The 72,089-nt window shown below is 37.9% G+C and overlaps 1 protein-coding gene across 3 annotated transcripts; it reads right to left on the bottom strand.

Moving 5' to 3' along the window:
• Positions 1-26,013: 26,013 nt before the first annotated feature.
• On the bottom strand, positions 26,014-56,690 carry LOC131243172 (uncharacterized). 3 transcript variants are annotated; one of them, XM_058242319.1, is made up of 5 exons: positions 56,391-56,685; positions 40,219-40,470; positions 27,992-28,135; positions 27,207-27,893; positions 26,014-26,828 (listed from the first exon to the last, which is right to left on the bottom strand). In XM_058242319.1, the coding sequence occupies exons 1-5, from the start codon at positions 56,496-56,498 to the stop codon at positions 26,580-26,582; spliced, it is 1,440 nt and encodes a 479-aa protein (XP_058098302.1). In that variant the 5' UTR covers positions 56,499-56,685; the 3' UTR covers positions 26,014-26,579. The 3 variants fall into 3 exon arrangements, with proteins under 3 accessions (XP_058098302.1, XP_058098301.1, XP_058098303.1); XM_058242318.1 differs by lacking the exon at positions 56,391-56,685 and adding an exon at positions 46,950-47,117; XM_058242320.1 differs by lacking the exon at positions 40,219-40,470 and having other exon boundaries at positions 56,391-56,690.
• Positions 56,691-72,089: the final 15,399 nt, after the last annotated feature.

A 72,089-nucleotide genomic window follows, 5' to 3' on the forward strand; every position in this document is an offset into this window, starting at 1 on the left:
ATGCTCTGTATGATCTCTAAAAATATATGAATGGTGTAGATATAAGAAATACATCACTGTGGGGCCCATATAACTTTGATCTCCTTTGAACCGTTCATACAACTCGGAGCTTAAGGGGTGCCAGTACTCGTCCTCGCACACGACACGTACCTACAGCAGCAATGGCGAATTTACTGCGTAAGGCTTCCGCACAAAGTTCCTACACTGGGAACCTAGATGGGGCCCACCGTGATGTTTGTGAGAAATCCAGGCCGTCTATCCGTTTTGTGAGATCATTTTAGAACTTAAAAACAAAAATGAGCCGGATCCAATACTCAAGTGGGCGAAAAATGCAAGTATTGAACGTTCACAGTTGAAATATTCGTGGGGCCAAAGAAATTTCCAATCAGGTTAATATTTATGTTTTTAGTTCATCCCCATAGGAATGACGTTATGAACAGTATAGATGGCATGCAAACATCATTGTCAACCCCAGGGAGGTTTCAACGGTAGGAATTTCCCTACCCACCTTTTCCTTTAGCACGCCCACCTGAGTATCAGATCCTACTCACTTTTGAGCTCAAATTCTAAAATGAGCTCAAAAAACGGATGGACGGGGTGGATGTTTAACAAACATAATGGTGGGTCCCAACTAGATTTCCAACGCAGGAACTTCATGTAGAAGCCTTACGCAAAAAAGGGTCCCTTAGGAAGCAGACTGGTTAGTGTACCAGCTATATAATAACTATTGTAGGTACATGTTGCATGCGAAGAAGAATACTGGCGCTCCTCGAGCTCCAGGTTGTATGAACGGTTCAAAGGGGATCAAGTTATATGGGCCCCACAGTGATGTATTTATTATATCTACCCTGTTCATATATTTTTAGAGATCATTATAGAACATTATCCAAAAAAATAAATAATATCCAAAGATCATCTGGACCACACCACAAATAGCAGCAAAGAAAGATTTTCACCGTAAATCCACTTCTGGCTCTCTTTTATCGTACTGATTAAACTCTGTTGGGGCCCACCAAAAAAATGCATGTGGTTTATCCACGCCAGATCGGATCAGATCCAATCAGATTGGATTTCAGATCGGATCAGTCCGGATAAGCATGGATCCGAACTCGACCCAAAAGGCTTTCGGATCTGGACTGCCCTACTCGATCCGCACTAATCCAGGCTGTCGGATTGGGTCAGATCTGATCAAATTGGGTCGGATCCACTAGATCGGGTCAGGATTACCCAGCTCTAATTTCTGTAACCACTTCTGGCATTTCCTCTTAAGTTATGGCTCTCATAGCAGGAGCAGAGTTATGTGATCCTGTCTTCAGAGGTTGCGATCCTTCAGGCCATTGCTCGTTTCCATTTACCATAGCCATCATTGGTGGAGCCACAACTTGAGCTACATTATGGGCAAGATTTGCCAAGGCTTCTCGAAGACTTCGACATTCTTCCATTAGAGTCCTCTGAGTTTGTGCCATTTTAGCCATATGCTCATCAATATTCGGTAATGGACCCTTACTTGTTCCTATCATGTATATAGTAGCTTCTTCACTTCTTAACGAAACTGTTGTTAAAGTGGGATATGAGTGCATTGGAGTGATAGGGCTTGAAAAGAGAGGAGTCTCATTAAATTCTCTTGTATTTCTATAGGATTCAACTAATTGCGACGTAACTAGTAGAGGCATTATTTGCAGAGATACGGAGGATGGCGAGTCTTCTACAAGTGATTCACCCTTCTCTTTTCTTGTCCATCAGATGTTTGTGATGGACAAGACTGGAAAATCTTGCGATGTTAGGGAACAAGGGAATTTCCCTAGGTAAAGTGCTGGAGGGGCAAGCGCACGATTCTTTCTGGTTGCGCTTCTTGTCACCGGGCCTCTGATCATCTGAGGTGGAGTCAATTTGGCGGTTGTACAAGATTGAGTCTTCGACCTTCAACTAGAAACAACTATCCATTCGTCTCCTCCATGTTGTGCTGGTGGTGATACAGATATCACTCTGGCAATAGGTCCCAAAGTGTTGCTTTTAATTAGCATTGGCATATTTGGGATCAGCTAATTTTTCAAACCCGGAGAATGATTAAGAGCATACTCCACTACGAATCCAGCTGGAGTGAAGTAGAAAATTATTTTGCTTGATGTGATTGCCATTGGTTGCAACTTGAACGAATGTATTGTATGGTAGTTCTATCAGAGAACATAAAATGATATTAATTAGTATTTAATTGAAGGTACACTTTATCTTAGAGATGAAAGGTAGGATGTTCCCTTTGAGAGTCGCCATTTTGGCGTCTATATGATGTCAAACTATGATGAAATTCTCTAAATAGTTTCTAACTTAATATTAAGTAAGAAAATTCCCCAGTAGAATCGTCATTTTGTTTCGAGAAGAAACAATAGGTATTTGATTTAGAAATTATCTCACTTAATAATAACAAAGAAAAAAGATGAAGAGAATAATCATCACATTTTATTTATTCTGAATTCGTTTACATCCTTTTTATCCTTTGATTCCAAGATAAAGACTTTATGATAAAAATACAAATATTGAATTAATTCAATAGTAATTTCGGCAGCATTTTGGCTCATATCCTTTGAGTCTTCATGAGAGAAGAGTTGTGTGGTTCTTCTTTCATATATGTCTTTAATATTATAAGGGGATATTGGAATGCCCTGGAGAAACCTCCGAAAAAATAATGTACATATATTGCCCATTAAATCACCCACGCAACTCCTTCCTAAGTTGCACGGGCCCGCACAACTCAATGTGAGTTGCGCGGTTCTGCCTTGCTCACTCCCTCTCTTCTCTCTTCAATACCTACCAGAGATATCGATCTTCTGGAAAACTGAATCCCTCAAATGAAGGGGGAGGGGTATTTATAGGCCTTCACACGTGCGAAGCCTCGAATCTTCTGCCATGGGGCCCACTTTGCATCATCACGCACTCTTATTCAGTCATCTAAATCATGAGTTGTGCAGACTCGCGCAACTATGATGAGTTGTGCGGTCCTGCGCAACTCCATATTCCTGCGCAACTTGTAATCTCTGCGTAGCTTGATTTTTTACTGCACGACTCGGCTTTCTTCAGACCAGTTCTTCAATCTTCTTTCTTTGATCTTCTTTCCCTAGATTGATTTTTATTCTTCAACATTTTGAAAATCCATTTGGTTCCAATCACATGTTTGTTAGAAGATCTGGGAACTAGATACCATACATCATTTCTAACAAACTGATTTAGTTCATCTTTCATGGCTAAAATCCAACTTTCATCTGGTAGAGCTTCATTTACATTAGTCAGTTCTATCTAGGACATGAAGCAAACATGGTTACATATATTTTCTAACTATCTTTTGGTTTGAACATTAGTATGAGGGTTACCAAGAATTTGATTAGTCGGATGATCTTTGATTAGTCTTAACTCAGATGTACCTGATTTAGATGATGGTTCAGATTGATTAACCATGGTAATATCAATATCACCATCATCTTCATCAAGTTTGGGTGTGATGGATTGATCATCAATAACAACATTTATGGATTCTTGAATCAAACCAGTTCTTTTATTTAGAACACGATATGCTCGATTATTTAGAGCATATCCCAAAATTATTTCCTCGTCACTTTTAGCTTCAAACTTTCTCAAATTTTTTCGATTCGTAAAAGGAAGCACTTGCTTCCGAAAGTACGAAAATATTTAACAGATGGTTTTTTATCAAACCGTAGTTCATAAGCTGTTTTATTTTTAGCTGCACTTATATAAACAAGGTTAATTATACAGCAAGCGGTATTAACAGCTTCTGCCCACAAATTTTTAGATAATTTCAAGCTGTTTAGCATTACACTACTCATTTCTTATAAAATTCTGTTTTTCCTTTCAACAACTCCATTTTGTTGAGGAGATTTAGGAGTAAAAAATTCATCTAATATCCCATGGTCATTACAGTACTTCTCAAAATTGCTATTTTCAAATTTTATTCTGATCATAAACAATTCTTTTTCAGTCTAGATACGTTTAATTAATTTTTTGACTTTGTCAAAAGCATTCGACTTTTCTCTTAAGAATGCTACCTATGAATAGTGTAGTCATCTACTACAACTAGAAAGTATTTCTTTCCGCCTTTACTCTCCATTCGAGTTGGTCCAACTAAGCCCATATAGAGTACTTCAAGAGGTCTTGTAATGGTTAAGGAGTTCACCTTTTTTTATGACTACTCCTAATTTGTTTGCCTATCTGACAGGCACCACATACTTTGTGTTGAGGCATAAAAATCAATCAGAGGAAGAAGAGAAATTCCAAAGAAAACATAATTGCTACAAGCTTTGGTTGTGCAGTGCACAAACAGGAGTTGCTGTGGAAGTGCCGTTGTGCGGTGCACAACAAGAGTTGATGTAGAAGTGTTGTTCTACTGCTCATAACAGAAGTTGCTTTGTGCACCGCACAACAGGTGTAGCTGCACAACGAATATACACACACAATGGGTTTCGTGAAAAGCCCACACATGCGGAAGGTTATAAATACCCCGCTATCCCCTATAGTTGATTCATTCGAGCAATACCAAAGTAGCAGAGAGAGATCCAGACTTCGAAAGAATTCAGGTACTGGAAGTACCTGTTGTGCAGCGCACAATGGAGTGGGGTGCACACAATGGAGTGGGGCGCACAATGAGTTCACTGTGTAGATAGTCAACTTAAGATTATTCATCTTGAAGGGGTCGAAAGAGGCACTAATCTAGGTTAAAAGGTCAAAGTATCTTCTCAGAAGCCTAGAATCAATCAGGATGAACATTATTCCAGCACAACGATATTCCCATACTGAGGATCACGATATAATATGAAATATTGCAAAAATTAACAATACAATTAGGACATTTGATATTTGTATTGGATTGTATAAATATTTTACTTTGGAATCAAAGGAGATAAAGGATGTAAATCAATTCAAAACAAATAAATATTGTGATTGTTCTCTTCATTCTTCCTTTGTTAATTATTGAGTAAAATAATTCTCCCAAATTGAATGCATTTGTTTCTTGTCAAAATAAAATGGCAAATCTGCTGGGGACCTTTTATGTTACTTGATATTAACTTAGGAACAATACAAAGAATTTTCACCACTGTTTGGCGTCATACAAACGCCAAAATGGAGAATCTTAGTGGAACATCCTCCCTTTCATCTCTAAAGTAAAATATGTTCTTACTTAAATACTGATTTATATTATTTCTCAATAATTCAGGAAAGGAAAGACTACAATCAACTAATGGCAACCACTACAAACAAGACAATCTTTTATTTTACATCGACTGGGTTTGTCATAGAATATGCCAGCAGACAAACCCCGCTCTGTGAGAAAGAATCTATGTTAGTTAAACACAAGGAATCTCGAGCAACTGCCGCAGTCGTAACCGCCTCACCGTTGGTACGAGAGAATGAGAATGATTGGGTTGTCGTGTCACACTGAAGAACAAGAACTCAAAATATTTTGACTACCAAGATTAGCTCGTCGGTGCAAAAAATCAAAGGGCCAATGACACGAAATGTATCAAAAAGAACCTCGAACTCGCTCCTCCAGCGATATACCCCGGGAAACCCGTTCCTTCGTTGACATCGTAGGATTTCCCAGCTTTGCCCGCTGCAGGAACTCAATGGATAAGGATTCATAAAGGTAAGTCACTAATGATAAGCCTGCCAGTACTCGGCTCGCCTTAAGTTGTATCACAATCAACCAAATGCTATAGAAGTATAGAAAAATCGAATGAAACTCCTCTTTCGATAAATCCCATTATATCGTTATATTCCCAGTCCACTCTAACGACAACTTCATCACGGAGCAAAGAAGCCACTGTACATATGGCAGGAATAGGTCAAGGTCCCCCGCTAAATGTTAATGAACGTATGGTTGAGATAGCTGAAGCTCAAAGAATCTTAATGGAGGAGTGTCAAATCCTCCGAGAAGCTTTGGCTACTCTTGCTCACAACGTTGCTCAAGCAACAACCCCACCAATAATGGCCGCTATGAATGAACAAGAGCAAAAACCCGAGGGTTCATTGCCACATAGAGTAGGATTGCACGAGTCTACTCCGGTTGCTAGAGTAATAACGCAAGAGGAGATGCGACAGATGGTTGCAGAAGTTGTCAAAGAGCGTGAACATACTAGGAGGTTCCGATACAGAACACCGTATCCAAAAGAGGTAGAAGTTCCATTCCCAACGAACTCCAAACAACCAGACTTTCAGAAATTTAATGGAGATGGGTCTCCAGAAGAACATCTCGTATACTTCATCACCACCATGGGGAACTTCTCTACTGTTTCACAATACTGTTTACGGCAGTTCGGTTCTTCCTTGAAAGTTAAAGCATTTTGATGGTATTCTAATCTGACATCGAAGTCAATAAGAACTTGGGAATAGATGCAAGACACATTTATATCCAATTTCTTTTCATCAGAATGTGACGTCAGCATTGCAGAATTGGCTTTTGTCAGACAAAGAGAAAATGAACCTGTGAAAATTTTATCGATAGGTGGAAGACTCTGGGGGCTTCATGTAGACAGTTGCCAGAAGAGAAAGAAGAAGTAAACATGTGTTTGAATTCTATGGAGCCAGGAATTGCCTTTAGGCTGACAAGTGCTAATATAAAAACTTTTCGAGATCTCACAACGAAAGCACATGCATTGGAACTAATGGTTAAGAAAATGTCGACATTTCAGATTAGAACGGAAAGAAGAGGATCGAATAGATCAATGGTGAATACCGTTAATCAAGAAAAGAAAATGAATACTTTTTACAATAATCGAGAAACACGGAAGAGAGGGGATTCGGATCGTTATAAAGATCAAGTAAATGATAAGCGAACTCAATCGAATAACTATCCTAAAGAATATGATTTCGAAAAAGAAGATGTTATACTGATGATGGAACAATTATTGGCTGCCGGGGCCATTCAATTACCTTAGCCCAAGTGTCCAGAAGAAGTTGAAATGACTAAGGATAAGAGATATTGCCATTATCATCGTTATGTGGGACATCCAACTGAAAATTACTTTATATTAAAGGATATTGTAATGACCCGAAAAATTTCGTGCAAAGACCCGAGTACTACCTCAAATGCTTGAGAAGTTATTTGTGGGTTAATTAGCGCTAACCTTGATTGCTTGTGAAATTAGCATCAATCACTTTAAATTTGATTTGTAGGACTCAAAACCTGTAGAATCGTTAGCGCTATGTTACTCTGAAATCTGGGATTCAACGCTAAATCCAGTTGCTCTCAGGAATTTTTAGAAGCTTTGGATCGGACCTAGACCGCACGTTGAAAGTCCGATAGTGATGATCTTAGAAAGTTATGGTCACCTAGTTGGGCTTGACCATCACCTTAAAAATCAAGTCCAGATGATGTTTTGGGTCGATTTATTTGAGTCCAGAGTAAAGAGTGTGAGAACGGTGAGAAATTAAATATGATTTTATGAAATCTGAGTCGTGTCGCTTGCGCGATGATTTTAAGCAATCTGACCGTTGGATTCTGACCCAATTTCACCCTCGGATCAGGGAAGGGGCCCAGGCATGTCATAGTGCTTGCGGAGCTGATCGAGTTTCAGTGACCGTTGAATTGAGTTGGTCCACCACGGCTGATCTGTAAATCTGATCGGTACGAAAACTAAGTCTGACCTAAATCCATGGTCAGTGAGCTTAAGTCCGACCGCACGTGGAAAAAGGACCACCGGAAGTGCTCCGTTGGATCGAGAGAGGCCTGATTTGGTTATAACCTAAGTATACCTTGGCCCTAGGGCTATTTTCATCAATGTTAGGCCTATATAAAGACCTTAAAACCCTCACTCTCTATTCCATACGAATTTCCTAAACCCTAGCTAAGAGAGAGAGAGAGAGTAAGTGAGAGAGAAGTTGGTGAATCATTGGAGATTCTTTCTTGTTTCCCTGCATCCTTAAACTATCACTTCTGAATCATTATTCCGATGATTCTAAGTTCATTCTTGGGTAAGTTAATCAAACCCTAGTCTATTTTGGAGCTTAGAATAGTCTATGTGTTGCTGTAGTTCATTTCTATTCTTACCTTAGGTTATCTAGTCGCCGTTAACGAAGACATATCGTCTGAATCAGTTCGGTGTGCTTTTTCTGGTTTAAGGTGCGGACTATATTCGTATAAGTTATGGTTTTCAAGGCTTTCAATGTCAGATAATGATTTATTATTGTTGTGGGTGTAATTTCACATGCCAAATGCAATGTTTATATTGCATTCCTGATATATATGAGTTATGTTGAGATTTGTGTATTCTATGCGTATGTAAAAAGTATTGTATACGTATATAATATGAACATGTGTTTACCATGATTATTTGTCGTGTACTTGTGCTAGTTGTACGTGTGTCAACTCCTTGGCAAAAGGAATTGTCCAAATGTGTGTTCTCACCAACATACGTCATATATGTTGGAATATGTAGTCTAAGTGTTTGTAGAAATGTCTGAATGATTAAGTTAGTATATTATCCTATGTACGGGTCTTGAGAAGAGATTCTCAACTCTCATCTTGGTGTGTATGATTTCCTACATTCAATTTACATTCTTTGTTCTTTAAGTTCAAGCACTACTTATGTTGAAATCCATGTTAAGTTGATATTCTTCAAATGCTCACATACTGTATGATTTGGGTTGTCATTCCATTACTGTTCTAAAGTGTTGATATGAATATCTGTTGTAATAGAATATGTTTGGGACTATGGAATAGTCCAGGAAATCGGTAATCAGCTTTGAGTTCGTGGCTGAGATTGCTTTCACCATGAAGGATGTGTTTAACGAACTCAAGCCGTATTAGAGTTGTCGACAGTGGTTTGGCCACACGGAGTGTTTGCGCACTCTATGTCGTTCAACCCAATGTGCGTTCGTGCTAATCGAGTTCGTCAAGTAACCCGATTGTCCGATGTATGTTCACCATGTATGGACGTTATTGTTTGAATCTAGGGTACCAAACTTACCGATGTAATCCCATTAACCATTGTACCTTGATCCACTAAGACTCATGAGCCGGACATAGTGGTATGGGACACCGTGGTCGAGCTGTCGGCCTACGCTGGGGTGACGAGCCTCTCCGTCGTGACCAGTGAGCACACCAGACTTATGAGTCGATTATGGTGGTATGGGACACTATAGTCGCACTGTCGACCTACATTGATTGGTGACGAGCCCTTTGTAGTGACCTCGAGCATACCTTGATACTGCAGTAAGGCGACGAGCCTTAGAGTAGTAACTAAGGTATGATAGGCGTGCATTGATTGGTGACGAGCCCTTTGCAGCGACCTAGAACCAAATGAGCATGTGAGATTGCCTAGGACTGACGACCCTAGAATGGATCACTGTGTGAAAATTCATATGAGGAAGGTACCTTAGCTTCCCAATCCTGCTGTATGAAAAGGACTAATAACAACTTGGTAATCATGTTCATGCACCGCATTGCATGTGCGTAGAAGTCGTTGGCACTACGGGAGGTTGTCATGCGTAACGTAAGATGAAGACACTGAGGGAGTGCAGGCGAGGGCATGCATCATTTATACATACATCCTTGCATTAACAAGAGTACTTCAGACTTGTTTAATTGTATTGCCTTATCATTACTGCTTCATTGATTTGATATCATGTTAACTTTTACTATATAGTTCCACTGAGTTGATCACTCACTCCCACATTTTGGGACGGTGTTTCAACACCAACCAGACTCTATCTTAGATGTAGATGATGACGCGACCCCTGAGGTAGAGCAAGAGTTCGAGGATGATGAGGACGCGTTTTCTATTATGCAGTTCTCAGGCGGGTTTATGTGAGTCATGTCCTAATAGACGGGGATTCTGGGTTCTTTTGGAATTGATAACTTCATTTTGATACTTGTATTTTTTGAGATAAACACTTGTATTATGACCTGGCAGAGCATACATACCACAGGGACTTACACATGTACACATATATTTCTTTAAGTCTTCCGCTTGCGTTTTTCACTTATCCCTGGTTTATGTTTGCAGTTTGGCTTAATCTATTCCATGTTTTATGTACTCATACAGACAACATACATCCATCATCACATATGTTGCATAAGTGATGTTTTGGAACTCGGGAGCTGAGTTATGCTCGACCCCCGAATTTCAGGGCGTTACAGATATGTTGTAAAGGATGATAAAACAAGGTGAGATAGTAATGAAAAAGAATGAGAAGCGAGACAAGAAAGTGATTATGAATGTGACATTTGCAAGAGATCCTTTGAAAATCTAGAAAGACAAAGGGAAGATTGTTGCGACAAGAGAATGGCCAGTCGCGATAGATTCCATCATAAACTCTCGTTATAATTCGCAATTTGTTAGATCATCTTCCAAAGAAATCAGTAACGACTTAGCCTTTATTCTCCAAAGAGAAGATGAACCGGTCAAGGAATTCATTAGTTGATGGAGAATCCTAGGGGCACCATGTTTTCGGTTGGTGAAAGAAAAAAGAAAACGAATCAAGCTATGCATAGGATGCATAAGAGCAGATATTACATTGAGTCTTATTGGTTTGAATATACGCACCTTTTAAGATCTAATCGAAAAGGCTGGTCATATAGAAAAAATCACTGCAAAAATGTCGGAGTCTTGTAAAAGTGGAATGTTTCGAAATCATCAAAGAACTTCAATTAGTATCATGGAAGAAGAAAGAAAGACGAAGAATCAATAAGATGAGCAAAGAAAGTCTGATAGAAGAGACATGAACAAACATACGACTAAGAAAATAAAGAAAGAATTCGGATAGTCCAAGGATTATGGAAAGTATTCGTTCGAAGAAGATGATATACTTCCTATGCTGAACAAATTGTTGGTAACAAAGAAGATCAAATTGTCATGACCAAAACGTCTAAAGGAGATGAAGAAAATAAATGAAAGTGACTATTGTTATTATCATCTTTTTCTCAAACATCGAATTGAGAATTGCTTCAATCTAAAGAATATATTACAGAAAATGATTGATAGTGGCGAAATAGTCATAAGGAAAGAGTACTACATAAGAGAGGAGATAAGAGTACACAACTCTGATTGATTCGAAACTGGGGGCAATTCTAATCTCAAATAATCCGTATGCGATGATGAGGCATCAGTATATTTGTCAAAATTCACTACATCAAGATATATTAGCTCTGAAGATCATTGTGATTTTGATTACGAAGATTATCAGTACAATACTTCCTAATCAAAAGGGGGCAAGACAAGTAGAATGATGAAACAGCCTCAAAAGGCGAAGCCAAGTATTCTTCTCCGTATGAATGAATAAAAAGTGAATTCTCAAGCATATCAAGATCAAGTACATTAAAAATGATATTATCGTCAATTATTGTCAAGCGCCGATGATTATTGCCAAGTTAGCAATTATCGTTGTCGTCATTAACCGCTGACACAAAAGTCATTCTATCGAAATTGTTATCATCGCCAAGCCGATACACTATTTTAATCATGAGCATTATCAAAACATCATCAACAATGACGATATATCAATTATCGATTTGTTATCTTCAGCAAAGCCTATACAGTCGACCATATATATAAATATCATAACAGCAATGGCGATTTATCATTTACAGCAGCATAGTCAAGCCTAATATGGCCAACACGCATAAGACCTGCCATCATCAAAAATATATATAATTATGTGGGCAATAGTGAGAAGCCAGTGGCCCTAAAAAGCCCGTATAGGCCATCACATGCTTAGACCCATGTGGGTAACAGATGGAGCCAGCGATTAAAAGTCCACAACGGCCAGTTGCGCGTGAGACCAATGTCATTTGTATAGCTTCCAACAGCGTCACGAGGGAAGGTGAGAGAAAATGCCCTCCGTGAATGGGTCCGACCTTGCAGGCGAAGAAAAAGCGGCACGTAGTGTGCGCTCTTTGGCTCGTCCATAGATATGTCAACCATGCATAAGACCCCCCGGATCCCTGGCTTGATTTCAGTAATAACTCATGAGGATGGGTTTTTAGCCTCCTCATTGATGGACTGGCGGCTTTGGATTTGGTACCCCAAGGTAGCCTTGTGTGCCCCGTGAACTCTAGAGAGTTACTGCAGCCAACCTTGTGCGTAAATTCCACCGAGTTCACGACCCCGATAGCTTCACTGGGCCCCTCTGATGGATCACAATTTGTGAACTCCTTGGCCACGATAAGTCCAGCGAACTCATAAGAGTTATAGAGACCATTCACATAAGACCTTACTCCAACCTGAGTCTAAGAAACTGTGCTTGCACCATTACTCATGAGCTTAAATTGTGTGTGAAAGTGTCAAGTCAAGTTAAGTCCAGTTAAGTCGAGTTAAGTCTAGTTGAGTCAAGTCAAGTCCAGTCAAGTTGAGTTAAGTCTAATCGAGTCAAGTCATGTCCAGTCAAGGTGTAATGTCTCGAAAAAATTCGTACAAAGACCCGATTACCACCCCAGGCAGAAATCACTAAGGAATAAATCCTTTAGAAATTAGTCGAGGATTAGCTAAGTGTTAAACTAGATTATCTGTGGAATTAGCACTAATCACTTTAAATATGATCTGCAACGACTAAACCTGCTAACTCTATATTACCTAAAAACTTAAGATCCATCTTAAAACCCAGTTGCTCTCGGGAGCATTATGAAACTTCGTATCGAACCTGGACCACACGTCGAAAGTCCGATTGCCTCAAAACTATATGGTTATGACCGTAAAACTGGACTTGACAACCACCTCGGAAATCAAGTCCTAATAGTACCCAAAAATGTACAACTTGAGCCTGGAGCGAAGTGTGTGAGAAATACGAATATCTTTAGGAAATGAACTAAAACTTAAGTGAATTGAGTCGTTCGCTTGTAGGCCGAATCTAAGGATTTAGACCGTCAGAATCTGACCCAATTACACCCTCGGATCAAGGGAAATTTCCAACACAGGTCAGTGTACTTGTGACCCTGATCGAGTACTGGTGACCGTTGAACTGAAACTGGTCCTCCGCAGTCAATCTGTAAATCCAATCGGACCAAAAACTTAACTCGACCTAGATCCAACGTTAAGGACCTTAAGTCCGACCGCATACGAAAAAGGGGCCCCCGGAAGTGTTCCGTTGGACTGAAACTGTCGCCCTTTGGCTATAACCTAAGTATACCTTGGCCCTGGGGCCATTTCCATCAGTCCTAGGCTTATATAAAGGCCTAAAACCCTGTTTCACCCTTCACATACGAATTTCTAACCCTAGGTGAGAGAAGAGAAAAAGAAAGAGAACGAAAGAGAGAGAAAGTGTGAGGGAAACTAGGGTTTGCTGCTGCCGCTCAACGTATCGTATCACCGTTACCGTATCGCTATACCAGCGATTCTGGTTCCATTTTCGGGTAAGAAATCCTAACCCTAACCTATTTTAGGGTTTCAAATAGAGTAAAGGATGAAATGGCTAATCTATTACATATTGTAGGTTGCAGTTGTGCCGAAGTTAGAGAACGAACTGAGTTCGTTACGTGTCTACCGGCGTAAGGTGTGGACTATAAATGTTTAGGTTATAGCTTCCAAGGCTTTCAATGTCAGTAATGATTTATGACTAGCTTGATTGCTATCACATGTGCTTAGATACGACGGTTTCCGCGTATTATGTATATATATATATATATATATATATATATATATATAAACTATGTTGATTTATAATGCATTCCATGTGTTCGTTGAAATGTGTGAATGAGTATGGAATTGTGATGTATGCTTGCCATGCTTATTGACCGAGAATTCATGATTGTTGTACGTATGGTGAACCCTTTGTAAAGGGATTTGCTATAATACCTGTTATAACTACCTTACTACATGTATATGATATGTGTAGCCTAAGTGTCTGATAAAATGCTTGAATGTAAAAATGCTTGTTTAAATGCATGTAATGAGGGTGTTGAGATAGGATTCCCAATCCCCTTAACTATGGTTATGGTAACCTTTATATGACCTATCTTACTACTATGTGCTGTATGGATGAAATGTTTGTGTATGATAATATGTGTAGTATGTGTTTGTTAAATTGCTCAAGTAAGATTTATATCTAGTTTCAGTTGTCACATGCTCTTTTGGATTACTATATGTGAATACTATTGTTTGGAATGTGACTAAGGCTACGATGTAGTCCAGGCAATCGATAATTGTCTATGAATGGTGGTTGAACTGTTTAACCATGACAGGCACGCCCGATGAATCTGAGTCGTACGCTACTTGTCGGCAGTGGTTAGGCCACGCGGAGTGCTTGCACGATCCATGTCAATCGACTCGATGTATGCTCGTACCAGTCAAGCTTGTCAAGCAAACTGGTTGACCCGATGTATGTTCACCATGTATGGACGCTAGTGTTTGAATCTAAGGTACCAAACTCACCAGTGGAAACCCCATTTAACCTTGGTACCTCAATCCGCTAAGACTCATGAGCTGGGCATGGTGGTATGGGACACCGTGGTCGAGCTATCGGCCTACGCTGGGGCGACGAGCCTCCCCGTAGTGTCCAGTAAGCAAACCAAATCGTGAGCTAAATACGGTGGTATGGGACACTGTATTCGAGCTGTCAGCCTACGATCAAGTGATGAGCCCGTAGTGACCTCGAGCATACACTAGAAACTATGTTGAGGTGACGAGACTTTCCATAATAAACTAGAGTATAAACCAGGCCTACGCTGACGGTGACGAGCCTCTCTATAGTGACCTGGAAACCACGTATCGTATGTGACTACTAGGATTGACGACCCTAGATGGATCAATGTTTGGGTTATGATGTAAAGGGAGGTGCCTTAGTTTTCCAATCCTGCTGTATGAATGTCTAATTAAGAACTTGGCTAACATGACCATGCAACGCATTGCACGGTGCTTTGGCGAGGAAGTGCACAGAGGAAGGGGTGCATGCCGCGACCGTAAGAAGAAGATCATAGAGGGAGTGCAGGTGAGGGCTTGGATCATTAATACATATCATTTTGCATTAACTAGAGTACTTAGGGATGCTTAATTGTATTGCTTTATCATTACTGCTTGATTGAATTGATAACATGTTAACCTTTGCTTCATAGTTCCTCTGAGTTGATCACTCACTCCCACGTTCTAGGACGGTGTTTTAAACACCAACCAGACTCTGTCTTAGCTTTAGGTGATGGCGATGTTTATGAGGCAGAGCCGGACTATTACGATGACGAGGAGTTCTCCTATATGTAACTCTCTTGCAGGTCTATGTAGACCTAGAGTTGCGTTGACGGGGCTACAGGATTTTGGATAAAGAACAATACACATTCTGATTTTATATATTTTGAATTAAACTTGTAATTATTTAACCTAGTGACATTCATACTTTGAGGGCTTGTTATTACTTTTGTACAATTTATATACGTATCATAGTCTTCCGCTAGCGTACTTTAATTGCCTCTGGAGTATGATATGTTGTTTTGGTATAATCCCATTCATGTTTAAGGCACTAATACGGACAACATTTAATCATTATTATCTATGTTGCATAAGTGATGCGTTGGAACTCGGGAGTTGAGTCTATGCTCGACCCCCGATTTTCAGGGCGTTACATAAGGTATGTTTAGTCAAAAGTATACTAGCTCGAGCTTAAACTATACGTAGCATCAAAATGATACAAAATACATTGATATTACGAATGCATATGTTCGACTGTCCTATTTAAAATATGCTCAATTTTACAGTTGCCTGATATGATGAAATAAATCATGAAAAATCTCATGTTTAGATTAAACAAACATACGAAATACAATTTTTCTGAAACAGGTTCAAATTACAACAATATCAAGTTTGATCAAAATGTTTGTTACTTTTTACTCTAAAGTCGAAATGCTCCATGATCAATTATGGGCCTTCAATGATGATATGTTTATCTTTCTGAAGAAGATGAATCTTCAATTATGATATGTTTATCTTTCTGGAGAGGACAATGATGTCTTTCTATCTCTCACCTTTCTAATAGTAAAGGAGATTTTGCTTGTAATATCTGCAAGGGCCAGAGGAGGATAGAATTGCAAAGAATCATCATTCTCTACAGGAGATTCATGTGTATTCCTCAAAGGAGTGCCAAAGGTTATCCATCCTTCAAGGGTATCAGCAAGCTTTGTTTCAAAAATATTATCTGCAAAAGAAATTTTTATACAAAGTTGGCCTAAAGAGGTGGCATGATCCGTTTCTTCAAAATAGCCAATGCCTTGGTCTTTCTGATAACTTCTTAGTTACGGTAGAAGAATCCATATAACATGATCTACTGAGTAACAATTGTCCATTAAATAATACTGATGAACCCACCAACGCATCCAACAATAAGAAGCGCTAAATGGATAATTATAGCTAGGAATTATGAAATGTGATCCGATATGAACGTTCAAGAGCTGCTTCCATATCAAAGCCCAATTATATGGCCTGACACCATAACTTCTCATTGCTCTAGTGACGATATCGCAAGTTTCTGGTATAGTTTGATCGAATCCAAATTGGCGATCAAATCTACTCGGATAGTATGGTTCACACCGGAATACATTACCTTCCCTCAAAGGAAGAGTACTGGACCTGATGGAGACAAGAGACAAATGTTCGCCAAATGAGTTGGAATCATCATCAACCACTACCAGGTCTTCGAGAGAACTAGTAAATGGAAATTGATGAAAGTCGATAGGACCATTGCTTTCTATCTTTCTAGTGACCAAGCCATTCGACTTTTCAATCATCTTTCTTAATTGAAAATGTTGAAGAGGAAGATGGTCAAGGTTTGAATATGCTCTTTCAAAGTTAGCAAATGTCGAAGGGAAGTACACTCCTAGCCAGCCTATGAAGAAATGCCATGGAGCACAAATAGTGAAAGATTCGAAGGTAAGATCTTTAGAACTAGAGACGACGTCCCCGAAAGCCCGATACAAGGAGCACAGAACCGGAGGAGCTAGTGAATATTTTTTGCCCTCTACCATTGCACTCGCAACCACGAAGAAAGATGGCCTAATGATATCTATTTGTTTAGAATCTGGAAATATTACCAAGCTTAACCAGTAAGCTAGAAAAGTGGCTAGTTCACAGGAAAAACTATATTCAGTGGTATTCTTGATGTTTTTGCGAATAGTCTTGAGTTCTTAATGGTTTTGGCCTGCAAAGCTGTCAAGGTGAAGATATAGTTATTAAAGCAAGACCATGCAAGATCTAAATTTTAGAAATAGAGGGCAGAAAGGAGAAAGTATACCACAACTTTCGAGAAAATGAGCTAGCCATTCAAGAGAAGTAATGCGATCGAGCTGGGGGAAATTAGCCAGTGCGCTGAAAAGTTTGAGCGTGGTCTTTGAAATATCGGATTTGTTGTCCCCAGCGGAAGCTAGAGCAAATTCTCCATTAGAAGGTATATATGCATCAAAAATACTACCCATGATGGGAAGACCGGCTATGCAAAGAAGATCCCATAAGGTAATACTCATTTCGCTTGAGGGAAGATGGAATGAGTTGGTAATCGGAGACCAATGATTGAGGAAGCCTCTGAAGATAGCCGCATCCGCATGAAAATGTTCTGATGTAGCTATGATTGCATCAAAAAGGTTAATTTGCTCCAGAATGGCGGTGTGTTTTTGAGTGATAGCTCGAGCCCAAGCACTGTAGAAATTGCGAAGAGACAGAAGACGTATTGTTGAAAATTTTTCTGTATTTCAAGGAAACCTTTCAGAGAAGAAGAGTTGCTGAGCAGTTTCGAAATAATGGGTAGGGAAAGGTTGCTAAGGATCATGCCATCGATGTAAAAAACTCATTTTATGAATCCTACCAACTCTTTGGAGGGGTCCATTCTCTTCCAGATATCTCGTCAGAATTCTTGGTTCCTTCATGATCAAATTATCCACGAAAACAAGAATATTTCCATGATCAAATGGTTCACTATGTAAGATGGACCAGTGACGTCGCAGATTGATGGGAATGATAGTTGTTTTGTTGTCAAAGGAGTTATGAAGTTCTAAAGTTTCTTCATTTATCTCTACATAATTCCAAGTATGATGGAAAACTTGTCCAGATCCTGAAGAAGATGCATACTACTTCTTTCTTAAAGATGAGCTTTTCGAATGCTTCATGCTTGAGGGATGAAGGCTATTAGAGCAAATATAAGAAGAAAATTTAGCAGAGTTTGGGTACTTAGAAAAATTTTTGGGTAGGAAGCAACTGTTGTTCGCAGAGTCTGTTGTGCACAGGTAAGCATTGCATGCTGTAGGCGTTGTGCGCAGAGCCCTGTTGTGCACTGGAAGGTATTGTGTGCAGGAACACGTTGTGCAGGAAAGAGTTGGCACGCAGAAGAATTCAAACAGAGATTCCGGATGAAAGAAATGAATATAAGTCCAGCTTATATAATGTTCTAGACTTAGGTCTATTGTGCGGGCCCAACCGCACAACGAGTAGTGGTCGTGAGCAAAGGGTGAAACAGATGAAAGTTTCTGATTGATCCTCCATTTCATCTTGAAGAAAGAAAATTAGAAACGAAGGATCAACAGGGCATCTATTGAGGCATAAAAATCAATCAGAGAAAGAAGAGAAATTCCAAAGAAAACATAATTGCTACAGCATTTGGTTGTGCGGCGCACAACAAGAGTTGATGTAGAAGTGTTGTTGTGTTGCGCACAACAGAAGCTGCTTTGTACGCCGCACAACAGGTGTAGCCGCACAACCAATATACACACACAATGGGTTTCGTGAAAAGCCCACACGTGCAAAAGGTTATAAATACTCTGTTATCCCCTATAGTTGATTCATTCGAGCAATACCAGAGTAGCAGAGAGAGATCCAGACTTCAGAAGAATTCAGCTACTAGAAGTACCTGTTATGCGGCGCACAACCAGTAGGGCTCACAATGGAGTGGGGCGCACATAATGGAGTGGGGCGCGCAATGAGTGGCCCGCACAATAGAGATGGGGCACACAACCTAGGATCCGCACAATGGGGGCGTACAACAAACATGCGCACACAATGTGTCCACTGTGTAGACAATCAGCTTAAGAGAAGATTATTCATCTTGAAGGGGTTGAAAAAGACACTAACCTAGGTTGAAAGATCAAAGTATCTTCTCAGAAACCTGGAATCAATCAGGATGAACATTATTCCAGCGCAACGATATTCCCATACTGAGGATCACGATATAATATGAAATACTGCAGAAATTAACAATACAATTAGGACAATTGATATTTGTATTGGATTGTGTAAATATTTTACTTTGGAATCAAAGGAGATAAAGGATGTAAACGAATTTAGAATAAATAAATATTATGATTGTTCTCTTCATTCTTCCTTTGTTAATTATTGAGTAAAATAATTCTCCCAAATTAAATGGATTTTTTTCTTATTGAAACACTTTGTTTTTCATTTTTTCAATTTGGGTAGATCCCATAGATGATCTCTTTTGGTCAATTTATATAGGTCTCCATAGTTTACATGTCTAAGACGTTGATGTCATAGTTCAGTTTCATCTTCTTAGACCATGTAACATGAGTGATTTGTTGAGTAGAAGTCATTAATGATATAGCAATTTTCAAAGGTCTTGCAACCATCTAATATTATATGACCCTGATTGTTAATTATCTTACATTTGTGATCTGAAAATTTAACACTATGATTATTATCACAAATTTGAGATATGCTTAGCAAATTATGTTTTAATCCTTCAACAAATATCACATTTTCAAAGTTAGGTAGATGGGGAAGTTTTACATTACCTCTTTAAACAATCTTGCAGTTACTACCATCTTCAAATGTAACTGAACCGCCATCGATTTGATTGATGTCTAGTAATATGGCCTTTTCACCTTTCATATGTCTAGAACATTCACTATCCAGGTACCATCTTGAATGGCAACTTGCTTTGAAAACTGTGTGGATGATAAGACACTTAACATTTGGAACCCATTTCGTTGTGTTTGGGAGTAACATTTTTTCTTGTTTCTAATTGCTCCTTTATTACCAAAGTTGGATTTGAAGAGCTCTTTAAGCAAGTCCAATATCTTATTGGTTATAGGAGGATTATTATTTCTCCTTTGATATTTGTGGTAGTTGGCATTAGTTTTTACATTAGAAGTTTTTTAAAGGATTTTACATTTTTATTTAATTGCTTTATATTTTCTCCTTTAGACCTTGAAGATTCTCCTTTTATAAATATAGGAATAGAATTTTTACATTTTTCTGAGTGATTTTTAATATAACCCAAGCTAGATTTCTTGCCACATCGGCAAGATGCGGTCAATAATGTTTCAAGTTTCGGGTTTCCTTGGGCATATATCCAAGTATCCTTTGAAGTCTTAAGGAAGGAAACTTCTATTTTTAGATTCTCATTTTCAGATTTGAGATTTTTTTATTTCAAAATTTTTTTAATTTAAATTAAATTTTATTTTTTTAAACCAATTAGAAAAATGAGATTTTTCCAAAACTGTTTTTTCAAGTTCTAATTGAAGTTTGGCACATTTTTCTTTTTGAATTTTAAGTTTAGTCACAATCTTACAACTTTATTTGTATATGACATCATATGCTACTTGAAGATCATAATCAAAAGTTTCACATTCATCTTAAGAAGTGATTCTTGCTATGGTCATAAAAGCATTTAGATCTTTTACAATTTCTTGATTTGATTTGTCAGCTTCTAAATTAGATTCAGATTCCGATGATTCATCTCAAGTGGCAACCATGTCTCTTCTCCTAGATTTATCCTTCCTATGATATTTTGAAGCTAGATGCCCAAATTCAGAATAGTTGAAGCAATGGATTTCTTTAGATTTTGATTTTTAAAAATTTGAATTTCCTTTTCTTTTGTCAAAAAGGTTTTTGAAAATCTATTCTATTTTTATTTTTGAAAATTCTATATAACTTTTTAGCCAACATTGTCATTTCTTATCATTATCAGAATTTACAATTATATCTTTGGATTTAGATTTAGAGGATTTGAGAGGTATGGACTTGTTTTTAGGAGCTTTGAAATTTGCTCGTAGGCTTGTAGAGATCCAACTAATTCTTCAACCTTCATAGTATCGGTATCCCTCAATTCCTATATAGCAGTAACTTTTGAATTGAACCTGTTGGGAAGTGATCATAGTATTTTTGCACAGACCTTATTTTCAAGGATTATATCTCCATGACCCCACATAGAATTAACTATGTCATTTAGTTTCATATAGAAGTCCATGAATGACTCACTCTCTTCTATACGAATTTCCTCAAATTTGATTGTGAGGATTTGGATCTTAGATTTTTATTTTTTATTTTTTACAATGTTAGTTCCTTCATGTGTCATTTCAAGAATATCCTATACTTGTTTAGCTGTATTACAAGAAATGATTCTTTTGAATTCATCTGGTGATAAAGCACATGTTATTGGCTTTTGCATTTATACTGCATTCACTTTTCTGAGTGGTCATCTAAAAACTATAAGTGGTTTTTTTCATGGACATGGTTCCATTCTCTCCTAATACTTCCATCATAGGAGGGATCCATTGTTTTACAGTGGCTTGCCACACACTTTCATCAATAGATTTGAGGAAAATCTTCATCCTGGCTTTCTAATAAGAATAGTTTGAGCCATCAGAGGGAGGTGACCTAGAAATAGATAAACTATCGAAATTTGACATTTCGTAGCTCTGGATCTAGCTCGATGAGGTAAATCCCAAAAAGAGCAATCTTGCTTTGATACCGCTTGAAAAGATGAACTATAGATGTCTTAAAAGGAGGGTGAATAGGACAATACCAAATATTTCAATATAATGCGGAATAAATAAACAATTACTCTCAATTGCTTGGAGTATTGAAACACTTATTCCAAATGGTTCATAGGACAACCTTCACCTGAAAGATTTAGGCAAGATAATCTTATTTCACGACATCTTTGAGATCAAACTTTCAAACTATCAAGAGATAAAAATAAATAAAGCATTCACGATAAAAGATCAATCACAACCAATGTACAAAAAGTTACAGTGGTTCGATGCTTAAACTCACACCTACTTCACTCCCAAAAAAACTACCCTTGTAATTTTGGCTTTCACTATTTAAAAATTTTCACAGGATCACCTTAACAACCTGATACAGTTCTTGTGATTTTCACGGGCTATAACAACAAATCCCAATTTGAGATTTTCACGGGCTCACCACAAAACAATTCGCTAAGATTTCCGGGCTATCTCAGAAAAACTCAAATGAAATAAAAGTAAATACACGGTACTTATCTTCAAATGTCGAATTGAATATGTAAACGAAGCTTGATTGCAGAGATCTTCCTTCTTGAGGAATTGATGAAGAAGTATATGTTCAACCCGAAAGAATATAGGGATCTAATGTATTTTCAATATAATAAACAAAACCCTAATTACTGCAAATTCTATTCTCTGAATCTCAGGTAGAGTTTAAATGACTCTTTTAAATGCAATTGAAACTCAGCTTGAGAAAGAGAATAAATTAATCTAAATAAAAATTAGAATTACCACACAAATAGCTTAAGGAGGGGCTGACTTTCTCTCTATGCTTGAGAAGATTATTTACAAATTTTCGTGTCTTGAATGAATGAGAGAAGGCCACTATTTATTGCTAAAGAATTTGGAAATTCAGTTAGCCCGATTTTTTGTTCGGCTGGCCAAACTTCAAAGATTGCGATCCAGCGGCTCTCGAATTCTGCGGGATAAGAAAATCAAAATTTTCGGCTGGCCTGAGCCAAAATTAGGCGGGTCGAATCTCCAATTTGGCTAGTCGAATACAGGGTTCCACTGGCCCAATTTGCCTAGAATCCAAAAAGTTGCATTGATGAAAAACTGACCGAACAAAACTTAGGTTGGCCGATGGTTAAGTTCAGCTGGCTGAACCCAGAGTCAAGCTGGTCGAACTTGCCATGGAAAAATAAATCATTGTTATAAACTTGTCCGAATTATATTGTGTTAGCCGAATATGGTTAGACTAGCCGAACTTGAAATCATGCTAGCCTAACTTCAGTGTATTTTATATTGTCCACATTATTATTACAGTCATAATATAAGAATACCTAACCTAGGGTCATTCTAAGGTTTATACCTCCTGATGGTTGACATAACAAAGTGTTTCAGTCTTTGAACCATGCAAAGTCTTTGACACTTGAGATGTTGAGCCAAACTTGAGATGTAGAGTCAATCTTCCATTGATCTTCATGATTTGTCGAAGAATGTTAGAGTGTACTTGTGATCCATCCAGAACTACGAAATTTTATAATACTAAGTGTGCTTTTTAAGTATAAGCACTTACAAAATCATCTCGAGTATATTTCTCAGGGGGAGCAATAGGTGGTGTGTAAATGATTTTTGAACCGAAGTTTCAAATTGATAATTGAGTCCGTGTGATGTGTATGTTTAATATAAAGTGTATGATATGATGTGATGTGTATGTATGTATATGTGTTTTGTCATGAAATTGACAAAGAGGGAGATTGTAAGTGCTTGTATTCAAAGCACACATGTAGTTGTTAAATTTTCTAAGCAAAATGTTAGTTAGATCTTTAGTACACTCCAGTCATTTACAGCACCTCATGAAGATCGGCTCAACATCACAAGACTAGAAGACTCGACATGATTTCAAGTCAAAGATAAAGATCAATGTGTATGCCAACCATCAGGTTGACTGACCCTAGAAAAGACTTTAGGTTAGGTGTAAACATGGCCTTTTATAGTTAAAATGTAAATTTTACAGTGTAAATTCACTGAAGTTCGGCCAACCCAACTTTAAGTTCGGCCAGCCCAACTTTAAGTTCGGCTAGCCTAACTAAATTCAGTTAACCCAACTTCAGATTCGATCAAGTTTTCAAATTCAACAAAACAGAAATCTTTTACGAGTTCAGCCAACCCAACTTTGGGTTTAGCCAGTCGAACTTGGCCTTAGGCCAGCCCAACTTTGGGTTTAGCCAATCGAACTTGGCATTAGGCCAGCCCAAAGGTGTCTCAGGTCAAGTTTCCAGCAATGGAACTTTCAAATTTCAAAGAGATTCGGTCAGCCGAATGGTAGATTCAGCCAACCAAATTTTGGCTCATACAAGCCAAAATTTTAATTTATCTTATCCCATGAAATCTAATAGCTGTTGGAACAAAATTGTTGGAATCTGGCTAGCCGAACCTACTCTTAGGTTAACCAAATTTTGAAATCCTTTGTCTATAAATAGGGACCTTTTCTCATTCATTTTAGTAATGAAAATCAATGAAAAACATTCTACTAGTCAGAGAGAAACTCAGGTCTTCCCAAAGCTATATGTGTTGTGATTCTTATTTATTTTACCTTATTTAATTTCCTTTCTTAAGTTAGTTTTAAATGCTATTAGAGAGTAATCTATACTCCAATTGAGAAATAGAGAATTGAATTTGCAGCACTTTAGGGTTTATATTCCTAAAAAACATTAGATCCTTATATTCTTTCTGGTTGAGCATATACTACTTCATCGACATTTAAGAAAGAAAATCACTACTCGAAGCCTTGATTTCATTTTTAAATTGACATCTTGTCTTCTGAACATAAGTATTATAATTATTTTATTTCATTTGGGTTTGTTGAGATAGCCCGGAAATCTCATTTGGGTTGATATGTGGTAAGCCCATGAAAATCACAAGAACTGTAAGAGATTATTAAGGTGAACCTATGAAAACCTTGATATATTGGAAAGTCAAAATTATAAGGGTAGTAATTTTGGAAGTTGAGTATGTGCATATTAAACACCGAACCACTAAAACTCCTTGTGCATTCGTAGTGATTAATTTATTTGATTATCTGCTTTTTACTAATTTTGAAAATTTGATTCTAAGGATGTTATGAAATAAGATTGTCCTGTGTAAAATAATAAGTGAAGATTACCTTATGAATTAATTGGAATCAAAGTTTCAATACTTTATGCATTTGAGAATTTTATTTCCGCGTGATTTTATAAAGAATTGGTATTGCCCTAGTCCTCCCTCCCCCTCCAAAACATATGTTGCTCATGAAAATATACTATGCTTGCTCCTTTTTCTCTAACTTATATGCCCACTCCACCTACAAGGTGAGTCAGTGCAGCATGAACTTTGCTCAGCCAGCATATGATCCCAAAAATGAGGCGGTGCATAATATAAAAAACAGTGGTATTCCATCATTAAAAACTTCTCGCGGGCCACAAAAGTTTGGGATATATGTGTGGTCTCGTCATCCAGGTCTTTGTAACCTTATCAACAGGTTGGATGAAAAATGAACATCCCGGTGGCCCCCATGAAGTTTTAATGGTGGGATTCAATCATCAACTGTTTCCAATGGTATGGTCCACCTAAGATTTAGACCTTCATTTTTGGGATCATGCCCTAAAATGAGCCATCAAAATGGCTTGAAGGCGCGTACATCACGGTGGGCCCCACAGTTAAGGATCCACCAACTTCGGTGGATCCGGGGATCCACCCAAACTGCGCCCACAATAAAGCTCACGTACACACCACACATGCCAGCATGGCATGATATGTTCAAGATCCAATCCATCCCTAGCCCAAGAGTTAGATTGATCACTGGTCAGGTGGGCCACAGTCTGCCCAAAAAAATAAATGCACAGCCCTGAAAATGTTGGCTCAAGTCTTCTAATCCATCACACCCACATCCATAGCTAAAGTGGTAGACCGAGTGAAAGATACATCGTTGAAGTTTCAAGGCTGAGGTCCTGGTGTCGATTCCCCAGAGGGGGGTGGCTAACAGTGAAGTGTGGTGTACTAACAAGCTAACAAAAAAAAAAAAAAAAAGTCTTCTAATCCGTCCACGTGTTTCCAGAATTAGGGCCCAGATGCTGATTTGAAGAAACGTGCCATGTTAACACGTGGTATGTACACAAGCTTTATTGCTTATGCGTGTAGGCTTTGAAAAGATGGTATAGCGTTCCTTTGTATGATTAATTCTCATTTAAAAAAAAAAAAAAAAAGAAGGAAACCTATAATGTAACTTGTACCGCACACTAGATATTACAGTATAGCTCATATAAAATAATAATAATAATAATAATAAAAAGAAACATACAGCCTACCAGTGAATCACATCAGCACTGTACAGAATATATTTAGTTCAATCTGTACAGTTACAGTATATGACATTATACCACAGAAATATCCCAAATCACGATAAAAACCAGCTTTGGCAGCCTGGTGTAAATTTTCTACTAATTTTTTTTTTTCTATGCCAGAGAGCACCTACCCAAGCATTCCAGTATTGCTTCTGGACATTTTGTGCTGTACATATTCGCAATAGTTGCAGAAGAAGATCATAACTACCATCATCAAACAATATCTCTTCAACCCAAACAAAGAGCAAATAAAATACCTAAGGACAAGACTGGTGATGGTCCACCCCTTTTTATTACTTGTCTCATTCGTCATAAACGTCCCATACATGTGCATCAATCCAGACTGATCCCAACCATCACTTGATGCTAGTTTTATCGAAATTGGCCCCACTGTTTGGACAGTCTGATTTGCTGAACATGGTATGCCACGGGTTGGTGGATGACACCGCAATTTAAAAAGGTGGTGAGCTGTCAACATAGTTTAACCCCATAAGAAAATTACTGGCTTACTAAGACCTAGATGGACTTCAGCTGATGTTGCACTCTCTGGAATTCGCAGTAAATCCTTCTTCGGAAGAGGCATCACCATCTGAGAATCCTAAAACAAGTGCCGTTCCTTCATCTTCATCATCACTCTCAGCATCTGCACTTGAATATCTCCTTTCAATGTAGGCTAATGTCTGCCTTCTTTGCAGCCTCAGCACATGCATAATGACATCAGGCGTAAGTGTTATTCGCGAACGGTCTTCTCTGGCCTGCTTGTTAGCTTCCATTATCTGTCAATAACAACCTAAAATAAGAGAAGAAAAAAAAAAAAAAAATGGCTAGAAATAAATGTTCATATGCTGTAACATGCAAGAGCCAGCCACTCATCAGACATCAGGCCAAAAAAAATTGGGCCCATCCCGTCCTCAAGTGGCCACCTGCACACTTGAGTTTGGAACATTCGCATTCGTCGTAAACTGTGCATCGCCAACATTAACATGGCGCACCGAGTGGGTGAATAAGCCATATTTTTTCACTAGGGATCAAAAGGTATGGTGCATCTGATGAACAGCTTGGATCTTGCATAACCACACATGTTGGCATGTGGGCCTGTATGGGGAGATGTATACGTGGGGCTTAGAAAAGAGCAATCTGAACTTGAAGATTACCTCTTGTACATTATCAGGCAGTTGGAACGGATCCTTGGCAATGGGAGCCCAAAGCTTCACATCCTTCTCTATTCCACTAGTAGCAAGGATAGGTGCATTTGGATGGGGCTCAAGACAGTTTACAATGTGGCTATCCCCAACCATTAAACGCATTAGTCCACCTCCCCTTTTCTTCCAGATAAACACATGACCGCAATCCGACCCACTCACAACATATTCATCATCAGGGCCAAAGAAACTCACTCCTTTAACCGTATGAGAATTCCTATGCCCAGTATACACCTGAGGCTGGTCCAATTTCTGCAAATTTTCAGTGGGGATGGACTGAGGATTCGGACCAATACCCATGTCCTTCTGAAACAGGTATACAAGCTCGTCGTTATAAGTGACTAGCAGTTCACTCATGTACGAATACGCAAGCCCAGTGATGTGAACATTGTCTGTACCCATTAGGTGTCGGGGAGAAAACGCATTCACGGGGCGGTCTGAAATGCTTGATGCATCAAGCTGGTAATTCCTAATGTCGTAAACGCGTGCATATTCATCAAAGCCGCCGACAGCAAAATAGTTTGGGTTCCGCGGATCTATTACAATTGCATTCAACTGTATGCTGCCATGAGGATGTTTGCTCTCGGTGAATGAAGAGCAAGAGAACAGCTTGGTAGCAGAATGACTACGCAGATCAAACTGCAAAAATCAATTTTTTGTTTCTGAAAGTCTAATGACAAAGGAAGCAAACTTCAAAACAACCATATAGAACTAAGATTCAAGAGTATGACAAATACATGCTGTACGACGCCATCCTCACCACAACTGTAAAATATGTGAGGACTCCCGGGTTCAATGGCAAGCTTGTGGATGCGGCCTTGGTGTTTCGCAAGCCTTTTGGTGTCGACCCGACCATTCTCCAAGATTTGGCCAAGCCTGACCTGAAAGGAGAGACACGTTTGCGAGGGCAATCATTCATTGCAGAAATATGTCAAGGCATGGAACAGTGATGATTGACGGGAAACTGCAACTGAAATAAATAAATAAATAATCGGAAAACATCAGTTAGGAAGGACAACGGGGGTGATGTATTGCAAGGTAATGGCCTTCTGAACTGAAGCTGAGATGAAAGGATGCCAGGAAAGACATCCAAGATCTTTACATCTGGAGAGAGGACAACAGGGGTGATGTATTGCAAGGTAATGGCCTTCCGAACTGAAGCTGAGATGAAAAGATGCCAGGAAAGACATCCAAGATCTTCACACACAATGCCAGGAAAGACATCCAAGATCTTCACACACGCACACACAATTTTGTGGTTTTACTTGAATCTTAATTCCTTTTGTTGTGAGTGGATTCTCCTCTTTTTGCTCCTCTCTATTTCTTAATCTATCTCCACTCTTTCTTCCCAGTTTATTGCAAACCACAGTTCTATACAATTTTACCTGGATTGTTGATCCTCCTATGTTTCTTGATCCAGAATGCGGCCCTAAATTATGATCTTCTACACCTATTGTTGACTAAGTTGCAACTAAAATTTTGATTTGGAGCCTAGAAACTCATGCATCAAGTTATGTCATAACAAGCATATCTAATGTAAGGAAAGCTAAACTTCTGCATTTGGAACTTTCCTACAATTACACGTGCATCCTTAACTGTCCAAATTACTACCATGGATTTTCTTTCAATCATGACTTGGTCAGCAAGTCCAAGTTATTTGAATAATCTTCGGATAGAAATACCGCCATTGGTTGTTTGTTGGTTTAGTCTTCTTTCTTCAAGAATGCAAGAATTCTAGGATCCTCGACCCCAGGCTTTGCCCTGTATACTTTGGTTTTCATTTCTGACAAGTGGAGCCCATGGCTTTGTAACCCAGACCATTCATCTGTTCCAGCATGGATGAACCATGCCCAAAGCTCTCTTAGATTGGAAGGTGATGCAGACATCATTGGTGCACCCTTTACAGTGTACCAGAGGAGGAGGCGTCGCCGACAGAGTACTAGAGTGGAGGAGTTGATGTGGACGGATGCTAGGTCCATTGGACCCATTTTCTGACGCGCTACGAGTGCAGGAATGACATGACCACACCCTGACCATAAATCCATGGGTCGGATTTCACACCCTACCACACAGGTGTTTTAGTTTTAGGCGTTTTAGTTTTTTTTTTTTCTTGTTTCAAAGGCTTTATTGCACTCTCTTTTTTTTTTCCTTTTTTTTTAAAATCTTTTTTGTTATTTTTCTTGTTTTCAGGGGCTTTAGTGCACTTTTACTTTTTCCATAGCTTATATATATGTTGTGAGCAGTGTTCAAGTTGTCGATATCGCTACAAGTTTCGCTGACTAGAGAAGGATATAATATCGTTATCGCCGATAACCGGAAATGCGAAGAAAAATGGCGAATAATGGGGAAAATGATGAAATTTTTCAGTAAAACTTCAGGGCATGCCTAAATACACATATTTGCATATTTAGGAATACAAAAATTACAAAACAATGCATTATATAATAAATTTTCATTTAACAAGGCCCAAAAAACATGCGCTACCGTAAAAAATCGCTCCAATTGTAATCAAAATGAGTTCATATAATACTTTATGGGACCCACTGTAATCAAAATCACTTCAATTGTAATTAAAATGAGTTCATATAATACTTTGTGGACCGAGTCAACTCTATGGAGCCCATTGATTTATATACTTCTATCCACTCTGTCCATCCACTTGACCATATAATTATAGGGCTTGATTCTAAAGATGAAGCATATCCAATGATCAAGTGGACCACACTGCAGTAAATAGTGTGAATTTGAACGTCTATCGTTGAAAATTTCTTAGGGGCCATAGAAGTTTTGGATCCGTGTAATTTTTGTTTTTTACCTTCATCGATGACTATGCGATCTTATAGACAGCTTGGATGACAAATAAACATCATTGTGGGCCGTAGGAAGTTTTCAACTATAGGAATCATTGTCCCCACTGCTTTCTATGGTGTGGTCCACCCAAGCTTTGGATCTGTCTAATTTTTCGGTTCATGACCTAAAATGATCTCGCAAAATGGATGGACCATGTGGATATAACACATACATCATGGTGGGGTCCACAGAACTTGGTGACATCCAAGCCACCGAGGTCGGCACGCCCACACGTAGCACCTAATCCGCTTTCACTCCCTATAAAAGGGATGAGGATTGCGTCCTACCCCTGCCCGGACGGATTACCGTCTAGGCAGGGATCTGCGGGGCCTACCGTGATGTAAGTGTTTTATCCATGCTGTTCATCAATTTTCTTAGATCATTTTAACATATGAGCCAAAAACTGAGGCAGGTATAGGGCTTAAGTGGACCGCAAACTGGGGATTGAACGTCCACCATTAAAAACTTCTTGGGAGCTAGAGAAGTTTGGGATCAAGCTGATATCTGTTTTTTCACTTCATCAACGTCTACATGACCTTATGAATAGGTTGGATGGTAAAAAAAAGCATCACGGTGGCCCTTAGGAAGGTTTCAACGGTGGGTGTCATTATCACTATATCTTCCTTTGGTGTGGTCCACTGGAGTTGTGGACCTGCTTCATTTTCATAATTACATCTTAAAACGATCTAAGAAAAGCAATGAACGGTGTGGATAAAATACTTACATCACGGTGGGCCCCACGGAGCCCTGCTCAGACGAATTAACGTCTGAGCAGGGGTAGGATGCAATAAAAGGGGGACGCGGATTGCGTACTGAGCAACTCAGCACGCTAAGTGTACTGGGTAAAGTCTATGGGGTCCACCATTATGATTTACATATTTTATCCACTCCATCCATCCTTTTTAACAGATAATTTTAGGGCTCTAAACCAAAAACTAAGTACATCCAAATCTCAAGTGGACCTTACCATGGGAAACAGTGTGAATTGAAATTCTACTATCCAAAATTTCTTGGGGCCACAGAACTTTTGGATCAATCTTTTATTTGTGTTTTCCCTTCATCCATGTCTGTGTGATCTTATGAACAGGTTGGATGACAAATAAACATCACTATGGGCCTTAACAAGGTTTCAACGGTGGAAGTCATTATTCCCACTGTTTCCTGTGGTGTGGTCCACTTGAGTTTTGGGAATTCTTCAATTTTTGGCTCAACCACTAAAATGAGCTGGAAAAACATATGGACGATGTGGATAACCCACACATTCACAGTAGGCCCAACTGAGTTTACTCAGCACGATAAAAGCATACTAAGTAACTCAGTACGCAATCCGATTCCGTAAAAGGGTTTCAAAACCCGAAACCCTAAAAAAACTCACAGAAGAAGTCGATAGAAGAGGTTCCAAAAGGGAAACCTAAAATCTCGAAAAATCTCTCCAAATTTCTTAAGATTTCCCATATTCTTCGCTGAGATTTGCCCATTACTTCCGATCAACGATCCTATTCTACAGGTACATACTTCCAAAAGTTTCTTTTTTCCCATTTTTTTCTCGATTTTTTTTTTTTTTTGTATTTACACAGCTCCCGATATTATCGTCGAAAAGGAGTTGTCGGCGTACAGTTATCCCTTGACAGGGCTGCGATTTTTGGTCGAAAACTGTATTTTACATTAAAAATCCATAAAATCGTTGAATATTCGCCAATATTAGGAAGAGAAACGAAAAAAGTGAGTTTCGGTGTCGCAACTCCGGCGACACAGATAATATCGGCGATATTATCGATTTTTCGCCAATAATATGAATAGTGGTTGTGAGAAACCCTATTTTCATTATTATTGAATGAATATAAATTCGTCTTTTTTCTTCCTCTTTATTCAAGATATTAGAGTTTCAGGATTGGCCCTTGGGTGTTGAAGATTCCACTCAGATTTCAGGTTTCTTTCTTTCTGGATTTTCGAGGTGCAGGAAAAGGTAAGAATCATTCTCATTTTCTTTTGACAACAAAAGGATCCGTACTTTCTTCATCTCGAACCCTTCATTCTTCACCCCTTCCGTTCCATTCTGGATATCTCATTTCTAGTTTGAACGGAAAAGAGAGATGGTTAGTTAATAGAATCAGATCCAAACTTGACCGTGGACTGACTTATGCTAGATTTGGGATATCTTCATATCCCTAGGTCCTCCCGTTTTACTGTTTATGCGATTTTATGATAAAGGGCATGATCCTGACAAAATGACCTCACTTTTGTGTTAAAATTTACCTAATCCCTTTGATTGAAAACAGTTAGTTGATTCGTGTATTTACTTGAACATTCTTTAATCTAATTTTAAATGCATCTAGGATTAGGTCATCACATGTCCCTGCATCATAAGGTCTTAGCCACCATTGTTGAGCCTTTTTTTCTCAATTAAATGTGGACCATTCTTGTATGTCTCTTTCAACTATACATTTTCCGACCACAAATCTAAAGGTCAACATTGTCTTATTGTGCTACCTAGGAGATTTTCTGGGTACAGTCCAAGGTCCACAGATCCCAACTTGTTTAAATTCAAAAACCTATGCATGCAATGCAAAGTCCCTAGTTGAGTATATTTTGATTCCTCCTGCAACATGTTTTTCTTGGAGGAATTATAGGAGAGAGAAAACTTAGAAACTTGGGTAGATTGTGATACTTCATACATATGCACTCAGAAGTTATACATGTGACAAAGGTAACATAAATTTTAAAAAATCCACATTATGACGTGCTTAGGATGGATCAAGCAACCATAAAATTTCACTGACAATGAACCAGTTGGTCAATTCTTTGACATCAATTGGACAGCTAAAATGAAAAATAATAGTCAATGATACATAACAATAACAATAACAACAGAAAAGATATCCATTAATGAGAGGACAAGTTCATTTAACCAACCTATTTTTGGGGTTATGACCTAGATAGAGTGAATCTCAGGAATTTCACAATCAAGTATGAGTTGCATGTATGCCATGTGTATAATTTTGAGTGTATGCATATGAAACATCACACTTCGTAGAGTATCAAAGAACTATTTGCTATAGCCAATAGGATCCTTGTTTACAAAAAATCGTCTCATTTTCAATTACAATTTGTTTTGCTTTGTTATGAAGCGGCAAGTGGACCCAAATATCCCTTCCAAAGGCTTTCATTAATTATGTGAACAAAATACATTTCAGGCAGTGACATATCACAAGACCTTAATTACATCCTAGGGGAAAACCCGTGATTAAAAGGAGGAAAAACCAAGGCAGCTAGACTCTACATAATACATGGAATACATAGAAGTAAACATGCAAATGATGCATGAAAACCTAATATAAGGTCCTCTATCTTTAGAGTGTCTAGAGGCATCAATTTAGATAGAGCTTTTAGGAGCTTCAAGGACTTGGCAGCCTTTGGCTTTTAGGTGTCTCGTATAGCCAAATGGGCATTAAGATATTAGCATAAGCTGCATGTCATGTATTCAGAGAGCCATAGGCTTTAGATGGCTAAGCCTTATGGTGCACATGTCTTGTGTATCAACAAGTTGTCATTACCTCTTCAGACAAGTTTTTATTATGTCATGGCTGGGACTTAAAATATTAACATAATAATGGGTCCAACATGTCAGTAGGGGTGAAATTGACAAAGCATCAGCATTGCCTAAGTCCAAAAAGGTTGACCTAATGATGCAGGACATGAAGTTCAAATATGATATGCAAGATTTTCAAGCATAAGATCACAGTAGTTCAGAAACAATTACACAAAAATTCCATATCACACACAAAAGCTCAAGCACTCAATCAAGGGGATCTATGCAGGCCCAGGCGTACACATGCTAGGGCTGGATCAATCAAAAAGACCAAATAGTACTCAAAGGAGAGTAAATTCATCCACACATGCACAGAAATATTTCCTCAATCCAAGGGATTCACAGGTTTCAATTCGGGGAACCCTAGGGTTAGGAAAAAAGGGCAAATAAATTAGAATTTAAGGCAATCTAGGGTTAGGGTTAGGGAAATTAAGTAAGAGAGGAATGAAATAGGGGAAAAATTGGACCTAACGATAGTCCACGCGTGTGGACAGCGGGATAGGCCTGACGCACGTGCTCAAGGGACTATCCGCACGTGCGTGGGGACCACGAACTCGGAAAGCGCCTCCTTGAGTCTGGTCGGCTAGGGGTGGACTCCAAAACCCCCGAATTTCAGGCCGATCCGATATATGATCTGTGTGTGGTACTCCGTCAAAGTTCCAACCCTCCTGCAGGGCCAGATTTCATAAATCTGTTGTAGAAGAGAAACGTCTACAAAATATTGATGGATTTGCAAGTGGGGTGGCTGTAAGAGGAGAAATATGGATGGTAGAAGGTGGAAGCGAATCGGGATGAGTGTGGCTTCGCACCATGATAGTCAGCCCTTCGAGGAAGGGAGGGTTTCACACCCAATTGGATTTCCACAACTCAGAAACTCAGAGAGAAAAAAAAAAAAAAAAAAAAACGCAGAAATTTTATTAATCTTCAATGAGGAAAAAGACTACAAGAGGAGCCTATTTATAATAAAATCTTCTACCCCAAAACTCACGTCATATGCACAACCTATTACTTAGAGACGAAATAACCATAATTAACAACTAGTCAAAATAATATAAACCATCCATGATGTTCCTAATAACAATAATAACCAAAAGTCAAAGTACTTGATCGTTTGGAATAGTGGGCCACGATAATGAGAACCCATGGTGGGATTCATATGACGATCAGGTCCACTCCAAGGAACCAAAACGCAGTCCTCTAACTAGAGGGTCCTCCCTGGACGTCGTCATCGATCCAGATCGATGGTGGGGCCCTCCTCCTTGCATACGCGGGGCGCGGGGGGGGTTGCATGTGCGCGAGATGTCCCTATCACCTGAAGTGACCTTACTGGGATCTCAGAAGGTTTGTGCAAGACCAGACTTCTAGTGGAAAAAGGCAGTGCGAGGTGGATTGCACATTGGTGCGAGGCCAATGTGTCGAACACTATGAAGGTCATGTACCTTGGAACAAGACCAACCTCCAAGTGGCACGAGGCTATCATGGGTAGCTGATAAGGTTAGCAAGAGGCCAGTCCCCAAGTGGTGCAAGGCCATCGTGGATATCTCGGACAGTTGACGTGAGACCACTACTAGGTTCCTACTTATGATGAGATATCGTCTCACGCCACCCTCTTGAGAGGGTAGCCACTGAAAAATGATCTCAGGAAAACGAAGTCCTTAGATGACTCCTTGCTTGCCTCATCTCTACGCTAGTCCCAAAGAGGTAGGAGCATTCTTGAACTTGGGTCTTGAGCAGAGTGCTTGCACCTTGATGAGAGTCTCGAATCCTTTGACGTGAATACCCAATGGGGGTATTTGATGGAGGTACAGTTGCACGTACGGTTAGCAAAATGCCAGCAATGTAAAAGACATGATCAAAGGTTAAAATAAAGCGAAGAACAACACTATGAGGCAAGGAGATGGCTCGGACATGGTGAAACCCAATGGTAGTTTAAGAGAGGGAAAGGCCTACTTGCAATTGCATCCACAGATTTAAGTCCTTTTTTTCCCCTCAAAAACTAATTCTCCTCCCTCTTCTCCAAGGGACTTATCTTAACCACAAGGAAAATCAATTACATGTATTGATTGTTTTAATTGTTAATCTTTTAAAAATAGCTAATGACTCAATTGACCAATGAGGTTTAACTTTTAAGAGTGTAAATAAAACACCAATGGGAATAAAACCTAAAGACAATGACCAATAAAAATCTTCTAAAAACCAATAAAAACCTTCTAAATGACAAAGCAAACAGAGATACGCTGGAAATCCTGTATAATTGGAGTATGGGATAGTTGGCATCTTGCATAGCTAGAATATGCGAGTGGGGTCCTGCCATGTATAGAGTTTCACCTTCACTATCTCGAAGACTTGAACCGATCAAGAGGCTTGGATTGATCAAGGCGGTCATAAACGTTGGCTGCATCCTCCCCTGATTGGGAAAAAATCGACCTCGAGGTTTTATTACAGCTATCTTCACTTAAAGAATATCCCATGAAAGATACAAGGTGCTTCACATTGAAGACGCGAATGTTTTTAGGAAGACCTAATGATACACATTATCATTGATCTTTAGAACTTCTAACGGTCCAATTTTTTACCCCTTCAAATTGTACTTGCCAGCCAGAAATCATTCTGCTATTAAAACTGCCCGCACGTACTCACCTTCCTCCAATATGACCTTTGGTGGTATTGATCCGTGGCCACCTCCTATCTCACATTGCTTGCCTCAATCCTCAGCATTACCTTCTCATGTAAAGACTTGAGATTTTGTGCTAGTCTTTCCATGGTTCAGTATCATTGTAAGATCCAATACACTTACTAGATTATTCCCATAAACTATTTCATATGGACTAAGTTTTGTGGTATGGTTGCTGGAACAATTGAAAGGAACACGACTAGAGGCAATACCCAGTCCCTTTGTTCAAGCTTCTCACCAACCAAACTATAGAGCAAATTGCCTAAACTATAAATTATAACTTCTGTTTGCCCATTTGTCTGCAGATGATAAGCACTAAAAAATTTGAGACGGGTCCCCATGAGCTTCCATAAACTTTGTCAAAAGTGTCCCATGAACTTTGGATCACAATCTGATGTAATGATTCAAAACTCCATTAAAGTGCACTATGTCCTTGAAAAAGAGATTTGCAACATTTAAAGCATCCATGGTTTTGCGACAAGGTACAAAATGAGACACTTTCGAAAACATCTCCACAACAACCATGATCAAATCCATTCCTCATAGTGTTCAAGAAGCCCTAGGACGAAAGTAAGAATAACGTCCTTCCATGGTGATCTGGTATTGGTAATGGAGTGCATGATCTTGAATTCCTTGTTGTCCCTTGACACATGTGGCATCTCTTAACTCAATTATTAATGTCATGATTCATTTGGGGCCAATAGTAACTAGCCTCAATGAGTGTGTCTTGTCCTCCCCAAAGTGTCCATTCCCATGTAATTCCACAATGATTTTATCACACAACGGACATTGTAGTACACATAGTCGAGTACCTCTGAAGAGAAAACCATCCCGCATAATAAAATTTGTCGATTGTCCATTTTGAATGATTGAAGTATCTTCTCGAAATCTGGGTCATCCAAATACATCTCCTTCAACTCGTCAAAACCAACTACACTGGCTTTCATTGTAACTAGCAAATTGACTCTTTTGACACAAGGCATCTATGAAATGATTCTGAACTCCTACTCTATCTTTGATGCAAAAGGTGTATTGTTGTAGGAATGATACCCATTTGGCATGCCGGTTACTCTACTTGTGCTGCCCATTAACGTACTTCAATGCCTCATGATCGGAGTATGAACTCACACTGCATGAAGTACCGTCTCCAATGCCACAAGCTTGAACAATGGCAAAAAACTAGATATCATATGTGGAATAGCGAGTCTTAGGCTCATTCAACTTTTTGCTAAAGAAAACAATGGGGCGATTATCTTGTGTTAAAATGGCCTTGATTCTGACACGAGAGGCATCACAACTAACCTCAAATACTTTCTCAAAGTTAGGCATCACAGGTACGGGTGTGGTGGTAAGCTTGTCCGTGATCGTTTTGAAACTTTTTCTCAACCTCAAGTTGTCCATTGGAAACTACCTTTCTCATGCAATCAGTGATTGGCGCAACAATGGAACTAAAATTCTGTATGAACTGCCTATAGAATGTCACCAAGCCATGAAAGCTACAAACATCATGGATATTCTTAATTGTCAGCCAATCGCATATAGCTTGCACGTTAGATGGATCCACTTGTACTCCTTCGGGAGTCACAACATTTCCTAGGAATATAACATGGTTTGTCATGAAGGTACACTTTCCTTGATTCACATACAATTTTTTCATTTTGTAAGACCTCAAACAAGTGTTTTATTATGGTATGACTATAAATCAAGATATCATCAAAGAAAGCCCCCTGAATCAGCCAATGAAAAGTCTCTACTTGATTTGTCAACCTCATAAACATGCTAGGGGTGTTGCATAAGCAAAAAGACATTACAAACCACTTATATGATCCCTCTCACATTTTGAAGGCCATCTTCCATTCATCTTTTTGCCGGATATGGGTTTAGTGGTATCCGCTGTTCAAATGAACCTTAGAAGTTATGAATTTTTGCACCCCTTGATCAAGCATGTCATCCAAGTGCGGTATGGGATATAGAGAATGCAAGTGATGTATTTGCATGAATGATGTACTTTTATGTGCTTTTTAGTGTGTGCATGTACAATGTTAGCTACTCCTATGGAGTATGTTTTTGTATCTCTAGTATTATAATAAAAGGTGGGTGGGGGTTTGAAGCCCTAACACACAAGAGTATTCTTCCAAACTTCTCCCTCCCTCTCTCTCTCTCTCTCTCTCTCTCTCTCTCTCTCTCTCTCTCTCTCTCTCTCTCTCTCTCTCCCCATTTCTTTTATCTTCATCCTTAAATCTTTGCACTCTACTTGGTATTAGAGCCAAGGACACTCACGTTGATTGGAGCTGCAGGTGCCTGTTGACGTTAGCAACCATATGGCTGAGGTTAGCAAGTGTACGATACCATACAGCTAGTTTTGCATCGAGAAGAACATGATCTGATGCAACTTGATTTTAAAGGAATTATGATGATTTTTGCAGGATTTTTGGGGCTGATTTGAGATATGTTTGGGCCGTTTTTTGAGAGCAATGGAAAAACACGAAATCTTCGTGTTTTTTTATTAAAAATAATAATAATAATTTGTGATTTCTTCCAAATTGGTAAGAATCTTTTGGAGGGTTCTTCCTAGGATGGATCGGTTTTACCATGTGAAGGTATCCATTGAAGTTTTTTCTTTTTATCAGGGGGAGGATTTTTATTTTTTTTTGTGTGTGTGTGTGTGTGTGTGTTTTTTGGGCACTATAGCGGTCCGACTCCACCGTTTTTGGGCCCCGGGGACCTTGGAGATACACCAAAACTTCTTGTGTATACCCGATGTGTTCCTATATCATCGTATGGTAATGTGTTGTGTTTATGCAAGTTCTTTTGTGAAGTTTCGTGCCGAATTTTGAGTTCTCTCCTTCTTGGACCTGTAGCCCATTGTTTGGATCCTCTATTGTGTGGAAGTTTGTCTTATATAGTCCGGTGACTGACCTAATCTTGTAAGCACCACCATTATGTAATTCTAGGTGTCGCTTGTATTGCCAATCTATCGCTAATATTTTCGACTGTGTAAATTCGAAGTGTCACCTTTATCGCCAATGTATTGGTGACATTTCGATAACATCGTCGATGTATCAAAATCGCCAAAAATATGTTAACTAAACAAATTCCATTTCAATTTTTTTCTATGAGCACATGGTTGTATGATGAAATGCACGTTTGTATGTGTGTATATGTATGCATGCATGGATAGATGGATGGATGGTACCTACATTTGTATTATATAAATCATGGACTGATGCACGTTTGAGTTCACTTGCTTTTACATGTCCTAGGTATTGTATGGTACTTGCATGTGTATTATATAAACTCATTTTGGTTACTCTTTGACTGATTTCTTACGAGCACATGCTTTTAGAGCCCCATTAAATGGAAACTTATTATGTATGCATTTTTTCACATTTTTTTCCTAAATATGCAAATATGTGTATTTTAGCATCTCCTGAAGTTTCACCGAAAAAATCCACTGTTTCCCCCAAGTTTCCCCATTTTTCCCTGCATTTTCACATATCAGTGATAATGATATTATTTCTGTATCCCCGGCCAGCGAAACTTATCGTGATACCGATACATGATAACTCAAACGTTGCTCACAAGTAGCGAAAATGGCATGATGATCTCCATCTAGAAGAGTTGGCAAGACAGTCAACAATAAATCTTCATCAGATGAATTTTATTTGTATTCACTGATATAAAATAAAATATATGTTAGTATACAATAGCCTCCATACATGTTCTTATTGCATATGACATATACATCATAATGTATTTGATTAGGCCAAACCATCACTAAAAAAAAAGGGTAAAGATCTAAGAAGCATTACAACAATGAGCTAAGAGAATAGAGTAGCTTCATTACAGACCTGGCCATCAGCAGCAGAGGTTATAACAGTTCGATCATCAGTGAATGGCATTACTCTTGCTTGGAAGACATTGTTTTGATGACCAGAATGATATGAAAAAATTTTACTTTTAGCTATCCAGTTCCAGAATATGACTTGTCTGTCATCAGAACCTGAGACAAGAAAGTCACCAGTTGGGTTGAAATGTACAGTGTTTACGCAACCACCGTGACCACTTAACTTCCCATATAGATCAAGTCGCTTTACAAGGACCTGTTCGAGAAAAGAAACCTAAATAAGTAAATCGATAGTTTCCCATAGTCTTTACTTTACTTCGTCATCATGCAATAAACAATTTTTAGCTTGCTGACCAATTTCTGCTTTGATTTCATTAAGAACAACAAAAATAAAAAATCAAAAATCAAAAAAATCAAAAACACTTCCTATTCAGAGAAATAAACTTGTTTAATCATTTCTTAAAATACCCGTTCTCATATGCTATAAAGATATGTTCAAGAACTTGGATCTGGCCCTTATTTATCAAACTAAGGTGGAGTATGCTTTATAGCTTTCTTTAGGTCCTGCCTACCTGATATGTATTATGCTGTATCTGGTTAAGGGTAGTTTTGTCATTGTCAGAGATACAGATATTTATGTACATATGGTAATTTTCTTCTTTTTTCCTTTTTTTTTTTAAATTTATTTTTTTCTCTTTCTTTTTTGGTTTCAGTAGAAGATGAGCATCACTGCCTCTCGGACTCAATCCCAGGCGATGCCTTAATTTAGCAGGTAAATATTGTTTTTTGTCATGCAAGCTTAGTCATTGATGCAAGTAAATGTATATAGGCCTCTGGGTTCACATCAGTGAGAGTTAAATCCAGTCTCTCAAACATTTTCTGTGTTTCTTGGTCTCAAAGCTACAGTTTCTAGCTTCATAGGGTTTTTGAAACCATGAAGAGGAGATTTGAAGATGCAATATTCCCTTCCAATTGCAAAAACTAATCATGTCAAAGTTGAACCAAGTTCACATGAATAGTAACAGATCATCATTCAGTTGTTTTTCAGCATATTCTCACAAGTCATCAATGCCCAATCTGATGGTGAAAACTATATTTTGGTCCTTGGCATACAACATGCTTACAAGCAGAAACGTATGTGGAGAATGATGTTTGGTACTCTAAAGGAGTGCATCTCACCATTGTTTTGATAGTTGGTCCCAGATGGTCGGTGCAACTTTGCGTTGTTCTTTAGTTTCTCCAATTCTAAAAACAAATAAAAGAAATTTCTGCAACTTCTTTGTTCTAGCAATAGGTATCAGTATGCTTCTTCCACCCACCTGGAATTTTCTTTGTTTTGCAATATTCTGTTGTAAAGGATTAGTTAACCAAACTAGTCTGATTTCACCCGGTATCTTCCACAACTCTATTAGTATATCATCTATTCCCATAGGTCATAACCTTTCCTTCTTTTTTCATCCTTTACTAGAGCAACCTTCCATTACCAAAATTCTACGCCTACACCATACACATTCAACCCAAGGTATTCAATAATGGTAACATTACAGCCTTTAAAAAAATAAAAAATAATCTGTGTAGGCCTGTTATGGCCCCACAATGCGTAGCTGTTTTTTAATACCTTGCTAGAGGTCCCTCCATCCCTCCATACTAGTTCTTTTCACCACTTGTCTTTTAGCATGGTACGTCTTTAAAAGTTATCCTCATTCCTTCCCAATGTTCCAAGGTCTAAGGCTCCTCCTTTATCCACATGCTCAAATCTTAATCACGTTGCTCCTTGCTCTTAATGCATCTAATGTTGTTCATATCTCTACTTTTATCTCCCTCAATAGCATTTGAATCATCATACAATCCACCCTACACATTTTTACATACTAACTGTTTTCGTCACTTCCTCTTTTAGCATGGTATGTCTTAAGGGTTTCCTCATTTCTGCATCTTGTCAATCCTTCTGGCAGGCCCATTTTGCTAATAGCCATATGTAACTCATCCCTCAACCATATCCACCTAAATCTCCCAGAATTCTACTTCCAAATTTCACCTACCTCCTATCATTCTCTCTATAAGCATAAATAATTCCCTTTTTACGTTTCACCACCTTATCCTTGAGCAACTTCTACCTTCTTCTCCTCTCTTCTCACTCCCGATGCACACAATAAAGCCCATTATCCTGTGTTGGATGGTTAGAATTTCAACTGGTACAACTCAAAACTCCTTGCATGCTTTTTTTATTGTTAATATCAAATTTTATTAAAAGGGGAAGACAGAACAAGCTCAGATGAAAACATAATAAGCCAACACTCCCCTGCAATACAAACACCTCAAGCAGCAAATACAACCAAATACCCTCCCCAATGATTCCTAATGCAAAACTGATGCAAGCCCATGGCCCACCTAGGCCCACCGTATGGCCTGCCCATAGCCAACCGTAGAGCCCAATGTGTGCTGATTTTTTTAGTGGGGGAACTTTTCTTCTTTTTTTTTTTGCAATTTGGGTATCAAGATCTCATTGACTCAATAATAAGGTTGTGCCAAAAACCATATCCCTTAAGCGACTCCCTCTTTTGCTAGTCATTCTACTTCCGAGTTAGCCTTTCCAATCAAGCAGCAGATTCAACCAAATGCCTTCTCCAATGACCCCTGATACAAAACCATATTCCCTTTATCAACTCCCTTCTTCGCTAGTCGATCTGCTTCCAAGTTGGCCGCCTCATGACTATGGGAAAAGGAGACAACAATTGAAGCAGACAAATCATGAATTTTGACCATTATATTCATAACCACCCATGTACAAAGACTTGAGTTGCCCCAAGAAATGGCCAGAACTGAATCTACCTCAAATATAACAAGGTTAAGGCTCTTATAGCAAGAAAATATCACGGCTAAAGCATTCCCGTTCCTTCTGCCATATTGGAATTACAAAAGGCCAGTGAGCCAAGTATACAGGAACCCGGATGATATTTGAAATTTCCACCAAAACCTACCAGCCTAAGGTTACAGAGAGAACTGCCATCCAAATCAATTTAAACCAGCCAAAGGGATGAGCGAACCATCTGTCATGACTAAATTTCACCCCGACCACAGCTGGAAACTTCCGACCATTAGATATAAGCGACTGCTTGGAAATACCACAAAACTTCCTATTGGCGTTACATCAGTCCAAATTTATCAGTTGCGCAATTTATCATAGAAAGTTCTATGATTTCTTTCCAGCCACAAGGACCAAAGCTCTGGCAGACTGGCACCAATTTCTATATGTAAACACAAACTGATGCTAAAGACCTCTTTAGCCATCCAGCAACCACTTCAACGGTAGAATTTAGCTTCACCCAACTCATCCCAAACTTATCAATCATAACTAACCACACCCAACAAAAAAACTCACATGAAGTCAGAGATGGGAGCATTTCCTTCTTGTCGATGACACATGGAACAACCATTGGAGATAGTGTCCTCTGCTTTTAAAATAGTCAAGCGTTAAAATCTTACTGAGAGCAAATAGTCCAGCAAAATGCATTAATATTTGAAGGGGATGAAATAGACCAAATTTGAGGTATAGGGGATGATTCAGATCTGGAATCAGTCACATTAGCATAAATAATGACTGCATATAGAAGATTCCATTTGATCTAGTTCCCCATATCCTTCTGCTTTTACTCGACTTAGGAACCCTCCATTTTAAATTGCTTGCGTGTTTATCACTTCTTCCTTAGAAGGAAAATGTCACCAAATGCTCATCTCTTTTACATTACGACGAGAACTTTCATTAACGGTCTTATGCACTCAATGAATTCATTGTCACATTGGCCAGGGCATTCAACAAAATAGGTCTTATGTACTAGATGAAATCATTGTCACATTGGTCAGAGCATGCAATTAAATACATACGAATTTCAATTTGGTAACAAAAAAGAAAGAAAGCAGCATGAATAATTATTAACTAGCAAAAAAAATTTGCATTCTTTGTTAAAGTTTCCTTTTGAGGTTTGCAATAAGGTTTCATAAAATAGAACATAACCCACTTTCCAATCATAACAAACCAATGGTTTAATGCTTCTCATCCCACAATCAAACAAAATTAGATCAATATACTAAATGGAGATGAAGCATCCTAGAGTATCGTGAACCATAAATATTAGAATTCTATGACAATGGCTAAAGTGTGAGGAGAAGTCACTCATCATAGTCATAACAAAAATTAGTCGATAATGTAAAAGGAAATTACTATTCTATTCCTTTCTAAACACTTTTGGCAATGATGGGGTCAATAGTAGTGTGTTCAAGGGTGTGTAAAATCACACAAGAAGTGTTGCAGACTTTCATTTGATTCATGAAGTCATCCCTCGACATTTGTGCCTATGAAACTTTGGTCCTCAAACAAGGTCCCCTTTTTATAGGTAAGTTGGGCTCGAACACAAGATCTCATAGTTGAAACACTAGCTGCCATTTTTTCTTTCACGCCAAGATGCCATTTTCAATGCATAGAATGACATACTTTTGGCATACCATTGGCCAATATTTTATTTTATTTTTATTTTTTTTGAATGGTTGCCAATATCATTGTTGATATAATGGCAGATGATATCACCTAAAAAAGCTATGTTTTTTCATGAGTCATTCATTGCTGTTAAGGGAATTATTTCTATAACCAAGCTAATGGAGAAATAGTATGGGATATAAATTCTTAGGTACATAAATGACACTAATTTAGGCCCCATTTGGAAGCCATTGTATTTTTAATCTATTATACATTTCCTTTTGAATAAGTAAATTGGGCTCAAACTAGAGACCCCAATGTCGAAACACAACCTATGTACCACTGAGCAGCGTCTCAAACCCTATAATCTATTATAACATTCAGAAGAGGTACCCATGATTTATTTAATTCCAAATAGATTAAAGGATCTTTTATTGTCCTGCTCAAGATTTGAATTTAAAGAAGATTTAAAGTTTTTTACTTGTTTGGTTACTAACAGTTCATAAAATTGATTATAGTGAAATCATACACATACATTTCTAGGATCTTCCAATCTACGAAATTTTGGTGGATCGGCAATGCCCCAAAAAACTCTTCTCAATAGATCTTATTGGTATCTTCCTCAGTGGTGTGGCCCATTATACCATTGGAGAGATTTTTCAGATTAAAGTCCATCAATGGTGGGCCCGTCAAATCAATTCTGTGAAACACCAAATACATAATGGACTCCACTTTTAGGACCCATACACAATGCACGCTGTTAGAAGAGCAACAAAATAATCCTAACTAGTGCTTCACTGGCCAATTAAAGGTAGGCCCCACAGTTATATCATGTTGGATTGAATGATTCGACAAGAAAATGATCCAATTGCACACATCCATCATGTGGGGCCTACGTTTGATTGCCCATCTCTTTTAAAAGTCACTTTAATAAAATGATCCTAACTAACACTTTAACGGCTATGAAAATGGCCAGTCCATATTATACTAGAAAAGCTCTGGTCATTGATTTGGATCATCCATGATGTGGAGCCCACTTTTAGTTGCCCATCCTTCCTAGAAATCACTTTGATCTAATGACCCTAACCATTCAATCAATGGATAGGAAATAGGAAGTCCATATTTAGTATACTAGAAAAGGTCAACTTAGTGATGTAGATAGTACATCATGCGAGGCCCACCCTTTTCAATCCCTTCAAAAAACACTTTGATCATATGATCCTAACCATACGAACAAAGGCTAGGAAATTGGCAATCCATGTTTATTATACTAGATGCAACATCCAAGGAAAGAATTGGAAAATGGATGCCCATAATTATGTACCAGAAAGGGTCATTGATGCAGACCTAATATCATGTGGGGTTCACCGTTGATTACCCACCTCCCTTAAAAATCAGTATGATTACCCCTGGAATCTTGGGTAGAGTCTCGTCTTTAGTCATGACTTTAAATTATTAACCAAATTAGATTCTAGAAAATTAAAGGATTGTTTGGGTGATGTTAGAGGATAGAAATTTCAAAGAGAGGGAGAGACAGAGAGAGTGAGAGAGAGAGATAATTTGAAAGAGAAAAGTAGCTGATAGGGTTGGGATGTCTAGCCCTACTTTATTTATAACCATAGAAAAGTATAATTACATATATGTCCTTATTAGGAGGAAAAGGCTAAAGAGAGATGGGACAAATAAGGAAAGCATAAAAATAAAGATAAAATAGGAAAAGGGCTAAGACTAAGGCCCATAACACACAAAGCCTAGGTTTATGTACCTGTGGGCCCAGTCATAGGCCCACACAAACATACACCTATATCCACCCTCGTGCTACGACATAGATATCAATAATGCATAGTTTGCCAAGAATACATTATCCAGCTTCTACCGTAAGAGCCTTTATGAAGATATCCACCAACTACTTGAAAGACGGAACAAATGGAGTGGAAACAGCACCTATAGCAACCATCTCATGAATAAGTGACAATTAACTTCAATATGTTTTGTGCGCTCATGAAAAGCAAGATTAGAAGCAATGTAAATAGCAACTTAACTGTCACAATACATCATCACATGAGTCTTCATAAGAAATCTCAAATCAAAAACCATTTTTCAACCATAGGTTCACATATTGTATTCACCATAACACCATACTCTGCCTCATCAATGGATCGTGCTACAACTATCTGCTTCTTAGTTTTCCAGGTGACAAAATTGCCACCAAAAAAAGTACAACAGCCCGACGTAAAGCGAAAGTCATCCGAGGAACCTACCCAATCAACATCAGAATACCCCTTAATATCAAAATTATGATGACAACCGAAGAGGATACCATTCCCCGGGAATGATTTGATGTAACAAGATATGACAAACAACTTCAAGATGACTGGAATGGGAAGCATGCATAAATTGAGTAACTAAACTCACTGCATGAGACAAATCTAGTCGACTAATCGCCAAATATATCAATCTTCCAACCAAGCACCGATACATATGACGATCACCAGGAAGTTCCCTGTCATCTGCCATGAGCTACTTATTAACTTCAAATGGAAGATCAATAGGTTTGATACCAAGATTCCCAATTCGAATCAACAAATCAAGAGCATATTTTCGTTGAGAAATATGACGAACAACTTCAAGATGACTGGAATGGGGAGCATGCATAAATTGAGTAACTAAACTCACTGCATGAGACAAATCTGGTTGACTAATCGCCAAATATATCATTCTTCCAACCAAGCACCGATACATATGACGATCACCAAGAAGTTCCCCGTCATCTGCCATGAGCTACTTATTAACTTCAAATGGAAGATCAATAGGTTTTATACCAAGATTCCCAATTCGAATCAACAAATCAAGGGCATATTTTCGTTGAGAAATAACTATGCCCTTTTTGGACCAAAAGACTTCAATTCCAAGAACGGTCCCAAATCGTAAATATCAAATACCTTGCTCAGATATAATTTCAACTTTGATATGCCGTAAACATCATCACATATAACAAGAATGTCATCCACATACACGCTCACAATAATAGTGTCATTTACATGTTGTTTGACAAACACAAAATGATTAGAATGGATACGAGTGAAACCAATACAAATCAAGGCTCCAATAAACTTTTCAAACCAAGCGTGACAAGCCTGTTCCAACCCATATATCACCTTCTTCAGACAACATACCTTGCTCTCCTCCCCCTTTCAAACAAATTCAGGAGGAGGAAGCATATATGTCTCCTTAGTCAAATCGCCATTTAAGAAAGTATTCTTAACATCCAACTAATGCAAGAGCCAATTCAAATTGGTAGTAAGAGAAATAATCACCTTTACAAAGTTCATCTTAGCAGTAGGAGCACAGGTCTTAGAATAATCAACATTAAAGGTTTGTATAAAACCCTTTGGTACAAGGCAGGTTTTATAGCAAGCTACACTTCCATCAAGAATGTACTTGAGAACATAGACTCAACAACAACTTATAGAATTTTTCCCATTTGGTAACCCAATTATCTCCTATGCATGATTCCTTTTAAGAACTACTATCTCCTCCTCCATAGCTTAGCGCCATAGAGAAGAAATAAGAGCCTCCTTAAGATTTTTAAGAATTATGGAAAAAGAACACTCAAGAGCTTAAATAAAGGACTGATGCTGAGGGGAAAAGGAATGATAGGAAACAAACCTCTAAATATGATGAGAGTTACACCGTCTTTTTGCTTTTCTGACAGTACAAGGTAAATCTGAAGAAGGTTCTAAATAAGGATCACGATAAATAGACAATCGAGTAGGAACACTATCATTACCTGTAGACTGTAGCCGAAGGAGCATGCTTTTTGGTATCTTGAGAAGTAGTGTTTACATATATTCCTTCGTTCATATACTTTCAAGTTTCACTTAGCAAAATCAGTACCAACCTTATTTTTAGCATTGCCATGTACAGAAGATAGACACTATCTGATAAAACTCAAGAATAGGAATAGGAAGAACCATGGAATGTGTCTCCTCCTTTCTATCAGAAAAGTAGGGAGCATCTTCCACAAATTTAATATTCATAGCGACATAACGCTTTTTAGTGAGAGGAATAAGACATTTATACCCCTTTTGTGAAGACGAATATCCTAAGAAAATGCATTTGACATCTCTATTTAACAATTTGTTTCGAAGAGGGTCAGTGTTATAGACATACACAACCAAAGACACGCATGGGAATGTCAGAGATTAGATAAAAGTCTTAAAAAGTACTGAATGGGGGACTTTCTAGTAAGAACTTTAGTGAGAAGACGACTGATCAGATAGCAAGCTATGAGCATAGCATCTGACAAACAAGATTTAGACATAGACATTCCAACAAGAAGAGCCCAAGTGACTTCTAAAAGATGCCTATTCTTCCTTTCAGCCATGGCATTTTGTTTTGGGGTATATGCACATGTAGTCTGATAGTTAATACCATGCTCTTAAAGATAAGATATCATGGTAGGAGAAAGATATTCTTTTGTATTATCTATACAAAAAGTACCAATACTCACATTAAGTTGATTTTTAACTCAAATATGAAATACTTTGAAAATAGATCTAACATCATCTTTAGATTTCATCAAATAAATCCATGTCATACAATATGCATCATCAATAAATAAAACAAAGATTTAAATCCATTAGAAACCATATGAATTGGACCCCAAATACCGAATGAACTAAAGAAAAAAAAATTCTATTGTAACGTTTCTCCATAGGTGGAAATACAAACTTATGGTGTTTAGCTAAAACACAAGCCTCACACTTTAAAATTTTTAAACTCCTAGACTTGACTGACCCTGGTAAAAGGACTGCAATACTAGACTCGAAGGATGATGAAACCTACAATGCTAGAGATAAAGGTCTTCCTTCTGAACACCAAGACACTAATTTGAATCATTCAAACAAAAAAAATATAAACCATCCTTCTCATGTCCACCACTAAGCAGTTTCTTCGCCTCCATATTCTGGAAAACACAATGATCAGTATAAAAGGTCACACTACAATTCAAGTCCTTAGTTACCTTACTAATTGATAACAAGTTAGATGTAATGTTAGGCACCAACAAGACAGATGATAAGGTAAAAGATGAGAAATAGAGATAGTACTCTAACCTCCAATGGGAGTTAAAGAGTACCATCTACTAGTTTCACTTGTCCTAAACTAGAATCGAGAGTAAATGAAGAAAAAGAGTCAGATTTACCTGTCATATGATCAATAGCTCCTGCATCAATGACCCAAGGGCTTGACATAGAGGTAGTATGTACAGCAGTGAATGTATTACCTATCTAAGCCAATGAAGTAGATGAGACTTATTCTGAGTAGAATCTCTTAACAAAGCATCATACTCAGAATTTTGGGAGAAGAACAACATCATCAGCCGATGAACCGTAAGTGAAGCTAAGGAACCATGTCCCAGCGAGAGTCTGAGAATCTCATTGTTGTCATATGCGATTGCATAATCGATTATATGATGACATATGTGGTTTAGGCCATGTGTATCGCATATGCCATGATAGCATTGCGATTTGGGGAGTATGCAATGGCATACTTTTCTATACCATAAGTATGTGATGGCTTATGCGATTATGCCATTGCATACAGAGTATGAGATGGCATGGCATACTCTCTCTCTCTCTCTCTCTCTCTCTCTCTCTCTCTCTCTCTCTCTCTCTCTCTCTCTAATATTTGTTTGTTATATATAATATAACTTAACTTGAAATTGTCTGATAGTCAAACTACAATTAAATAGGTGGAAAAAAAAAAATCCAATCCAATCACCCATAGCAATTAAATATAGTTTTTCTTAATTTTTTAGGATTTTCCCATTTTTTAATTTTTTATTTTATTTTTTCAATAACTTTGGATGGTCTAATCGCAAAACTACAATGAAATAGCTATTAAAAATTTTCAAAAAAAAAAAAAGCTAGTAGCCTGAGCGATTGCATTAGCGATCAGCTTAGGCTAATGACTTATGCGATTCTATGAGATTTGACAACATTGGAGAATCTCTGCCATCTTAAGCTACAGAGTTAGTAGCTTGGTCCAAAGGTCTACCATGAAGAACCAACAATAATCTACAGTATGTCCTTGTATACCACAGTGGGTACATAATCGATCTATGCCATGACCACGGTCGCCATCACGTCCTCCTCGTCCTAACCCTCTACTACGACTAGAAGTAGTATTGTTAAAATTTCGAAAACCTATCACTAGAGCAGATTTTTCAACCACAGTCGACCCCATAATAGTGCAACGCTTCTCATTAGGCAACAATAATGCATAGATGTTATTAAGTGATGGTAAAGATGATGAACAAAGAATCTGAGCGCGAATTGCTTCAAACTTTGTATTAAGGCCTACCAATAACTCAAATTCTTTTATTCTCGATGCTCTTTTCATATGCCTTTGCATCTTTGGAACACACGAACTGAAGATCATTCAGGAAGGACAATTTCTACCACAAACCATGCATCTTGGTATAATAGTTAGACATTGATCGCTCCCCATCTTAGATTTCCAATCTCCTGATAAATATTATAAACCCAAGCCACATTATTCTGATCGCCATACAATTCATGAGATGTCTACCAAATCTCACAAGTAGTAGATAACAACAACAACAACAACAACAACAACAACACAAAAAAAAAAAAAAAAAAAAAAAAGCCCTTTAACTTCTAGTGCCATCGAATTCAGAAGTCTCGACATAACAAGCAAGTTATTTGATTTCCAGTCTCCAAATGAAGGATCAGACGGTTGAGGTTCTATGATACTATCATCTATATACCCCCAACTTTTATTTTCCTCCAATAAAAATCTCAATGGCTTTCGACCATTGAAAGTAATTGTTGGACTTAAAATTTATGTGTGGCATTTTATAAACCAGGATTTTCAACATGAACAATCAACCATTCCATCTTAGAGTTAACGGGATCAACTACCTCAAAAGTCAACAAAGATGCCATATAACATCTCGAAAAGTAGTGAAAGAACCGACGATGAGAGGAAGGGTCTTATAGTTGAACAAACAAAGCAAAAAAGAAGCCTAAATAATAATAACCAACAAACACTTACTGCTGCAAACCGGATGTTGAAAATCTTTAAAAAAAAAAAAAAAAAAAAAAAAGGAGAAGAAAACTTCAAAAAGCTGTCAAACCTAAACAGCAATACCTCCAACCATTCCACAAAAAACAGCAAATCCCTCTGAAATTTTCTTCAAAAAATAAATAGAATAAGAATTTCCAACAATGTCTTCAACCAGATATGAAAGATGCTTCAAATCCAGCATCTAGCCACGAGCCACCCCCTTCTCACGAATCACAACAAGTCAGTGAGAAAAAGGCCTCACGACTCTCAAAACAGAAAAAATAATGAAAAAAAAAAAAGAAAAAGATGAAAGAATGGTGAAAGAAAAAGGGTTAATAAGAAGTTGTGTAGGGAAGGAAGGCAACCACCGAATATTAGGAAGGGAAGGAAAAGAAACGCCACTCGTCAAGAAAGAATAGAAGAAGAAGAAGAAGAAATGAAGAAAGAAAGAAAAGAGATTAAGGGAAGGAAGGGAAGGAAGGGAAACACCACTTGTTTAGAAAGATTAGAAAAATAAAACTAATAAAGATAAGAGGGAAAAGGAAGGAAAGAAAGAAGAAGAATGAAAGAAGAAAGAACCATGGGAGCACTTAAGCTCCGAAACCATGTTAGAGGAGACACACCATAGAATGCCAAATCGGTTACGTATCGGCCGTATCGGCCGATACGTAACGGTAACGGTGCGAACCGTTACCCATTTCGGGGCCGAAACGGCCGATTCGATTTTTTGTACCCGTATCGGCTGATACGGGACCGATACGGGCGTAACGGGCCGTTACGGGCCCGTAACGGGCCCGAAACGGTAACTTTTTTTTTAGCTCTGTTTTTGCCCTTTTTTTGAAACCTCTTGCTTCCAAACTGTTTCTAAGTCCTTCTACTACTAATTTCGACCAACCTTAGCTAGGTATTTGATAGAAAAACACATTATATTATAGATTTTTTTGAATCAAAGCTCGGTGGGCCATTTTTCAGAAATTCGTCAAAAATAGGTATTTATACTTTTTTTAATATATTTTGCTGTTTTAATCATGTCATATGATGTGTTAATCATAGTAGAACATGTTAATGTGCATTTTACAGATTTGGGGTGCCATTTAATAATTTTTTAATATTTTTTTCTATTTACGCATGAATTTTGGCCCCTTTTTTTAAAATTCGAAAAATCAGTTTTTAATGGTTGTTTTGCTGTTTTAATCATGCCATTTGATGTATTAATCATAGTAGAACATGTTAATGTGCATTTTACAGATTTGGGGTGCCATTTTATATTTTTTAATATTTTTTCTATTTACGCATTTATTTTGGCCCTTTTTTTGAAAATTCGAAAAACCATTTTTAAATGATTCTTTTGCTGTTTTAATGATGTCATATGATGTGTTAATCATAGTAGAACATGTTAATGTGCATTTTACAGATTTGGGGTTCCATTTTATATATTTTTTATATTTTTTTCTATTTACGCATTTATTTTGGCCCTTTTTTTGAAAATTCGAAAAATCATTTTTAATGATTCTTTTGCTGTTTTAATGATGCCATATGATGTGTTAATCATAGTAGAACATGTTAATATGCATTTTACAGATTTGGGGTGCCATTTTATATTTTTTTTATATTTTTTTCTATTTACGCATTTATTTCGGCCCTTTTTTTGAAAATTCGAAAAATCATTTTTTAACGATTCTTTTGCTGTTTTAATGATGCCATATGATGTGTTAATCATAGTAGAACATGTTAATGTGCATTTTACATATTTGGGGTGCCATTTTATATATTTTTTTTATTTTTTTCTATTTACGCATTTTTTTCGGCCCTTTTTTTGAAAATTCGAAAAATCATTTTTTAATGATTCTTTTGCTGTTTTAATGATGCCATATGATGTGTTAATCATAGTAGAACATGTTAATGTGCATTTTACATATTTGGGGTGCCATTTTATATTTTTTTCTATTTACGCATGAATTTTGGCCCTCAAAAATAATTGCAAACACCTAAATGTAAGATATTTTCATATTACATTCATTCTAATATATCTATCATTGATAGTAGATAGTTAGAAAATTAAATATATGAATTTTGTAGTCAAATTCAGGTTATCTGGTTCATAAATTCATCAGACAGTCCGATACAACTTCTCACTAAAGAGTGGACCGTTACACCACCATAAACATGTTTCAATTTATAAATGAATGCATATTTGCAATGCTTAGAATATTCCAGATTTAATCCATATTTTTTCATATTTTTTTGGCAAAAAAAAAATTTTGTGCCGTTACGGGCCGTTACGCCCCCGTATCACCGTTACGCCCCCGTATCCGTATCGGTTTTGGAGATCACCGTTACGCCAACCGATACCGATACGGGACACCTTGAGACACACACACACAGAAGACAAAAAAGAAGCTCATAGGTTTGTGATGACCCTGCTTTATTTATAACAATAGAAAGGTACAATTAACATATATGCCCTTGTTAGGAGGAAAAAACTAAAGAAAGACAATGGACAAATAAGGAAAGCATAAAATAAAGATAAAACAAGAAAAATGCCAAGACTAAGACCCAGGTGTATGTACCTGTGGACCTAGTCATAGGCCCACACACACATACACCTATAGGCAATATTAAAAAATTGATCTAACTCATTTTCAACTGACAACCGGCATTATATTTGTTGACACTTGTTGACGAGGTCGTCAAACAATCAAGATGTGAGTGTCACGCACCAAAACTCAAGATGAACCTAATATTTGGGGTACATACTTTCACGTGATAGTGCAACACATGGACAGGTTAGATCTCGCACATGTGCCACCTGTTGGCATGTGTGAGAGTAAGCAGAAGACAAATGACTCCCAAAACCATTTTAGTGTAAAAAAACGAGTTGTTTTCCACACAATTGTAGTTGTGTGACCTATTTTACTTTGAACGATAATGGGTGTCACATTAACGGGCCCCAAGAATAGAATGGATTATGCCAATTAAAACATTTCCTAATTATAATCATAATGTAAGTACAAAGCATCTGTTTTGGCATAATAAATAATCATCACCATCATTATCATCAACGTATTATCTTTTTTTTTTTAATGGTCACAAAATATATTAAGATTTCCTAAGTATTATCCCAACTAATTAAGGTCAACTACACGAATCCTTGTCCAAAATGACATGTGACACTAGCTTACTTCTCACTGCAATTGGCGCAGTTACAGCGTGTCACTTCCAGGGAATGCCCAAGCCAACCCTTGTCCATTTCTCAGTACACCCAGGTGTCAATGCAGCATTTTGCATACAAGGAGTGCCCTAACATGAGCTTAAAATGTTAAATTGTCAAGATTAATGAGAAAGTCATGGTCAACGTTTGATATTGGCTTCCAACTTGATGTAACCCTCCTTATGTAGGCTTTGGAATGAGAGTACAAAATTCTCACTGGCAGAGTCAATCTATTCTACAATTAACCTAGAATGAATTATTTTAACATATTATTAGCTCAAAAATCAAAATGAGCTAACCAATGAAGCCTTACAATGCTGTTTTTCCATTTCATTAGAATTTAATTTTCCAAGTCTCTTTGCAAATTTGAGAGAGTAGAAACGGTTCCACAATGAGGTTCTATAGTGGAAGATTCACTGTTCTAGGAAATTTTCTGATAAAAGGAAGTGATCATTTTGTGCTACTTCTCATTCCATCCTTCCTAGGGGATTTTCTATTAAGTATTCCACCCAAGATTGTAATGGTTGTAGGCTATTTTAGTTTAACTCAAGAAGAGATTCCAATTTGAACTTTTTTACATGGCGTGACACGATGGGAAGCTTCTTCCTTCATTAATTCTCGTTCAAAATGTGAATATTGCTCACATATGCAGGTGGTCCACCCCTGCTCCATTCTAACTAGAAATTAGGGATAATATGAATTGTCAAAATCAGCAAAAACACTGGTCCAATCATGTGCAACAAATGCATCTTCAGTAGGAATGAAAACATGGCTAGGATTTTTTAGGGTTGAAAAGAGGATGATAGAAGACCTTAAAGGGCGTGGATCAAGGTGGTTGGAAGGGACTTGTTCACTTACCAAGGATAGGGACTTTAGATAGGATCAATTGGGGGAGCAGAATTCCTATAGTGGATCCCAAATAGCTGGGATAATGCAATGACGATGACGACGACGATGATGATGGTACGATTGGTTGAAATCAGCATAGGAATGCTAAACATCACTACTCAAAACCTTCATTTTCTGACGAATTTCCAAAGAATATGAACTCATACAGGCGGGAGTAAATTTCATGTCAGGAACAGCAGATGGCGAAACATGAACCTGATCTGCCTTTAGATGTGGGTGTTCAGATTTTGAACAAGAGACAACAATCATAAAGTAAAGATAGCTAATTAACGTTTATTAACCAATAGCAGGAAAAACCCCAACCATGAATATTCACAGGATTCATCAACAGAAGCGGAATCACTGATGCAGTCCGAAACACCAAGGGAGACTTTTAATTAGAAGAAGAGAAAAATAAAATTACCACCAACAATAATTCTTCAACAATGAGTTTGAATTGTACGAAGATGATGAAAATCTTCAGAAACTAGCACTTTCACCCATAACTAACCTCAGAACCACCGATTCGGCGGGTGAAGCTTCGAGGGGGAGAAAATCCCAACTCCCTTCGCTGGATCTCCGAAAATCCGCATACAAAAGCCTTCGAACGACTCTCCATTAGAGACGATTCCGGTGCCTGAATTGCTGCTGCCCCTCTTCTCTTTCTTCTGCTCTCTGCACGTTGTGATCCTCACGCTGCGACATCACAAACCGCTGCATTAAATCATAGAGGTAGGCCTGAGTTGAGTCGTGACTCGCTCGAGTCAAGGGTGACTCCGGGGGCCAACGTGCGGCATCGAACCAGATCGGGTAAATATCGAATAAGTGGTTGGCTTGCCCCGTGAACGTCCCCACGTATGGTGTCCAATTTGGGTTCATTTCACCAGGTGTGGAATTTTAGGCAAGGGCTCGCAACCAGTCTGGTTGGATGCTATAGTATACCATGTTTAGCCCCGGCTAGGAATGGTATTACGTTCTCTCAGGCTCCGATATTGGTCAATTGACTTTTATCTCCTTGGATTTTTATTCCCCATTGGTTCCTGCTAAGGTTGTGTTTGGCATTGCTTCTGACAAGTGTAGAATTGCTTCTCAGGAAACAACTCACTGGAAAGGCCATCCAAAAACGGAGCCAGGTGATTACGAGACAAGCATAGGAGTCGTTTGGATGTTGTAAAGTCATTAAGTAGGAATCTAATTACAAGTAATCAATGGGTGTATTTGCCTGTAAATAGATTGTAGGCTTAGATAAAGGTGTACACGAGTCGATCCGAGTCGAGCTTTGCCCAGCTCAGCTCGACTTGGCCAGCAAGATACACCGGCTCGGTCCTCGAGCCTAAATCGGCAGCTTAACTTGACTCAATCAGCAACTCGAGCCAGTTTAAGCCGAGTTTGAGTTTGGGTTTTTGAGCCGAGTTCGAGCTATAGTTTTATATTGAGTTTGATTGGAATTTGAATTCGATTTCAAATTCGAGTTTAAAGTTAAACAAAACAATAAAATATATAAAATACATAAATTACAATTATAAAGCTTCGATAATTACATTGTTCACAAATTACAACTAATAACCTTCATAAGAGGAGTGTGTCACGCTCCAAACTTAAAAACCGGGCTCACAAAATTTCTGGCCGCCAAATCCGGTGCCGACAGCCTCCGTAGTACCCCATTTTTGACTCCCAGCTCCCATGTGCCAGGTTCCGAACCTAAGATCCTACAAGGAGGATTTTCAGGATAGAGTTTTATTTTTCTTTTATATGTAAATGAGCATAACCACAAGTGTACCCAATTCATAAAAACATTATCACCACATATCCACTAATATAATCTTTGAGTATAGTGCTGAAAAGAAAATACATGATATAACAAAACTCCAAGAGATTGAGCATATGCTCCTGCCTCAATGATGTTACGGTCTAGTATAACCTGCACGTAACGAATGTACATAAGCTTAATACGAAGCTTAAAGAGAGAGAGAGAGAGAGAGAGAGAGAGAGAGTGTGTGTGTGTGTGTGTGTGTGTGTGTGTGTATGCGCAATGCATGTGCCAAGCATACAAATGTCAGGGTAAGTAGGATGGAGGCCAAACTTGCAAGTCCATAAATACCATCAACCCTATCCAGGCTATGCAATACGAAGACATACTGGGTCAAATGTCATATATTGAGGATGCAATGCAATATGCAAATCCTTATAAGTTCATAAATACCATCAACCCTATTCAGGTAATGCGATGCAAAGACATATTGGGCCAAATGTCATATGTTGAGGATGCAATGTAATATGCAAATCATGATGTCGAATCTACATCTTAGTATGGTTCTCATCTGGAATCATTGATGTCTAGTATACTCTTGACAATGGCCTACCGCCCCATTGCGCCCATGACACAGCGAGTGGAAGAGACCTCACCATCCGTCTCATCAGTGGTATATAGCGGACCCATTTCATGAACTAGTCAGACTCAACCTAGCATATAGCCCCCTTCACCCAGGCGAGTAAGGTCACACCCCTTTCCAACCGACCATGACACAGTGGAAGACGCGGCCTACTTGTATTTGGCACCCAATCGCTCATGCTATTTACTCGGTCTCGATGTTGGAGCATCATGTTGGCCCATAGGGTTTAGGGATTTTCACTCAGGGATATCCTAGGTGCCTTGTAAACGTAACCAGATTTTTAATGTTCATACTCAAGCTGCCAACTACGATAATCATGTGGTGGACACAACCCTGATGTCGCTAAGATGTGAATGCATCATGCAATGCGTGAATGCATGAGACCATCATCCGAGTCATGCAACCATGTCATGTAAGTCGTGTATACATGAAAGGCAGCCACATCTCTTATGGGTCCATTAAAAATGCCTAAAGTTGTAAAGTCGTCAATGTGGCCTTGCCACACATGGGCAAGCCAAAAATCCTGAATTAATCATCATCCAAGTCATGCACACATGATGTAAATGTGATATGATAATATACGATCATAACCACTATACATGAAGTGTGTAATACCATATCAAGCATAAAGCAAGGCTAAATCAATATAAAGCAATGTTAAATCGAATGTAAAAGCAATGGTACATCTAACATAAAATAGTGTCGCATCAATATAAATGAAGCACAATATCAACATAAAGGAAGTGTTATAGCAATCATAAGTGTAAACATCGCATAAATCACTAAGGGCCTATTTGGATGCTTGTAAGTTGGGTAAGTAGGAAGTGACTTACAGGTGGTGTTTGGGGGAGAAAAATCACCTGTAAGTAACTTACAATTTGTAAGTCACTTACAGGCAAATTTGCCAAAAAACTGCAGGGGGATGGGGGTGGAAAGTCATTTCCATGTAAGTCACCTACAGGTTCAACGGTCAAATTTTTAAAAAGAGGGGAAGAGGAAGAAACGCACCAACCCACCAACCACCATTATAGCCATGAAGCTCCAGCCAATGAAGAAGAAGCACCAACCATTGAAAACGGCAATCTCTCCCCCTCCCTCTCTCCAATCTCTCTCCGTCTCTGCAATCTCTTGTTGCAGTTACCGCCTTCCGTCTCTTCTCCTCCTAAAACGGTAGGGTTTCATCTACCATTTTTTTCTCCTTTGAAAACGGAAGGGATCGCATGCTGAGTATTCCGTAAAATCTGTGGGATCCACCATGATATATGTATTTGATCCACATTGTCCATCCAATTTAATACTTAATTTTAAGTCATGATCCTAAAAATTAGCTATATCCAAAGATCAAGTGGACCACAACATAAGAAATAGTGTGAATTGAGTGTATACCGTTGAAAATTTTTGGGGGGCCACAGAAGTTATGGATCAAGATGGTTTTTTTTCCCCCTTCATCCAGGCGTTTGTGATCTTATGAACATATTGGATGACAAATAAAGATCTCTATGGGCACTAGAAAGGTTTCAACGATCCAATCAGTATTTCCACTGTTTCCTGTGGTATGGCCCACTTGAGCTTTGGATATTCTTAAATTTATGGCTCAACGTCTACATCTAGATGAAAAAATGGATAGACGGATTGGATAAACCATATACATTTACAGTGAGCCCAACTGAATTTACTTAGTGTAAAAAAAAGTATAGCAGCAACTCAGTACGCAGTCTGATTGCGTTACTGGTAACACGGTAGTGGGTGTTACCCCTGCTATGGGCCCACCTTGATGATGTGTTATATATCCACTCCGCCCAACCGTTTCTCCATCGGGGATTTTAGGCCCACCTTGCTTGTGTTGCCAGGTTTTTCACAGAGGAAGAAATGGCATGTTAAAATATGCTGCAGTTTCTCTATCAGGGATTTTAGGCCCACCTTGCTTGACATTTCTAAATGGTTTGTATTTTTTTAGTTTGCATGGACTGTGGGGCATTTCCATTCAGAGTAGACGCCCATTGAGATTTGATTGGTGGGACATATGCTTACTGTGTAAGTTTTCATTGGCTAACAACCACACTTCCCTTATATGGACCAGTGGCCTGAATCAGAAAACCATGAATGCATCATGTATCTGGTACATAAATCCTATTTATTCTTATGGCCCTTGCAACCAAGGCCATTGTTCAAATGGATCCACTATCGATGGACCATGTCCCAATTCTTCACTTGATCATTAATAATTGTTCAACTGCAAATATCCACGGTACATTTGATTCTTGATTTCTATAACCGGAGCCATGGTTCAGCAATCCAGATGAATAGGCCATAGTAGGGCTGACCATGGATAGCGTTTCTTCAGTTTAACGGGGGCCATTGATGTACACTTTGGAATAAGTCCTATTCAAAGGAATGAATGATTGGAGAGGATGATTCCCAAGTGAAAAGTTTTAAATGTAATTTCTATAGTTAAAGAAAACATTGGTAATGTAATTTAATTAGTAGATTTCCTATTAATGTTTTTAAGTTTATTCTCAATGCTTAAATTGAGTTATTACTCCATATTATAGATATTTTGAATTCGTGGGCCCACTTTTATAGCCCACTTGATGATTGGTTTAGCTTAATAATTATCTCAAATATTCATGTTGATGGGCTTAACAAAATAACATATTTGATCCCACATTTTTTTTATATGATTATAACATTTTAGAATGATTCCCCAATCTAAGCTCTGTTCGATGTGAATATTCAGCTTTCTACCTGTAAGTAACTTACAGATCATCCAAACAGAAAAACTAACTTACTTGTAAGTGACTTACAAGTTACATCCAAACAGGTTACCTGTAAGTAACTTTCACCTGTAAGTCACTTACAACTTAAAAGAACTTACAGGCATCCAAATAGGCCTTAAGGTAATACTACATAAATTATCAAAGAAGTATTGTATAAACACACATGTAAAATATTACACACATGCTGATGGAAATTCATCATTCATAACGGGTGGAACCTATTTGGAAATCAAGTTTATCGAGGCCCATGGGACTATACTTAAGTGGTCTTACAAGCTAATGGGCCCACTCAGTAAGCCCGTACCTAAGTGGCCAAAACATACTACTATCGGCATCCAAACGGGGAAACAAATTGTAGGATCCACGAACAATCATAGTAGACTCGATGTCACGCCCTGAACCCGGAGATCAGACTCACAGGAATCCCGATCGCCGAATTCGGTGCCGCCAGCCTCCGTAGTATCCCAGATTCCGATCCTGGGATCCTACAAGGAGGATTTTTCCAGTGTACATTTATCTTGTAAGAAGCATAACCACAAGTTTACCCAAATTAAAAAGGCAACATTATTATCACATATCCACTAATATAAATAGTTGAATACAATGCTGAAAGGGAAATATATATATATATATATATATATATATATATATATATATATATATATATATATATATATATATATATATATATATATATATATCAAAGTCAAAGCTCCAAAAGTCCACTACACGATCCAAGTTCAACGTTGCCGCGACCTAACACCACCTGCATGCATCTATCGTGCATTAACTTATAGAAAGCTTAGAGGGTGGTGAAAGTGTGTGTAAGGTAAGTGCTAAGTATATAATAAAGCACATAAATCATACATCATCGAATTAAGCAAAAATACTGACAAGATCATGAATCATACGATATCAGAGTATGCAGAAATATACTAGTAAGTCCATGAGTCATATAATATCAGAGTACGCAATGCAGATCATAATGAGACAAATATCATATACTGTGGATGCAATGCAATATACAAATCCTGTCAAGTCCGTCTAAGCCATATAAGTGCAGAAATGTAGCAATCCAAAATGTCATATGCCGCAGATGAAATGCAATATGCGATGCGAATGAAATGATCAAGCTGAAGTGAAGTCGGGATGATAGTATGTAGTATCGCAGGCTATAAGGTCCATCACAAGGGAATTCTATCCAAACCAGTCCTATACCTAAATTTAGATAGTCAAACACAATGTGGTAAACTCCTGATCTCAGGTTAGTCGTGCGCCCTAACTGAAATCCTGGCCATTGTGAAGGTACACGTAACAAATAGTTGCGCACCACCAGCCCGAGTGGATAGTGAATGGATGAATGAATGAGTATGCAATTCCTGCTCAATAAGTCCACATATCAGTATTGTATATCTTTGGGATCATCACCGGGGTCTAGTACACTCCACACTAACTGCCGCCTCCCTAACCACACATCCCAGCAAGTGGAAGAGACCACACTATCCGCCTGACCAGTAGTCTGCCAATACCTACCCAGCTCGTCGATAACGGACTCCTTTGCGAGCTGGTCAAACTCAGTCTAGCTTACAGCCCCTCACTTGGGCGGATAAGGCCACACCACCTCCCAACCAACCACGACACAGTGGGAGACGCGGTCTACTAGTATTCGGCACTCAGGCGCTCATGTATCCACTTGGTCTAGACGTTGGGGCGTCTCTTGGCCTTGGAGGTTTAGGGACTTTCACCCACGGATATTCAAAGTGCCTAGATGCTAGAACCAAATATTTTCGATATCCAATCTGGCCATCTACGATGTGCCTGTGGAGGTCATGGCCCTGATGTCGCTAGGGCGTACAATGATCTTGTCACACATATGCGAGATGCATAAGTCACACCCTCCAGTCATGCAGCGATCTTGCGCATATTGCACGCTCATGTGGGTAACTCCTATCAGTGAGTCCCATAAATAGTCTGCCCAATGGCATATGCTATGATCACTTGAAACGCCCTAGCTATACGTCCTAGAGGGGGGGGGGGGGGTGAATAGGACTGCCAAATTATAAATATAACAGCGGAATAAAGTAAAGAGATAGCAAAATCAATTCACAATGCTCAAATAAATCAACCTCAATTAACAAGTATTGAGAGGTTGATACGAATTCAGTTCTAAGGACAACCTTACACCATAAAAACCAAGGGTTTATGGCAGGACAACCTTATTTCTAGAACGTCTTTTGTATCAAAAACTCAATCTGAAGATAAATAAATAAATAGCAAGGAATTGAAATAAATTGCAAGAATTTAAATCTAAATTATTACAATATTCCACACACTTGCTTGAAATGTAAAATTTACAACATTCACATCCACACATACATCCCACAAACTTGAATGATAAAAGACATAAAAATTTAAGCAAGCATTCAAACCACAAGACAAAGAATTATAGTGGTTCGCCTGTGTGTACACCAACTGTTTCACAACAGCCACACAGAATGCTACTCCACTCATAATATCCTCACAGTGGGGATATTAACATTCACTATCAAAATAGGTTTCACAGGTTCACCTAAAACCTTCACCATTGTGTCTTTTTAACTTGGGCTTACACAATCCAAAAACCCACACTTCTGAGTTTTCTGGCTCTCCTCAGATAACCACACAATGAGATTTTTCTGGCTTAATCTCAAAAGAAACCAAAAGAATGTAAATTACATAAAAGTAAAATACCTAGATTTCTCCTTTTTGTAGTAGCCTGGTAGAACCAATAGGAGTAAATGTTCGAATCAACGTTCAATGTCCAATACTCACTTTACAATGGTTCTAAGTTCTAATTGATTTTAAATTAAATCAAATGGGCGTAGTTCTATTTGATTTTGATTCCAAGAAGAAGGAATACAACAATTTCTCTTTTCAAATAAGATTGGAATATAGGAATAAAATCAAATAAGAAAAGCTAACAAAAAGAATATTAAATATGCACAACATAGCTTAAAATGAACAAACTTATCTCAGAGTGGAGGCTTGAATTTTCTTAAAATTAATCGATTAAAAACTCTTAAATTCGTGTTCAATTTATAAATGAAAAGATTACGTTTACGACTGGTCTTAGGAACCCTTCGACTAGTCGTAGAACCAACGGCAGTTTGAAATTTTTGAGCGCGATCTTAAAAACCGTTCTATGACTGGTCTTAGGGATTCTACAACTGGTCATGGACCACCTACGACCGGTCGTAGCTGACCCAAGACTGGTCATAGACAACCAGGTTTGGTTGCTGGATTTTAAGTCGTAGTTCCAGGACTGGTCGAAGGTTGAGTCATGAGCTCCCTACGACCGGTCGAACAGTCTCCAGGACTGGTCGTAGAGTAACCAAAAAATTTTAAAAATCTTCAACAACTTAGGATTGGTCGTGAAATTTCTTGGAGTGGTTAAACCAGTGCTAGGACTAGTCGAACAAGGTCCAGGACTAGTCTTAGAACAGACCAATTCATATAAATAGATTCATTTTGAATTATGTATACAAAATGACCTACCTTAAGGTCAATCTAAGGTCTATCATACCTGGGACATGAAGTATGAACATTGAACTTCATCCTTTCAGATGTAGGTTGACCTTTGAATCTTATGAAGCTTGAGATCTCTATCTTGATGTATCTTGATCTTGAGATCTTCAAAAGCTTGAACTTAAACTTCATCTTGAGTTATACTTGAGTCTTGAAATGTACTTGAGTCTTGAAATGTACTTGAACTATTGTGATGCAGTGTCTTGATCATATATATATCAACATACAAACACAAGACACAGATATAGGTTTTGGCACAACAAAATTTGACAATCAAAGGAGCATGAGACCATAGCACTTACAATCTCCCCCTTTGTCAAATTTGTGACAAAACACACTCATATAAAATATAAGAGAAGCACCACATGCATAATAAAGAATCATGCACCAGTTGTCATAAACTAACAAGCACACAACATTCATCTATACTTACTCCCCCTGAGTAGCAGCACACATGAAAAATATAGTGATGATTATAGTACTACTCATATCCATAAGCAATCAAACCAAAAGCTTCCAAAAGAGCTTCCAAAAGCCTTCTCCCCTTTTTGTCACAAAATGACAAAGGAAGAAATAATGTAAAGGATTAAAAGATGGAGTAATAGATGGATTTAATCAACAATATATAAGCAAGTAAAAGTTCACAATCCATTTACCAATTTAATTAAAAAGTCAGCAAACCAACTAAGGTGCACAATCCAACATAAGTATGAAAGATAATACAGACCAAGAATTAAAATCACTCAATCAGATTCTAAAGATGGCGCAAGAATGGTAGGATTAAGTTTATGCATCCCCTTGTTCAAGCGCCTAAGATACTTGCGCATATTTTTAAACTGAAGATCATGGGCAACATTCATATTCTCTACCTTCTCCTCTAGAGCACGAAGACAAGCATCAAACTCAGACGGCTCATAGTCAGGATTATTTCTAGAATCTGAATCAAGTTCATCGAAAATATCATCCATATTCACATCATCAGAAGGAAGATCAATAACTTCTTCATTCCCAGCTTCAACTCTTCCACCACCAACATCCACTTGGCCACGAGCCAATTCTAATTTCATCTTGTTAATATTTGAATTATTAAAAAGAAGATGATGGATGGGAGCCTCTCCAACAGGCATAGCGACTAGCATGTGATTAGCTAAAACAGTCATGAGATAGGCAAAGGAATATCACTATGACCTGGATGAGATGAGACTGAATAATGGAATGACATATCAATGAAGGAAGGCAAATTTTAGTACCAGAAATGACACAGTGCAAAACATGAACCATAAATGTAGTTAGTTCGGTTTTGTTACCAGAACGCGGATACATATTTGAAATAAAGATTCTGTGAAGAACCCTATATCTGGGTAACAAATACTTTGAGGGGAGCGCATTCCCTTTATGAGTCCATTGCACATTCATGTTACATAAATCTCTAGTTAGCATACGCTTTTCAGATTCTGAGGGTTTTTCAGCTAAAGTATGAATAGGATTACCCTCCTCATTAACAAGTATATCCATTAACCCTGCAATCAGATGACGATCAACCTCAAATGGACCTTCTCTAGTATAAATTTTAAAAGTAAATTCTCAAAAGCGAATTCTGAGATACATGCAAACATGGCCTGTGCAATAGATTGATATGCAGGCCCACCCCAATGTAAGATGTTATCCCATCCTACAGCTTGGAGGAGTGGAAAAATACCAAAAGGAGAAGTGTGTTCAATGGATACTAGTCTCTCAACAATGACACTATGTATATGCAAATCTCACACATCAAATGGATCATCTTCGGGAGACTGAAGATGACGCCGAATGATTAGAGTTGATCTAGAGGATAATGGACAATAAGAAGTTTTCTTTTTCCCTCTATCATCTATTTCTAAGAAAAAACACATGGAAACAAGAAGATTCAACAGATTTGAAATGAGGTTTTGATAGATCAGATTTTTCAAAAGGAAACCCCAAAATTGTAATGAAAGATCAAATAGATTACTCCAAGAGTGAAAATGGAGTACTATTAACAAGAATCTATAAGAAAAATGTAAAAGAACCACTGACCTCGAAGAACAATGAAGGTGGGTTCGACTGGTCGGGCCTCGGCTCGTTGGAGAAGAAAAAGGAAATGAGGAAGATGAGATTTTTCTCAAAATTTAAAAGACCCAACGTGCTCCACGATTGGTCTTGAGATGTCCTCGACTGGTCGTACCATGACTTGTCGAGTACATCCTCGACTGGTCGTGTACCGACTAAAATATGCAATTTTCATAAAAATTTAAAATTTAAACACATAAATTATCAAATATAAATACACTATAATACAAGTATGCAAGAATAGTCAATTTAAATTACACATACCAAGATCAAATTTCAATTTACTAAACCTGTTTTTGTCAAGCAGTTTAGTGAAAATGTCAGCAAGTTGAGTCTCGGTCGGTATATATTCCAAAGATATTATCTTTTCTTCCACTAATTCACGAATGTAATGATACCTAATGTCAATGTGCTTGGTACGTGAATGCTGGATTGGATTTTTAGAAATGTTTATAGCACTGGAATTATCACAATATAAGACTATAAAATCTTGTGTTATTCCATAATCACTTAACATATGTTTCATCTAAACAAGCTGGGTACATGCATTTCCAGCCGCAATGTATTCAGCCTCAACAGTTGAGAGTGATACAGAACTTTTCTTCTTGGTAAACCAAGAAACTAAACAATTTTCAATATAAAAACAACCACCACTGGTTGATTTCCTATCATCGATATTTCCAACCCAATCAGCATCAGTGTACCCAGCCAACTGAACACTAATATCATACGGATACCAAAGACCTAAATTAACAGAACTTGTGACATATCGAATAATCCACTTAACAGCAGTTAGATGTGATTCTTTAGGATTATCCTAATATCTAACGCAAATACCAACACTGAAAGTAATATCAGGTCTACTAGTAGTTACATAAAGCAAACTACCAATCATGCTACGATACAATTTAAGATTCACATCTTTACCTGTAGAGTCCTTTGAGAGTCTTAGAGTTGTACTCATAGGAATCTCAAAACTCTTACCATTCTCAAATTTGAATCTTTTAATCAAGTTCAAGGCATACTTAGTTTGAGAAATAAAAATTCCATCAGGTTGTTGTTTTACTTGCAACCCTACGAAATAGTTTAACTCCCCAACCATGCTCATTTCGAACTTAGATTTCATTAAATCTGCAAACTCAATATTCATGTTAGTACAAGTTGAACCATAAATAATATCATCAATATAGATCCGAACCATTAAAATATCATTGTTATGTTTCTTAACAAAGAGCGTCTTATCAACACTACCCATTTGAAAATTATGACTTAGTAAAAACTTAGTCAATTTTTCGTACCATGCTCTAGGAGCTTGTTTTAAATCATATAAAGCTTTTTTAAAACGGTATACATCATCAGTAAACTCAGGGTCTTCAAACCCTGTAGGTTGTTCAACATATACTTCTTCATGTAAATCGCCATTCAAAAAGGCACTCTTTGCATCCATTTGATAAAATTTAAACTTTCTAAAGCATGCAATGGATATAAAAAGTCTGATTGATTCAAGGCGAGCAACTGAGGCAAAAGTTTCATCGTAATCAATGCCTTCTATTTGAGTGTACACTTGTACAACCAGTCTTGCCTTGTTTCGAATAATGTTACCAAGTTTATTAGACTTATTTTTGAAAATTCATTTTATTCCGATAATATGTTTATTATTAGATTTACATATATAAACCCGATTAATAATATAGAAGGCGCTATTCACTGCTTCAGCCCAAAGATTTCTAAGGAGCAGCTTCATACTATTCAACATTACATTTTCCATTTCTTGAAGCACTCTATTTTTTCTTTCTATAATTTTATTTTATTGTGGTGTTTTGGGTGCAAAGAATTCATGCGATATTCCCTAATCGATACAGAATTTCTCAAAACTGCTATTCTCGAACTCAGATCCATGATCACTATGGATCTCACAGACTTGAGAACTTTTTTCAGTCTAGATCTGTTTGATAATCCTTTTCACTTCATCAAGGGTTTCTGACTTATCTCTTAAAAAAGCTACCCAAGTGAATCTGGTAAAATCATCCACAATTACCAGGATGTATTTTTTGCCACCTCGACTCTCCGTCCTTGTAGGTCCTATAAGATCCATGTGGAGTAGCTCGAGTGGTCTTAATGTGGCATTGGAGTTCACCTTTTTGTGAGAGCTCCTTATTTGCTTGCCATACTGGCATTCACCACATATTCTATCTACTTTTTGTAATTTAGGTAGACCTCTTATTAGTTCTCCTTTGCTCAATCTGTATAAATTACAGTAGTGTACATGTCCAAGGTGTTTATGCCATAATTCTGCCTCATCGGTATGGACTATGTAGCACGATTGATTAGATGAGCTGCCATCGCATACAATGTAGCAGTTTTAAGAAGTTTTGTGACCAATTAATATTACAGAACCCTTTTTGTTTATGATTTCACAACCTTGATTAAAAAATTTCACACTATGATTGTTATCGCATATTTGAAATATGCTTAACAGGTTGTGTTTTAGTCCCTCAACATATAAAACATTCTTAAATAAGGTCAAATCTTTAAGGTCGGTGAATAAAGCCTTGTCGCCTGTCATATGCCTGGAGCACCCGCTATCAAAGTACCACTTCGGATGACTTGTTGCTTTGAAAGTGGTGTGGGCCACCAAGCAGGTAACCTTAGGAACCCATTTCATAACTGTTTTGGGTTTAGGAGTATAGTTAGTATTTTTGTTTTTGTAATTATAAGAATGACCCACTGAGTTAGATTTTAAGAGCTCCTTAAGCAAATCAACTATTTTTTTCTGCTAAAGGGTTTTGGTTCTGATTTTTATAGTTGACATAGTTGCTTTTAGGTTTTTGAAAAGATTTAACATTTTTAGAAAAACTTTGATTAATACTTTTCCCTTTTGAGTTTGAGGTTTCTCCTCTTACAAACTTAGGAGGTGTATTCTTTTGTTTAGAAGGTCTATTCTTATCATAGCTCAACTCGAAACTATCGCCACATTTTCTGGATCCGGATAAAAGTTTTTCAAACTTTGGATCTCCTTGGGCATACCTCCATGTATCCTTTAAACTCAAAAGTGAAGAGTTTTCAAGCTTAAGTTTATCATTTTCATATTTAAGATTTTCAATCTAGGAGGTTTTGAATTCTAAATCACTTTTTGTCTTTTCAAAACAATCTGAAGTAAGGGATTTTTCTAAAACAAGTGAATCAAAATTTTCTTTGAGTTTTAAAAATTTTTCTTTTTGAAGTTTTAGTTTTACGGCAATTTTACAACTTTCCTTGTATAGGGCATTGTAAGCATCTTGCAGATCTTCTTCATTTTTATGATCACTATTCAGATTTTCTTCACTAGTTGAATCATCATGATCTGAAAAAGTGAATGTGGCTAGAGTCATAAGGGCTTTAACTTCATTGCTTGACTTAACTTCAGAATCTTCTGATTTAGAAGAGGCTTCAGTGCCAGAATATTCATCCCAAGTAGCCAACATTCTTTCTTTTTAGATTTGTCCTTTTTAGGACATTTGTTTGCTAAATGTCCATATTCTTGGTAGTTGTAACATTGACTATCTTTCAAAGATTTTCAAGTTTTAGTTTTAGATTTAGATCTTCTCTTATCATTTGATTTTTGAAAGTCTATCCTCTTTTTACTTTTGAAAATCTTGTAAAACTTTTTTGCTAAAAGAGCCATATCATCTTTAGAATTTTCTAAATCAGAGTTTTATTGAGAAATACATTTAGAAGATTTAAGAGCGATAGATTTCCCTTTATGAGCTTTAAAGTTTAACTCATAGGTTTCTAAAGAACTAACTAGTTCTTCTACCATCATATTGTCCGTATCATGAAGTTTCTGGATCGCAGTTACCTTAGAGTTGAACTGTTTAGGAAATGAGCATAATATCTTTGCACATACTTTACTTTCTGGGATTTTGTCGCCAAGACCCTACATAGAGTTTACAATGTCATTTAATCTTGTATAAAAGTCCATAAACATTTCATTTTCCTCCATATGAATTTCTTCAAATTTGGTTGTGAGGAGTTGGACTTTAGATTTTTTGACAATTGATGTACCCTCGTGTGTCATTTCTAATATATTCCAAGCTTGCTTTGCAGTATCACAGGATATAATTCTTTTGAATTTATCCGGTGATAGTGCGTAAGTGATTGCGTTTAGTGCTTTTGCATTGGCACTACTCTCACTTTTCTGAAGTGTGGTCCAAGGAAATTAGGTGAAATTTTTATTGATTTTGAACCATCGACACCAGTTACTTCCATAGTAGGAGGGGTCCATTCAGTCACTGTGGCTTGCCACACGCTCTCTTCCGTTGATTTGAGGAAAATCCTCATCCTGGCTTTCCAATAGGCATAGTTGGAGCCATCAAATGGTGGAGGCCTAGTGACTGAAAGGCTATCAAAATTTAACATCTTAAATATAGCTTAGATCGTTAGCTCAGGAAATGAATCCAAAAATAAAGAATTAAAAACGAGCTATTAGGCTCTGATACCTCTTGAAACGGCGTAGCTATACGTCCTAGAGGGGGGGGGGGGGGGGAGGGGGTGAATAGGACTATACCAAATTATAAATATAACAGCGGAATAAAGTAAAGAGATAGCAAAATCAATTCACAATGTTGAAATAAAAATCAAACTCAATTAACAAGTATTGAGAGGTTGATACGAATTCAGTTCTAAGGACAACCTTATACCATAAAAACTAAGGGTTTATGGCAGGACAACCTTATTTCTAGAATGTCCTTTGTATTAAAAACTCAATCTGAAGAGAAATAAATCAATAGCAAGGAATTGAAATAAATTTGTAACGCCCTGAAAATCAGGGGTCGAGCAGGTACCCAACTCCCAAGTTCCAACGTATCACTTATTCAACATACATAATGATGATTTGATGTTGTCCATGTTAGTGCATAAAATATGAATGAGATTAAGCTAAATCAGCAGATCATACTCTAGGGACAGTTGAATTTACGCAAGCGGAAGACTGTAATAAGTAGATACAATATCTATACCATTGTAGGTCCCCAAAGTATGAACACATTGCGAGGTTAAATAGTTACAAGTATTGATTTAAAATACAAAATGTCAAAAGAGTGGTAGTCCTCTACAAGCATGAACCCTGAAGCCTCGTCGATTCAGAACGGTCTACGAGAACCTGCGTGAATACTGTATATATGAGAATGTCTCCTCGTCATCCTCAAAGTCCGGCTCCGCCATCATCTGAACCTACAACAAGGTCTGGTTGGTGTGCACAACACCGTCCCGTAACGTGAGAGTGAGTGATCAACTCAGTGGAACAATAAAGCAAAGGTTAACATGTTATCAATTCAGTCAAGCGGTAATAATAACACAATACAAGCAAACGTCCCTAAGTACTGTGAATAATGCAAGAATGATATGAAA

This window comes from Magnolia sinica, chromosome 4 (genome assembly GCF_029962835.1).
Source record: "Magnolia sinica isolate HGM2019 chromosome 4, MsV1, whole genome shotgun sequence".
Taxonomy (NCBI): Eukaryota; Viridiplantae; Streptophyta; class Magnoliopsida; order Magnoliales; family Magnoliaceae; genus Magnolia; species Magnolia sinica.

Excerpts from the sequence above, each read along its gene's own strand:
- LOC131243172 (XM_058242318.1), bottom strand. The coding sequence starts at position 47,078 with ATGCTTCCCATTCCAGTCATCTTGAAGTTGTTTGTCATATCTTGTTAC. Across the intron at positions 28,136-40,218 it reads CCTCTGCTGCTGATGGCCAG|GTCAGGCTTGGCCAAATCTT; the intron begins GTCTGTAATGAA and ends CTCTCCTTTCAG. Across the intron at positions 27,894-27,991 it reads AGGATGGCGTCGTACAGCAT|TTTGATCTGCGTAGTCATTC; the intron begins GTATTTGTCATA and ends TGATTTTTGCAG.